At 44.2% G+C, this 56,553-nt stretch overlaps 1 protein-coding gene across 1 annotated transcript; it reads left to right on the top strand.

The window, feature by feature from the left end:
* Nucleotides 1-3,399: 3,399 nt before the first annotated feature.
* On the top strand, nt 3,400-31,046 carry LOC308526077 (semaphorin-4F). The gene is made up of 14 exons (XM_081101048.1): nt 3,400-3,688; nt 6,478-6,629; nt 7,221-7,280; nt 7,511-7,609; nt 12,271-12,364; nt 23,233-23,352; nt 23,454-23,605; nt 24,217-24,395; nt 24,607-24,754; nt 24,881-25,103; nt 25,240-25,349; nt 25,457-25,617; nt 28,342-28,400; nt 28,663-31,046. The coding sequence occupies exons 1-14, from the start codon at nt 3,544-3,546 to the stop codon at nt 29,271-29,273; spliced, it is 2,313 nt and encodes a 770-aa protein (XP_080957174.1). The 5' UTR covers nt 3,400-3,543; the 3' UTR covers nt 29,274-31,046.
* The last annotated feature ends 25,507 nt before the right edge of the window (nt 31,047-56,553 follow it).

Genomic DNA, 56,553 nt, shown 5'->3' with positions numbered 1-56,553 from the left:
TTCATATTAGAGGAACTCGTGGAAATATTTTACAAAATTTAAAGCATAAAGGATAAAATACTGTAAGCTGATTCAAACTTAGGAGTATAACAATTTGCTAAGGCATAGAAAAGATGCTTGCTCTATCCAAAGTTATGTCTTGAGTAGAAGAGGAGCACAAGCACTATTCAAACTACCATTGATAATTTAAAAAATATATATATTTTATTGATTTTTTTACAGAGAGGAAGGGAGAGGGATAGAGAGTTAGAAACATCGATGAGAGAGAAACATCGATCAGCTGCTTCCTGCACACTCCCTACTGGGGATGTGCCCGAAACCAAGGTACATGCCCTTGACCGGAATCGAACCTGGGACCCTTGATTCTGCAGACTGACGCTCTATCCACTGAGCCAAACTGGTTAGGGCCCATTGATAATTTTTACAAAGAAGTAAAACACTTTAATTCGCAATGTTTCTAATGTTTTAATTTATAGTGTGCTAAACAGATACTTATTTTATTATTTTTCATTTCCCTGTACACTTATAACTGACAATAAGAGAGCTTTTAACATTTGACAACAATTTTGAGAAGTCCTATTATAAATGTAATTTTTCCCATTGATTAAGATCACTTTGGCTGGCCAGTTTGGCCAAGTGATTGAGCATCGACCCATGTACCAAGAGGTCACCGGTTTGAGTCTTGGTCAGGGCACATACCTGTGTGGGCTTAGTCCCCAGTGGGTTCTTTCGGGAGGCAGCTGATCAATGTTTCTCTCTCATCGATGTTTCTCTCTCTCTATCCCTCTCCCTTCCTCACTAAACAAGCAAACAAACAAATAAAAAAAAATTTTTTTTTAAAGATCACTTTGACAATTGCAGCTTGCACAGTCATTTTTAGATCCCACACTGTGTGTAATTCCAAGACTGGACTTTAATGAGGTAAGAGGCCGTTCTCTTCCCTATATCCTCAAACATGATCAATTAATGTATTTGATGTGTTTGGGCACAGTACCAAGCACAATACTACGAGAATCATTAAGCATCTGACTACATCTGACCCTGTACTATATTCTCCACTTTTGCCAACAAAACCCACTTACTGGTGTCCCTGCAAACTGGTTAAACCTGGAACTGGGCCTCGAACCACCAGAAGCCATCAAGTTACTCCCTTACGAAAAACCTTTCAATGGTTTTCAATTATACTTGGGACAAAATCCAAAATCCTTACTCTGGCTCCGAAATTCTGTATGCATCTCTGTTTCATCTCTCCATCCTCTTGCCATGCCATCCCCTGACCAACCCTCTTCCAGCCTACCCCGCCACTGGGGCACCATTCACATGCACAAATTGTGGGCCTCTCACTGTGGTTCCTACTGTCTGAGCATTCCCCTCCTTAATCCCCTCATCCTTTAGATAACTGACTTTAGGTCTTACTAGGGTACGGCCCCTCATAAATGCTTTTATAGACTTTAGGACAATTTATTTGTGACTATTGATTCAATGGTTCTCCCTCCCTCAACGCTCAATTAAAAATTTCGTGGATCTTGAGCACTTTTAATTTATTTATTTAAAAAAATGTCCTTATTGATTTCAGAGAGGAAGAGAGAGAGGGAAACAGCAATGATAAGAGAGAATCATTAAACATTACCTCCTGCATGCCCACACTGGGGTGGAGTCTGCAACCACAACTGGTCATGTACCCTGACCAGGAATCCAACTGTGACCTCCTGGTTCATGGTTTGGCTCAGTGGATAGAGCACTGGCCTGTGGACTGAGGGTCCCAGGTTCGATTCCTGCCCGGGTTGTGGGCTTGATCCCCAGTAGGGGGGGGGGGTGCAGGAGGCAGCAGCTTATCAATGATTCTCTCTCATCATTGATGTTTCTCTCTCTCCCTCTCTGAAAAAAATAAAAATATATTTAAAAAAAGAAAAAAAAAAAAAAAGAAACTCAACCACTGAGCCATGCAGGAGGGGTGATCCTGAGCACTTTTGTCTCCCCGGACTCTCACCTCATAAAAAAAATAAAAATAAAAATTAATGAATAGATTTTTTTGCGGGCCCTAAAAATTTCACTTTGTTTTCTGACGTTAGAAAGAAAAACCAAAACATTTTCTTTGATTCTTTCATTTTTTTTCCTGACTTTACAAGAAGTCAGAACATTTCCGTGGGCCCCTCAAAGAGTCGTGGGTCACAGGTGCGGCTGCGCTCAGCGTGTCTGACACATGGGTGTCCCAGGGCCCAGGCTTGGGAGAGCCCTCGGGAGATAAGGCGTCTGCCGTCCTCTGGTCAGAACCCCCTGCCAGGGCTGAGCCTGCCAGGCTGAGCCTGCCAGGCTGAGCCTGCCAGGCTGAGCCTGCCAGGCTGAGCCGGACCCGCACCCGGTGGATTTAGGCCCCTGGGCGCCCTCTTGCCCCAGCCCGAGCTGCTAACACCACCTGGGGCGCGAGCCGGCCGAAGCCCAGGTGGCTTCTTGTTTCCCTCGTTTCCTCCCTCGGGTCTCCTTAGCCTTCTCCTGCTCTGAGGAGTGGAGAAGCGCTGGGGTCCCCACTTGCTGGGGGAGGGCCAAGACCCATCACCCCGCCCTTGTGCTCCCCGCACGCGCCTGCGCAGCGGAAGGCGCCCCCCTCAGGCCGGCGGCTGGAGGCGGGAGTCGCCTCTGGGTCCTGCTCAGGCTGCACCCCAGGAGCTCGGTCTCCAAGGCCGAGGGGTCGAGGGTGAGGTGTGTGGGTAGAGGTTTGGATCTCCGTGGAGAATAGTGTTACCCCTGACACTTCCTGTCAGCTACCCCCATGGAACATTCCAGTGGTACTTGCATTGTGCTCTTGGCTTTAACCTTTCTCTTCTCCATCATCCACTCACTCACTCACTCACTCACTCACTCACTCACTCACTCATCCATTCACTGAGTCAGTCACTCTTTTATTCAATAAGTATTTGCTGAGGGCGTACTCTGTGCCAGGCGCTGTGCTAGGACTGGGGTACAGTGGACACACACACAATGGCGCCTGCCCTCATGGAAGTCAGAGTTTAGTCTTCCCTTGGGAAGCGCTCGGAAGTCTTTTGAAACCTCCACCATTGCAGGCGGCTCTGCCCCGCGCTCCTCATTCCCATTTTCATTCACTTGCTGTAGATTCCGATAGTCCCCTTGACAAAACCCAGTTGGGACAGGAGTGCCCTGTCCTATCAGCCGGACACCTGGGTCTCCAACTCTACCTGGTTTGCAGGGAATTTTCCTCTGCTCAGCGCTGGCGCTCGCGCAGGAGAGGACGCCTCCAGCCCGAGGTGGGGAAAGAACGCCCGCCCACACCTGGGCCTGGCTCCGCCCCTACAGGGTGGGGCACCTCCGCTCTGCCCGCGCTGCGCTCAACCCCGATTGGCTGGCGGAGAAAACCAGCACCGCCATTGGTCTTCTCCTGAAGGGGCGGGGCCGGGTGTCGTGCGGTCAGCCCGCCGGAGGCCGAACCTGGCTGAGGAGAAACCAGTGGGACCCAGGCCCGCGGCGCCTCGGCCCTGAGCAGAAACGGTAGGGCGCGCCCCACCCGGCGGCCAGGCGGAGCCACAGATGCCGGCCTCGGCCCCGCCGCCCCGCCCGGGTCCCGGGCCGCCTCCGGGCTCGCATTTCCCGCTGCTGCTGTTGGCGGTGCTGAGCGGCCCGGTGTGCGGTCTGGTTCCCCGCTCGGTGCCCAGGACCTCGCTTCCCGTCTCCGGTAAGGCGCGGGCGCCCTCGCCCTCAGCCCTTTGCGCCGCACCCAGGCGCCGCCCGCGGGTGCCTACACCCTCCTGCTCCCCGGACCCAGGCAGCCGCATCCTGGGCCCCTCCGCGCCGGCCATCCCCGCCCGAGAGCAGGCGGGACTCTCACGCGGTGCTGCTCCATCGCATCCCGGGCCGGGCCTCGCGCCTCGGCCCCCGCGACACGCCCAGGCGGCTCCCGCGGCCCCTTATTCGCAGAACCGCGGGAGGGTTAAGTCCGTCGCGGTGCAGACATGGGCACTGAGGCCCAGGGCGGGTTTGGGGGTTGCAGGAGGCCATCTGTTCTCAGTTCTGTCTCCCTTATTATCCTCCTACCAGACATGCACCTGTGTCGGTCACGCCAGTTTGGTACCCATCCTGGCTTCCAAACCCGGAGATCTTCCATTCCATTCTGTTCCACCCACCATTCTTTTGGTGACCAGCTCAGCATTTCCAACTGCCCACTTCTCAAATTCATTCGCACATCATTCATTAGTTCTATCCCTACCCCCGTTTGTCCTGCCCACAGCCCTAATACTCCCCAACCCACTTCCCAGTTCCCTTCCATCTCTGACACCAGCTCCCATCCCCCCACAATCCGATCTATCACAACCCCAATTTCCTAACGTTGCCTGCTCTCCCTACCTGTTCCCTCCATTGAATGTTGGGAAACCCGCTCAGTGAGTTGACTTAAAATTCTGTTTAAATGATTTTTAAAGTCTCCAGAAAGAAAAAAGGAGGAGGGAGATGTGGTCCTTTCAAAAGCTGGGCAAGAAGCCAGGGGATGCCACAAGGTTAAAAGTGGTCATTAGAGTGATTCACACTTGCAGCGGTTCTCAACCTGTGGGTCGCGACCCCTTTGGACGTTGAACGACCCATTCTCAGGGGTCGCCTAAATACATCCTGCATATCAGATATTTACATTATGATTCATAACAGTAGCAAAATTACCATTATGAAGTAGCAACGAAAATAATTTTATGGTTGGGGGTCACCACAACATGAGGAACTGTATTAAAGGGTCGAGGCATTGGGAAGGTTGAGAACCACTGCTTTAGCGGCTTTCAGCTGAGGTGGGCATGAGTGTGGCTGTGGGTCTTGTTTTCTTCTCAGTGGGCATTGAGTGTTAGCACTTTGGGCAGACAGAACCAGTGAAGCTGAGAGTACAACCTGTTGGCAAAAACTCTGAACTAGTTGATATTAATTTAGTCTTAACTTCAGACCAGTGACATTTAGGATGTTTTGAGTTGAGAGGACAAATGATTGGAGTGTGGGCTTTCAGGTTGTGCTGGAGCAATAGCCACTACGTAGAGTTGTGATTACCAGGCTGGGTTGATGTCCAGGGACCCAGAGAGGTCCAGATGGCAAGGTGGAGCAGAGCTGTGGATACAAAAGGAGGTTGAGGGAACCAGGGCTTATTCTAAGCATGAGAGAGACAGCACAGTCATGAATATGATTGTAGGGAGATGGGTGGGGCTCCGTATATCAGCATATCTAGGAATGAATGGCTGCTGGCCATTCTATCAGTCTTGAGGGTAGCTGAGCAGATGAAACAGGTAGAATAGAGTTGTATTGGTGTGGGAATAGGATCCGCAGAGCCAGACATTGAGCTAAGAAGGTATGCTAATTTATTTATCTTTAAATAGATGAGAGGATATTTTTTTCCCATTGCTTTTTTTCTTTTTCAGAGAGAGTGGAAGGGAGGGTGGGAGTGAGCAACAGGGTTAATGAGGGAAACATCGACATGAGAGTGACATAAATAGATAAGAATTTTGAAAGGTGATGTGAGATTTAGATTTGGTCATAATAGAGCTCATACTTAAGGAAGGAAGGAACAATTTGTATAAACTATGTGTCAGATGCTTCCACATGTTATTTCATTTAATTCTCTCAATAACCCTGGATGGTGGTATTTACAGATGGGGAAAGTTATGCTCAGAGAGGGCAAGTAACTTACTCAAGATCATACAGCTGGTAAGTGAACGAGCCAGATTTAACCCTGGGCTGATCCATTTCTAAAGCATATAGTCTTGCCCACTACACTCTATACTTCTTTGCTTTTTGGGTAGAATGGAGGTGGGAGGAGATCAAGGGTTTTGGGAGAGAGGAGAGGTAGTCTCCTAATGTGTTAGTGAAAAGAGTGTAGCATTTCCCTTCTAAGTAAAAGGAAGTTATTATTAAGTAGTGTTTTTTTTAAAAAATATATTTTATTAATTTTTTACAGAGAAGAAGGGAGAGAGACAGAGAGTTAGAAACATTGATGAGAGAGAAACATCGATCAGCTGCCTCCTGCACATCTCCCACTGGGGATATGCCTGCAACCCAGGTACATGCCCTTGACCGGAATCGAACCTGGGACCCTTCAGTCCGCAGGCCGATGCTCTATCCACTGAGCCAAACCGGTTTCGGCAAGTAGTGTTTTTAAAGGGAAATTTAGAGAGGAGAGCACTTGAAGCTTTTATAGATATTTTCAAATTGTTTGTCATGTTGCTATGAATAGATTTTACAGACTTAATATTTATGTTGTTATTTTAATAAAGTGTTCTATTTTTATAGAAAAAGCATACTTGACTGCATTGTGTGCTAAATATTCTGGCTTCATCGGTTATCTATCTCTGGGAAAGTTACATGGCCTGTCAGGCTCTGTCTTTTCCCCCTGTTGGCTGATAAATAAATGGAAGAAAACAAAAATTGGCTCTTCTGGCCTTGTGGACCTATCCCTTCTGAAGCGATGGCTGATATCACTCTTCCCTCTCTTTCTGCCAGAGGCTGACACTTATCTTACCCGGTTCAGCGACCCTCAGACATACAATTACTCTGTTCTTCTTGTGGATCCTGATTCCCATACACTTTATGTCGGCGCCCGGGACACCATCTTCGCTTTATCTCTGCCCTTCTCAGGGGAGAGACCTCAAAGGGTGAGAGATGAGAGTGGGAAATACCCCAGAGCATGTGACTAGATCTATGGTTTTATGGGAGGTCAGGAAGGGGTGTTGTGGTAGGAGGTGAAATGAATAGGGCAGGCCATCAAGTACATTATCTCAGCTGAGAGTTTTGGGGGGTCATGGTGATGGGGGAGGGTGCGAGGGAGGTTCATGATGATGGGAGGAGGCCACAGTGACAAGTTTTAGGTGATAGTGGGCAGAGGAATCATTAGAATCACATTCATCTAGGACAATAGCTTTCAAACTTTTTTGATCAGCCCTTAATAAGAAATATATGGTATATTTTGACTCCGTACACAAAGTGTGTACTTGAACCAATATCTACTCTCCTATATGAGATACATTCAGATATATTTTGATAAAAGTAATGTTGGCTGTGATTTCACAATTGATTTTATTACTTATGAATAGCTGGGGACCTCCAGTTTTAAAAACAGTGCTCTGGGGGTGAGGGGTGTCTCTGCAATTCCCAAATTGATGGAGGTTGTGGAACTGTGTTATCTACCCTGACTCGGGAGGATTTCGGGGAGAATCAGGGGGAAATGTTCATTCCTCCTTTCTCAGATTGACTGGATGGTGCCTGAGGCCCACAGACAGAACTGTAAGAAGAAAGGCAAGAAGGAGGTAGGTGTAAATCTGGGTCCTGTCCTGAGTGTCAATTGAAACGTTGGCCCAACCCTGACTCTGTCAGTCCCCTGCAGTGCTGCCATCCCAATGGGCCTAGGCAGGAACTCTAACACCATACCATTACCCATCATTACTGACCCCAGATCTGCATCTAACTGGCCTGTGAATACCCTACCTTTCCTTGTACCTGCTGCTTCTGATTCTCTCTAACCATCTCTGACCCCCAGGACGAATGTCACAATTTTGTCCAGATTCTCGCCATTGCCAATGCCTCTCACCTCCTCACTTGTGGCACCTTCGCTTTTGATCCGAAGTGCGGGGTTATTGTGAGTGACAGGGGTGGGAGGAAGGGAAGGGTCATCTGTGAGTGACCATGATGGGGGGCATGCTTAAGGCAACCGATGTGCATGATAAGCATTGGGGGTGAGGGATGTCCTCACAGGGTGGAGCCTTTGCCACTGGAGAAGGTACGAAAAGGTGGGGAGGGGGGTTGTCTGTAGAAGGTAAGTTATATAAAGTCTAAAGGGAGATGTAGTGGGACAGTGAAGGAAGTTAGGGATGCTAGCTGAGCTGGGGAGAGGAGAAATCCAGGAGAAACTTCGGAGCTAGTAACTCACGTTCACGTTTCCCTTGTCCTATGTATGCTTTCTCCAGGCAGCCTGGATACATTTCTTTTTTCTTTTTTCTTTTTTTTCCCCCTGAGTCCATTTCTTAATCAGCACTGTCCATGCCTGTTTCTTCCTCCCATGGCATGTAACTCTCACCACCTTCTCCCATATCCACTGCCAACTTCACTGTATGTGGGCTGTGACCCTCTCCTCTCATGAGCTTCTGAGGTCACTGCCCACTAAGTAGCATCTGCTGGCACCATACTCTGGATCGATCTTGCCTTCAAGTGGCTGCTCTGTCAGCCATGTTTTCTTCCAGGTCCTGTTCATTGCTGCTGAAGCCCTGGCATTTCCACCCTCACACCCTGGCAGGTTTGGGACATATTTACCCTTAGTCACATCCAGGCTGGTCCTGGCAACAAAAGTCCTTGGGACTGTGATATCTCAGGAAGGGTCTTGATGTTTTTGAATCCTCATCTTTTCCCATCAGTTATCCAGTAGTCAGTCATTGATTCTCTGGTAGCTCACCTTTGTGACAAGGCCCGAGGATGAGTTGAAAGCCTCACACATCCTTTGCGTCCAATGACTTCCCTTCCTACTCCATGAAGCAATAGGAGTGAGTGCAATGACTCCTTTTCCTGACCCTGATCTTTAACTTCAATCTTGACTTCACCCTTGTGAAATCTTCAGTAATCCTTGCCACCTGGGTCTAGTCAGTGCTTATCTCCAAACCTCTCTCTGTTAAAGGCCATCCTCATATCTCTGGCTTAGAATGCTATAATTGTATATACTCAATATATAGCCAGTCCCTGTGGGCTGCCCTTGGGCTTATGCCAAGTCCTTTTCATAATGTAAATGATAGGCTCCCTGCTGGGTGTGGATAGCTCCCTCATCTTGTCATTCAGGGAGGGTTTCCTAGGGCAGGTGGTATTGAAAATCTTTATATTTTATCAGGTAATATTGAATCTCTAGTTTTCCTATAGTCCTCACAAAGCTCACAAAGTAGCAGTAGAATTGTCATTGCCATATTTGTCCTTTTTGAGTCTGTGCAGGCTTAGGGAGCCCATAGGTATGAATATCAACCATGGCTTACAGAAAATAGACTTACTCCCAGCTAATCTCCCAGCTATTCTTCCTTGGCTCTCTGAGGTTGGACCCTAATGGCTGTTAGGTATCCAGGCAGAAAATGCTCTGGACATACCTGTCAGGATTGGCATGACTTGGACCCCTGGCCAATCTCAAGGAACATCAGCACCCAGAGTAAAATCAGAGGTCTGTGATCTGCAGCCCCATGACTTTCAGCTCTTTTTCTGTACTTTCTATTTAGCAGGCTCATGAAATGAAGGACTGTCGTTTTGTCGAGGCTTGTTTTAGGAGAATATAGGGCACAGAAAGATCAGCTGTGTTAACCCTTCATGCCACATACCAAGATTGCCCTCTAGACTTTCTGGTTGCTCTCGTCTGCTTTTACCTGCCTGTCTTATCCTATCTGCCCATGCCCATCTGCTTGAACAAGTTCTTGCCTTATCCTTAATTCTGAAACTCCCATGTTCCAGACTGATGACTTTGAGACTATTCATATCTATTTTCTGAGAACTTTGACTAGCTAGCTGCTCCAGACACAACAGCTTGCTCAGAGAAATGAAGGTTCTTACACAAGGAAGTTCAAGCACTGGACCTATCATTTCTAGCAACGTGGAGTGCTGCCCTTCAGTGATAGCTCATTAGCTTTTGGAGGTCAATGTTTTAATTTGTTTTGTTTAGGGAAAAAAATGATAGACTTACATTACAACAAGACTTCACATTGAATTGAGTATCTGCTTTATCCCAGACATGGTACTGGGTATTTGACATTCATGATTGAGTTTAATTCTCATCACCCCCTTATAATATTTAGGTGTTATTTCCTTCCATTTTACAGGCAGTGAAACATAAGTTTAGAAAACTAGGTACCATGTCTAATATTATATATCTAGCAGAGGCAGAGCCAAGATTCAAACCCAGGTTTGTCTGGCTCTGCTCCACCACTCCCACCCTTTAGTCCAACCTGCAGTACAGAAGACCTTACCTGGCTTTAACTTCTTGTGACATTTGACCTGTTTCATGTAACAGGGACCATCTCTCCCCACCCCACTGCACCCCTCCGCCCCCCAACCACCTGGTAAGGTCCTTTGCTAAGACAAGAAGGATGGATTCCAGTCCCACAGCTCAGTGAGAGCCTTTCACCTAGCTCTGGCCTTCACCACAACTGATGTGCTCATTCGCACAATGATGATACAATGAAGAAGCTCAACATTCAGAGAAAGAATGTAATAGAGTAGTCTGGCCCCTTTCAGACCCTATTGAATTCAATTTTGACCATACAGTAATCATAATCTGTTTAGTTAATAGGAGGCTCACTTGCTCAAAAGCTATAAACCTAGATAACGTAATGATTTTATTTGAGGAAACTGGAAGAGGACTAGTTTTGACATGAAGACTTTGAAGGGCCTGATGAGCCATCTCTGTGAGGAAGTCCAGCAGTCAAGTGCAAATGTGGACTAGAGTTGGAAGACTCAGACTTGGAGAGTTTGGGGATTGATTTGCATAGACCTGGCTGACAACATAATTAAAGTATATGTGAAAAGGACTAAGATTTTGTTTTTTAGGATTCATAGTTAGGGGCTAGAAAGAAGAAGAGAAACAATCAGAGGAGATAGAGAAACAACAATTATATAGGAGGAGGGACTCTAGGAAGGTATAATTTGAAGAAAGTCAAGAAATAAAATATTTCAAGGAGGAGAGTGAGTCAATAGTAGCAAAAAGTAACTAAAGATTAAAGAGAATGAAAATTGAGAAAAGGCTCATCCTTTTTGTCCTTGGTGAAATGTAAGGGAGTAGTTTCAGGCATAGAGATGGGAAAACATAATTTGTTTTCTAGGAATAACAGGTGATCCAAGTTTGGTTAGAAGAAAGAGTTTCTTTTAAGAAGTATTAGAGAATAAGTAATTTGGGCTAAAGAGTTTCTACTCCAGGCAAAGGTGGGCCATTTTGTCATTCTCTTGCTCAAAAATTAGTCAAATCAGTGACTGATAGACTAGGAATATTATTCTGGGGTGGATATGTAGAGTTAATTGAGGATGATGGTAGGCAGTGTGGCAGAAAGGGGGTTACTGCCATATTTGGGGTTAGAGGGGACATAGCAGGTTTTAACCATGTCCCTAAAGTGCCCACACAACTTGGTAATCTCTTACTGAACTGTCATCTTTCTCCTCAGGCTAGGAACCTCCCACTGCCACACAGGTAAGGTGCTTAGTCCTCCATTCCAGAAAGCTCTTTGACCCAGTATTCACTTTTGGGAATCTCATATGACATCTGATTTTAACAGGCCTTGTCCAAGACTCTCTCCATAAAATAAAATATTGTTTGCCAATTACAGCAAATACACAAGCAGTCAGAATGGACCAGTAGTGTACTTATACTCAGGGGACATATATCTGCATTGCAGCTCCAAATACCATTCAGGTTATTAGGCTCCAGCAACATCATCCATCCACACTAGTTTGTGAGCCAGAGATATCCTGACACTTCCATGCCATAACTTTGATTCCCAACCAGCCACAGTTAACATTTCCTGTTAGTCCTAGGTTGAAATCATCCTTGATTTCTATTTTTAGTTATCTTGAAGCCTCTCTTAGTGTATGATGCCTAGCTAAGGTAACTTCTGGCTGGCTCTTATACCCTTTGCCCACACCCAGGTCATTCCTCTTGGAATTTCTGGATGAAGAAGGCATTAAATTAGCAAATCCTCAAATTCTGACCTGAGTGGAAGCAGATTTTCTTCCCCCTTCTCTGTATCCTTGGCTCTGGTGCTATCTTTTATCCTTGGGGTGGGTGTGGGCCAGTAGTGTACTTATACTCAGGGAACATATATACTTAGGGGAAAGGATGGCCCTTCTCTTTAGACCTCTGGGCTTCAGATGGTCCTGTTTCAGTCTCTACTTTTCTTATTCTTCCTAAGGGCTTCAGACTTCAGCAGGCCTGCTCTCATCCTCCTTGTCCTGTAGCACATTCTCCAGCCAGTTTCAAACCCTACAATTTCAGAGGAAAGATCTCCCGTTTAGCCTCTCCGTGTCATCTAGGGCCATCTTAGGTGCTCCTTCATTAGAGCATGTGGTGGTTGGGTATTAGGGGATTGAAGGAAGAAGAATAAACTAATGAAAAAGGGATGGCAGAGATGGGAAATGCAGGATTGGGCAGGGGAACAGGAGTAACAGACTGGGAATATGGGGATGGTAGCACAGGAATGGGAACTGGGCTTTTCCTTCATCTGAACATCTTTGTGATTTTCATCAGGAACCCTATGACCCCTAAACCAATTGCTCCCTTCTGGTCTGTAGGCCGTGTCCAGTTTCCAGCAGGTTGAAAGAATTGAGAGTGGCCGGGGGAAATGTCCTTTTGAGCCAGCTCAGCGGTCAGCAGCTGTAATGGCTGGTGAGTGGGAGAGATAAGAACCTGTGACTTCTTGCTATAATTGCTGCCTTCCCCACCCTGCTGTTGGAATTTCTGTGTCCTTTCTTTCGTTTCCTCGGAATGTCTATTATTCCCATGTCTCTTTCTAGCCTTTCCTATTCTCCCCAGTGTGCCTGTGTCCTGCTTTTCTCCAGAGTACTATTTCCCTGGGTTCTCCCTAAAGAATGTGTTCTCTGCTAACCTCATCCCCCCCCCCATTTTTATTTTCTTGTTTATATGAGGACTCTGCTACAATGCATATTGTAATACACTTGGAAAAAAGTATAAAGAACATACGAACAGAACTGTTCGAAAGAACTTTGTGTGATGATATGAATGCTCTGTGTCTTTGCTGTCCAAAGTAGCCACTAACTACATGTGGCTATTGAGCTTCTAGTGCGACTGAAGGAAAGGGTTTTGGGTTCTATTTAATTTTAGTTTAAATGTAAGTAGTCACATGTGTATAGTGGCTAATATATTAGCAAAGGTCTAGAGTATCTACTTAGAAAACCACTGTTAATATTTTAAGATATTTCCTTTTAGCCTGTTGTAATGTGTATGCAAGTGCATATTTTACTGGACAGTTCTTTGTAGCTCAGAGGAGTTAGTAATGACTATTCAGTAAGTTCCTGCTGTTACTTCTTTTCAATAAGCCATATAAGTTGCTCCAGTGTTGAGTGGTTCTTTCACAGTTTATGTGTAAATCTTTTCTGGAGAGTGACTGCTTAATTCTTCGGTAGCCACAAAGTGAATTGTTTGTGCCCCACACAGTGTGTATTTTAGATTAGAGGACTCCACATGCACCCTCCAAATTCAGTGAGGATCTAGCCATTTTCTCATGATAGTGTAAAACAAGCGGGTTAGTAGAAATTTTATGTTTTTGCATATTATAAAACTTTTAAATGTCATGCTACATGGGTATAATTTTGAATTTTGTTATGTAACTTTATATCATAGGCATTTCTGTATAATTTAAAAATCATGCTATCACTCATCCTGTAAGCATACAGTAATTTAATGAAGCAACTCCATATAATTTCTATAAATTAATTTTATTTGGTTTAAGTTTTTGCTATTATCCATTAATTACTGTAATGAACATTTTTGTGTACAAATATTTATCCTCATTTTAGATTGTCTCCTTAAGATTTCTGGAAAGAGATTACTATACCAAAGGGTGTGAGCATTTTATGGCTCATTATCTGTTGCTAATTGGGTTTTTAGAAAGAGTGTACCAATTTACACCCTAAGTCAGCATTAAATGAGAGTACTTTTTTTCTCACATAAATTTCACCAGAATATTTTTTTGTCACTTTAAAAGATCTTTGAGTCCTGACTGATGTGGCTCAGTTGGTTGGGTGTCATCCTGTGCACCAGGAGGTTATGGATTGGATTCCTGGGCAAGGGCACATGCCTCGGTTGCAAGCTCGATACCTGGTGGGGTTGTGCTGGAGGCAGTCAATCAACATACTCTTACATTGATGTTTCTCTCTCTCTCTCTCTCTCTCTCTCTCTCTCTCTCTCTCTGCCTCTCTCTCTCTCTCTCTCTCTCTCTCAAAACCAATAAACTAGTCTAAAAAAAGATTGGTGAGACTAAAAATAGTACCTTGTTTTAGTTTGTATTTCTTTGAATATTAGTGAAGTTGAACATTTTTCGTGTTTTAGTACTATTTTTATTTCTTCTTTCATAAGTCCTCTGCTTACTTTCTTGGGTCAATTACCGGTAGGATATTAAGGTTTCACTCTACATGTTTTCCTTTCTAATTACATTTTTAAAAATATATTTTATTGTTTTTTTACAGAGAGGAAGGGAGAGGGATAGAGAGTTAGAAACATCGATGAGAGAGAAACATCAATCAGCTGCCTCCTGCATACCCCCCCACTGGGGATGTGCCTACAGCCAAGGTACATGCCCTTGACTGGAATTGAACCCGGGACCCTTGAGTCCACAGGCTGACGCTCTATCCACTGATCCAAACCAGTCAGGGCTCTAATTAAATTTTTAAAGCAAAGTCCTTCTTCAGTTAGAGAGCTGATAAAAACTTTTTTCTTAATTTTTCCCCCAAACACAACATTTTGATTTTTTAAAAACTTATATTGATGAATGACATGAGATGGAGACCTAAATTAATGTTTCCCAACTAGCTAATCAGTTGACTCATTCATCATACTGTTTTTTCTTTCGTCACTGACTTTAGCTGTGAACTTTGTTATAAAATTAATTTTTATCTATACTTTTGCATAATGTTTTATGAAAAAAATTGGAATATAAGATCTAACAATAAAATTTTTCTTATATAGGACTTCATAGGAAAGGTCATAAAAGCTATACAAATTAAATAAATTTTAGTCAGATAATTAAGGAGTTTTTCTGAAAAGAAATAACATAAATGTTTTGAAAGTGAACATAAGTATATATATAATAAATACAATATTGGGTTGTCATTTTTATCATTCATCTATAGTTGATATTGATGAGACCTTGTTTATACTCAAGCATATTTGAATGAAATAGTTTAATCGATGGTTTATTTTTCTTGACTTTTTATCAAGCTTGTGTGGCAAAATTCTGAGCCAGTCATTGGGAACATTAAGAAAGATAGTGGTTGTGAATGTCTCTCTTTCTTAGAAAATTTTTTTTGTTGTTGAGAGTATTACAGATATTTCCCATTTGTGAATCTCTTTTTAAAAAATAAGATTTTAAATTGATTTTTAGAGAGAGAAAAACATCAATGTGAGAGCAAAACAATCAGCTGCTGGGGATTAAGCCTGCAACCCCAGGCATGTGCCCTGACCAGGAATGGAGCCAGAGACCATTTGGTACATGTGATGGTGCTCAATCAACTGAGCTACACCAGCCGGGGCTGTGAATATGTCTTGATTCTACATAATTGTTTATCAGCAACATGACGTCTCAATTGCAACAATTTAAGATAATCATTTAACATACTTTCTTTTTTTCAAGCAGTAAACTTTAAGTACATTCAACCTTCTGCTTGTAGTTTCTCAGTGTTCCAGTCAGCAAGTGGATTTGCATTAGCATGTGGTTCAAGGGCACAGATTTCTTAAAGGAGATCATTGCATGATAAAGGAAAATTTCAAAAAGGAGTAACATTTTCAGAAAGGTTTCAAGTTTTCTTTCCAAATAATGAAGTTGTCTTTTTTTCCAGATAATGATGTTGGCTTTCATCTGATAACTGATGGAAGTGATCAGAAATCTCTTTCTACCAGTTTAGAATGACTAGCTTTAGACAGTTAACATACAACCTCCATGTCTCTTTCTGTCTCATTTCCATGTCACAGTCAATACCAATATAAATTTTTCTCTCAAGTTCTAAACTTTATAGGGTTATAATTTAAATTTTTTCTTGACCTGAGTAGGTGCCAGTATTTAGTCGGAGCTTTCAATGTTGATCCATTTTGCCCTGCTACCCTCTGATTTGAAAACAGTGAAATAGAAATAGTGCCACATTAGGTAGGAGCTAGAACCAAAATTCCTAGTTATGAGATATAAAAATCTCCTTAAAGATAATAGAGATATTTTGAAATAAAAAGTTTTAGTAATGAAAATATTATTAGACTATAATATTTATTAATATGATATAATAAAATAACATTTTAAATTATAAAACTTACAATGTGCATTGTAGAAAGTTGAGAAAATGTAGGAATGTTAAAGAAGAAAGTGAAAGGTTTATTTGCAATTCAGTCATTACCAGGTAACTACTATTATTTTAGACTACTTTCTTCTGTGTCTGTCGGTGTGTATATTTGTAATAAATTGGGATTATTATGCATATTTCACTTAGTTATATACTAAACATTTTCTTGCCATAGAAAATAATTATTCAAAACATGATTTTTAGAGATTACAAAGCATTTATTCATATATATATATATATATATATATATATATATACACTGTATAGCACAATTTAATTATTCCTATAAAGTTATACATTCAGATTTAAAAACTATTGTTTTTATGAATAATACTGTAGAAGAAATCTTTTTACATAAATTCTTCACATAAATGTCAATAATTGCATATGAGTAAATCCAAAAAGTAGACTTGCACGGCCAAAGGGTGTAAAGATTTTTATGGTGCTCGATAGGTTTTTTTCTAAATTCCTTTCCATTTAGTCCAACAAACCATGATGAGAGGGCCTGTCTCACTGCATCCTTGTCAGTCCCAAGTGATATACGTAATAAAGCATATAAACAGTGACTACTTCCAAAGACTAATTTGATGTATTTTTTCCTTGCATCTCTATTAGTGAGATTGAACAACTTTTCACTTGTTTATTGGTACTTGTATCTCTTTTGGGAAAAGCCTGCAAAATTGTGTCTTCAAATATGACATTTATTTCTATTGCAGATAGATAAAATTAACAAAATTATCTCATTGTCTCTATTTGCACTGTTCAGATTTGGACATAGTGTAAAATATTTTGACAGTAACATTCACATTAGCCTAAAACACCAGCAGTTCCTTCCCAGTCTCCTTTGTAGGGTCTTTATCTTCTGCTCATCAATGTTGGGGCTCATTAGATTTCCATGCAGGATCCTCTTCTGTTCTCATTCTGTGTGGTTATGATCTCAACCAGCCCTGTGGATTCTGTTTTCACTGCCTTCTGATGCCTCCCAGACCTTATCTGGAGCTACAGACCACACATCCAACTGCCTTCCAGGCATCTCCATTTGAATGTCCCAAAGAAGTCTCAAAGTCAGCATGTCCCAAAGCTTATCATCTTCACTCACCTCCCCCAAACCTGCTCCTTCATCAGTTTCCCCTCTGCTGAGTGCTTACCCACCCAGGTCCCTAAGCTAGAGATAGCAGTCATCTCTGGTCTTCCTATCACATCCTATTAAAAAAACAAGAGGGGGTTTTATCAAGAAGAGCAGAGGGAGGGAGCTTTGTTCTTCCTCTTTAGAAACCTGTCCTGAGTTTATATCATTTCCTTTTGGTCTCATTGTGTCTTGTGTTCCTGCATCTGCCAAGGAATACTGCAAACGTTCCAGATGCACTGGGTGCTGCCAGCCCACCTCTTAAATCCAGGTGTATCTGCCCCAAGGCTAGCATTCACACACTGAAACAGGACAGCTATAGGGTCAGGTCAACAGAGGAAAAGGTAAATGCCACATCTCCAACTACCTAATTATGGCCTGATAATAGATTGTGTTTTTAAGGAAAATTATCTAGCTGCCCCAATCCTTAGATAAGGAAATGTAGGCTATTAGGGTAGCAGCTATTTAATCTGTAAAGCTCTGATCATGAGAAGAAAAGGAAGTGGAGGAAGGAAAGCCAGGGTATGTTTAAAATAGTTTTTTAAAAAAATATATTTTTATTGATTTCAGAGAGGAAGGGAGAGGGAGAGAGGGATAGAAACATCAATGATGAGAGAGAATCATTGACTGGCTGCTTCTGTCCCCCCCGTCCCCCGACCCCCACTGGGGATCGAGCCCACAACCAGGACATGTGCCCTTGACCAGAATCAAACCTGGGACTCTTCAGTCAGCAGGTTAATGTTCTATCCATTGAGCTAATCCAGCTAGGGCTGTTTAAAATCGTTTTAGAGCTAATGAATGATAATTCCTATTGTAAACCTTTAAAGGTGAACATTTTGATAAGAAAGTGAAAACTTGAAACCCCAGGGGAGTGAAATATTCATTGCCATGACACTTAACCCTAGTCTATCAGTGTTATATTCTTACACATCTGGGAAGCCTGTGCTCACAGGCTTATATCTGGGCAGGTAGAAATGTGGATTGACTTCCACAAATAATTGTGATTCTTCATCTTTTGCAACTTTCAATCTTTTTTTTTTTGTATTACCAAAATGAAAATATCTCCATTTTTTTCATTAGAAAATTAAATGATGCTAACTATAAAAACCATTCAGTGAACACAAGAAGTACACAGGAGAACGTGAAAATCACTTATAGTTTCATTAGTCAGAAACAAACTTCATTAACACTGTAGCGCTATATCTCCTTCAACAATCTTTTCTATATCTGCAGACATGTATACATATCTTTAAACATCAGGTTGAATTGTACCCAGTGTTTTGTTCTAACCAGTTTGTTTCCTAAACTCAACACTGTGGGCATCTTTCTCTTTTGCACATCTTCTTTTGCCAGTAGCAAATGTATATTTTAATGTCTACTGACTTAATCCATCCTATCCTATCTAATAATAGAGAAACATGGTAATTAACCATAACTTTGCTACCCTTCCCATCGGCTAATCAGCAAGATATGCAAATTAACTACCAACCAATATGGCGGCCGGCAGCCAGGCAGCTGAAGCGAACAGGAGGCTTGCTTGCTCCTGTGAAGGAGGAAGCCAAGGTTCCCCGCCTGTTGCTGCCAGCCTCTGAGCTGCAGTCTAAGAAACAATGTCACAATTATAGAAGGTAAATAAACCCCAGAAACCTGCTTTCAGCCGTCAGAGTTGGAGCGAGCAGGACCGCATGAGTGTTACAGTTATAGAACCCAAACAAACCCAGATACCTGCTTTCAGCAACTGAGGTCTCAGAGCTGGAGCCGAGCCTCAGAGCTAAAGCCGGCTCTCAGTTCCAGTGACAGCCATAGAAGGTAAATAAATCCCAGAATAAAAAAAAAGAAAAAAGAAAAAAAAGGAGAGGTTGGGAGCTTCAGTCACCCGCCAGCCTGAAAACGGCCCTCAGCCCCTCACCCAGACTGGCCAGGCACCCCAGTGGGGACCCCCACCCTGAAGGGGGTGTGACCAGCTGCAAACAGCCATCATCCCCTCATCCAGGCTGGCCAGGCACTCAAGCGGGACCCCCACCCTGATCCGGGACATCCTGCAGGGCAAACCAGCCGGCCCCCACCCATGCACCAGGCCTCTATCCTATATAGTAACAGGGTAATATGCAAACTGACCCTAACAGCAGAAGGACTGGGAATGACTGGTCACTATGACACACACTGACCACCAGGGGGCAGATGCTCAATGCAGGAGCTGCCCCCTGGTGGTCAGGGCGCTCTCACATGGGAGGAGCTCTTTTCAGCCACAAGCCAGGCTGATGGCTGCCAGTACAGCGGTGGTGGTGGGAGCCTCTCCTGCCTCCTCAGCAGTGCTAAGGATGTCCAACTGCAGCTTAGGTCTGCTCCCTGCTGGCAAGTGGGCATCCCCCGAGGGCTGCCGGGCTGCCAGAGGGATGTCTGATTGCCATCTTAGGCCCAATCCCCCGGGGAGCGGGCCTAAGCCAGCAGGTGGTCATCCCCTGAGGTGTCCCAGACTGTGAGAGGGCACAGGCTGGGCTGAGGGATCCCCCCTCCCACCCGAGTGCACAAATTTTTGTGCACCAGGCCTCTAGTTCAGTAATAATCCACCAAAAACTGAACATTCAGGAATATTTTATTATATGGACAGTACAACAAAATACTTGGAAGTGAGACTGTCCCGGAGAATCTAGGACATGGGGTGATCCTGTGTCCTCTAGATTCTTGCCCTCATTAACTGATGGCCGCTGTTGTTTCTCTGTGTTTTGTAAGATGGTTGCAAGCTCCTGGGTACACCTGAAACCCTGCTATTTCCTCCCAAAGTGTCTGATCCCTTTTGTAGTCCCTTAGTGTCAGTGATCCTCTGCTACTCCATCCTGAGTGTGCTCCTCAGCAATCTAGGCTCCAGAGTTGCTGAGTACCCTTGATGATCTCTTAGAAAGTTTGGGACCCGTTACCTCTATCTATCGTTGGGTCCTTGCATGGTTAACAGAGGTCCTTTACTATTTGCAGAATACTCATGATTGTCTACACACACACGTACCCCAAACCATGCTGCCAACATATTTATAACTGTCTCCACAACATCTCCCTCCATTCTCAGGTTATCCATGACACAACTTCTACCAGACTTTTGGTTTTAGAGTGTTTTATTTACAACACTTTTAAGGAAATTTTCATTCCAACTTTGGCTTTTTTATCAGCTTTTATTTCCCCTTGGAAATACAGAGGACTGGCTTATTTGCTGCTCCATTTTGTGCCAGGACTTGTGCCCCGAACCTGGTTTCTCCCTCCTGAAACCACTGCAAGGAAATAAATCCATTTTATAATCCCTCCACCTGAGGCAGCAATTGAAGCACATGGCCCCATGAGAGCTATCCCCAACTGTATTGAATGCCAGCCTTGGGCCAGGCCCTATCTGGGCAGGGTTCAAATCCCAAACTCCCTAGCTCCAACATGCTTGGATTCTTATCACAAACACAAATCACAAGAGAGAATACAGTGGGGTCTTGACTTATGAGTTTAATTCGTTTCGAGACCGAGCTCATTAAGGAGCTCGTTAAGGAGCTTGTTAACTCAAATTACTCTGTCAACTCAATGCAAAAAATAAGCCGAGAGACAGCTGGTATCTCAAAAAACTTGTTAGTCGGGACACTCGTAAGTCAAGGCCCCACTGTATAGTCTCCCCTCCACTCCCCTCCCCTCCACTGTTTCTAACCCTCCACTGTTGCCCTCTGAGGGCTCCTTACTCTTTTGCTCTGCATAACGTTTTTAAAATAGTTGTTATCTTTCTGGTGCCTGAGGAATGCAGCTTTGCTCCACCATGACTGTTTTCCCTGTAGTGGCTCTACTCTACAGCTACTCTAAGTGGGTGAGCCCCATGGTTCCTGCTGGAGTTTCTGTGCACCAGCTTCTGGCACACCAGCCTCTCTTGCTTCTCCATCCTCTCTGACTTGATCTTCTGAGTTGCCTTCAGTAACTTCTCCCCTAAGCAGTGGTCGGCAAACTGTGGCTTGCGAGCCACATGCGGCTCTTTGGCCCCTTGAGTGTGGCTCTTTCACAAAATACCGACTTCTGCACATTGGCCACGAAGTTTCAGTCGTGCTATACATGCACACCTGCACGTGGTATTTTGTGGAAGAGCCACACTCAAGGGGCCAAAGAGCCGCATGTGGCTCGTGAGCCTCAGTTTGCCGACCACTGCCTTAGAGGATGGTGTTCTAGGGCTCTCTTCTCTCTTTTCCTGTCTATGACGTTTACGTCATGACTTAAGCATGAGTCCCAATTAGCCTGACGTGGCGCTGCTGCCTGACTCCTGTTTAATTGCCATCCAATATCTCTGACCAGATGTCCTGAAGGTTCTTCAACATTAGCATGTCCAACAACTAAGCTCACTTCTTCTCCAGCCACCTCCTTTATGGGCCTTCTGTCATTTCCTGGTTCATAATATCACCATCTACTGTCATCCATCTTCTAAACAGGAAACCTTAGAGATACACTTTATTCCATTCTTTCACACCTCATATTCCATTGATTTTCAAACCTTGTTAATGGACTCTACCTCAGAAGTATCTCCCATGACCAGTCCCTTTATTCCCTCTGCCCCTGCCTTAATTCAGGCACTCCACTCTTGCCTGCACTGTGTGAATGGCCTCTTAAGTAGCATTATCTTCTTAAAAACCGAAACTGATTATGTCACCTGTCTTCAGGAAAATCTCTGCAGTTTTGCTGTTACCTGTAAGATCAAGTCCATGTTCCTGGTTTTGGCAGAGTCATCATGATTGGGTGCCCATCTCTGCACCTCCAACTGCACCTCTGCTCGCTTGCCTGTCAGCTCCTGTATCCCATCGGCACTTCAGCCTGGGGAGTAGCCCACATCCCTAAAAATGGCATCCTCCTTCCCACATGTTTGTGGTCCTCCCTGAAGCCCTTCTGCCTGGCAAATGCTCATTCTTCAGACCTGGCTCAATGTCACCTCTGAGATGCTGCTACCCAGTCAGAGGTGGCTGGGCTGTCCTCTGTGCTCCTGCACACGTCTGGGCATCCCCACCTCTTGGCATCCACCTGATTAAACACTCAGATGAGGGTTCCTGGGGGCAGTGATGTGCTTAACACCTGGCACAGTGCCTTGTATGTAGTAAGTGATAAAGTAATGGAACTCTGTTCTCTCCAGAACTGCTGTCCCCCGTGATACACAAAACTCTGAGGAGGAGGGGACTGTGACCATTTACTCCTCCAAATCATTTTCTCTGGCTCATGTCTGAGCCCTTGGCAGTGGTACTCCGAGTGGCTATAATGCTCTCACATTCAGCCCAGAGCTGTACCACTCCCTTCTCTCCCAGGAATCTGCATCTTGATCAACTCCCCAAATGATGTAGTATTCTCTAAAGTTGTGACTAGTTCCAGAGCAGTGTACACCCACTAACGTTCAGAAAGAATGCTAGTTCCTTCAGACATTTACCACAGGGGGAGAACCTAAGTAAGACTGGGACTTGCTGCAAAGCAAACCTCCTTCCTGGAGAGTAGCAGTATAATTAGTATATTACAGGGTAGAGAAATCCCTAAAACAAAGACAATACAAGCAAACCAACCAAAAGCCTGATTTCCACAAGAGTAGCTTTCTTCTTTATATATCGGTTTCAGAGAGAGGAAGGGAGAGAGGGAGAGAAAGCTAGAAGCATCAGTGATGAGAGAGAAACACTGATTGGCTGCCTCCTGCATGTGCCCTATTGGGGATCAGGCCCACAAGCCAGGCAAGTGCCCTCATCAGGAATTGAACTGTGACTTCCGGGTTCATGGGTCGATGCTCACCCATTGAGCCACACTGTTCAGGATACTAGGGCAGCTTTCATTCTCCCTTCATATACATTAACATTCTGGCACTTTCCTCTAAACACTGGTTCCCAACTCTGCCCTGGAGCACTTTATATCCAGGATGATTTTAAATGAGGGAATCCTCTCCTGTGCTTAGCAGTGCCCTGCACTTAATGGGCCCTCAGCCCCTGAGAGTTCCTACCCCTGCTTTATCCCTGCTCTGCCTGTGGCCCGTTTTGCATCCTTCAGCAGGTCTCACAGCTCATCTCCTCCCTGTCTCCCTGCAGGGGGGGCTCTCTATGCTGCCACTGTGAGAAACTTCCTGGGGACGGAGCCGATTATCTCCCGGGCTGAGGGCCGTGCTGAGGATTGGATTCGGACAGAGACCTTGCCATCCTGGCTTAACGGTGGGGAGAGGAAGAGGGGTACTGTGGGGACAGAGAGGGTGGGTGGAAGCTGGGTGGCCCCTCACTGACTCTGTGGGATCTGAGGCCACAGGTCTCTCCAGCTCCAGCCTTTGTCGCAGCCGTGGCCTTGAGGCCAGCTGAGTGGGGGGATGAAGACGGAGACAAGGAAATCTACTTCTTCTTTACGGAGACTTCTCGAGCCTTTGACTCATACGAGCGCCTTAAAGTTCCTCGGGTGGCCCGTGTGTGTGCGGTGAGACTCCGATCCCAGCTGTCTGTCTGTTGTCTCCTGCTCTGCCTGGCATCTGTCTTTTCTTCTCTGGGTCTCCGTCTTTACATTTCTCCTCTGTCTCCATTTTCCCTGTCTTGACTTAATTTCTGGGAGCTTAAAGAGTATGGGGAAAGGGCTCTAGCCTCTTTAACTCCATAACTACCCTTGTGACACAGTGTCCCTAGGAGCTGTAGAGGTTAAAGGTGGGAATTGTTGACAGACCTGGGCTCCAGACCCTGCTCCACTACTTCCTGCCTCTGTGACTTGGGGCAGGTTCTTTAGCATCCTTATAGATGAGGATATTGATGATGCCTAGCTATAAGGGTTGTTTTGAGGCCTAACTGAGATAAGGTATGTAAAGCACATAGTATAGTACTTCGTAAGTGCAACAATGAACTTAGACCCCGTCACTGTGGCCATGTCTACACCCGTATCATTCCCTACTGCTAACTCTGTCTGTATTTCTACATTGCATTTTTTTTTGCGTCTGACTCTCCATCTGTCTTTGTGTGGGGGAAACTTGTATTGGTCTCCACATTCTCACTACAATGTTGGTCTTCTAAAGAGAAATGCCCATGCTCTTGTCACCCCAGGGGGACCTTGGGGGCCGGAAGACCCTCCAGCAGAGGTGGACGACCTTTCTGAAGGCTGACCTGCTGTGTCCAGGGCCTGAAGATGGCCGGGCCTCTAGTGTCCTGCAGGACATGGCTATTCTTCGACCTGAGACTGGAGTGGGGGCCCCCATCTTTTATGGCATCTTTTCCTCCCAGTGGTGAGGGGGTCCTGGTATGGAGGGGAATTACAGAGTGGGAGATAATGTGGGGCTGGCACCTTTCAGTGCTGTTTCTTCCAGAGGGGGTGGCTTCTCCCAGGAGCCGGCTGCATGGCTCCTATGCATTTCTTATGGCTCATCTCATTTGACAGGGGCTGAGTTGTCACCTAGTGCTCTTCAGATATCTGGCTCCAACCTGTGTCTCTTCCAGGGAGGGGGCTGCCATCTCAGCTGTCTGTGCCTTCCGACCACAAGACATTCGGACAGTGCTGAATGGTCCCTTCAGAGAGCTGAAACATGACTGCAACAGGGGACTGCCTGTCATGGACAATGATGTACCCCAGCCCAGACCTGGAGAGGTAAGGGGTCTGGGGCAGCTCTTCACCCCATGCCAGAATCGCCTCATTAGAGCAAGAGCCCAAGTAAGCATCGCGGATACTTCAGGCCCCTAGTAAATGTTGTCACCTATCCTGTGTTTTTCGTAGTGCATCGCTAATAACATGAAACTCCAGCAGTTTGGCTCCTCACTCTCCCTGCCTGACCGTGTGCTCACCTTCATCCGGGATCACCCCCTCATGGACAGGCCAGTGCTTCCAGCTGATGGCCACTCCCTGCTGGTCACTACAGATACAGTCTATCTCAGAGTTGTGGCCCACAGGGTGGCCAGCCTGTCAGGGAAAGAGTATGATGTGCTCTACCTGGGGACAGGTATGTTTAGTAGCCAAGTACATTGCCCATCCCATGCACACATGTTCTTGTCAAGGAGAGGGTTGTATACTTACAGGTAGAGTCCCAGGCACAGGTACATTGTGTCATTATGTCGTGCCCTCTGCCTGCTTCCTAGAGGATGGACACCTCCACAGAGCTGTGCGGATTGGAGCCAAGCTCAGCGTCCTTGAGGATCTGGCCTTATTCCCAGAGCCACAGCCAGTTGAGAATATGAAATTGTATCAAGTGAGTCATAGATTTTGGGGAGTTTGGTGGGGAGACATCTGAGCTAGCTTGTGACTCTGAAGTCTGGGAGATGCAGCATAGTTCTCTTTTTTACTCACTTTCTCTAGAACTGGCTACTGGTTGGATCCCGTACTGAGGTAACACAAGTGAACACAACCAACTGTGGACGTCTCCAGAGCTGCTCAGAGTGCATCCTGGCCCAAGACCCTGTCTGTGCCTGGAGCTTCCGGCTATATGCGTGTGTGGCCCATGCTGGCGAGCATGGAGGGTGAGTGTGGCTGCCCTGGCCTCTTGCCTGCTGTCACAGCGCTCTGACCTCTCCATATATCTGCCTGTTTCTGATCTGTTCATGCTGCCATGTGTGTTTCTTTTACTGTCACTGTGTTTGTCAGTCCCTACTAAATCACCTGTTTGTCCATCATGCGGCCTTATCCATGTTCCTGCCACTTTGCTGGCCCTGCCCCAGACCATGTGACTGACTTTCATGCTGCCATACACTGCTCAGTGTCCATGTTATAAAAGCTCCTAGAATGGTTTCCACAGCTGCCCACTCCCTCTTTCCTGCCTTGAAATACTCTTTCCTGTTGCCTTCTAGAACTCTGCATTCTCCCAGTTTTCCTCCGTGTCTCACCAGCCGTCTCCCTTTACTCATTCCTTTCCATCCATTTTCTGAATTTTGATATTTCTCATGGTTCAGTCCTTTTTTTTACACGTCTACGCACTCTCTCGGTGATATTATTCCCATTATTTTCAACACCAACTGAGTGTTGTTGACAACTACAGGTGTATCTGTAATTGACCTACACAATTCCTTATCCAACTGCCTACTTGGATGCTTTATTAACTGCTCAAATTTAGCAGGTCTTAGCATGCACTGTTGTTTTCTCGTTCTTTCACATGGTTCTCTGAAGGGACCTCTGTGAATCCAGTTGCTCAAGCTGGAAATTGCCCACACTATATTGCAGTTGGTCCTGACTCTAGCTCCATCTGTTATATCCTCTGTCCACAGCAACTTCTCTTTTTCTCTACTGCTATCACCCTTGTCCTAGCCATCATCATTTCTTAATTGGATTACTCTAATAACCTCCAAATTGGTCTTGTTTTGTCCATTTGGGGATCCCATCATCCATTTTCCACTCAGCAGTTAACTTAAAATCATGTGCCACATTGAAACATATCCCTGACATTATATTCATCTACAATATTTAATTATATATGTGTATCAGATAAGAACTCTCTTAAATTTCAAACATTCAAAAACTATATAGTATAATCAATTTCTTTTTATCTATCACTCAGCATCAACATCCACCAACTGACCAGTCTTGCTTGATCACTATCTTCACTCACTCCCAATTGTTTAAAGAAAATCTTAGACATCATATCGCTTCATCCCTAAATCTTTCTATGTGTATCTCTAACACAGAAAGGCTTTTAAAAAATGTAACCATATTATCATTATCATACTGCAAACTCACTTTCTTAATGTCATCAACTATCTAATCAATGTCTGATTTTCCCAATAGCATATACTTAAAGATAGTTTGCTTAAGTCAGGATCAAAATAATGTCCATCAGTTGTAATTGATTGATATGTTTCTTAAATCTCTTAATCTTTAATTGAGATTTGTTTCAAATGAGTAATTTTTAATTGATTGCTTGGAAGGTATTTTTTGAGACTGACTTCATGAATTCCTATTTTGAAGCCCAGTTAATTTACTGTATATTTGTGCATATTACTAAATCCCAATCTTACAAATATTTTAGAAGTAAAAGTACTTGTTTTTTGGGAATTGATTTTGGTTAAGAACTTTGATCTGGTATTTTAGTTTCTCTTGGGAGAACTTTGACACATCTCACATGAAAACAAGTACTTTATTCTTTCCTTTATTGTTTTAGTATTCATTAAAATAAGAATTTAATTGGTGTTGGATATCCTGTGTACTGGAGCCTTGGGGTCTCCTCCACATATATATGTATGTGTGTGTAGGATGTGGGGTGTGCATACATGCCAGTATACTTCTTAGTAATGTGAGAAATGACCAAGCTGGTACTTCTGTGCACTCTACCCTTCATACCTCAATTCATATAAGGGAGAAAACATAGACCATGAAGTTCCTGTGGCTATAGCCACATCTATGGCCTTCCCATGTTCCCCACTGTCAGCTAGACTAAGCAAACTTGGTTTTACCCAGAGACTTTCACATATTCATACTAGTCTCAGAGCTTATTTCAGGGGCTCCAATTCATGTTGAAGGAATTCACACTCAAGCGGAATCTACTTTTGGTTGAAGCTTTGTGTGTTCCACCTGGTCTTCACTGACAGCCCACTAGAGGTCTCCCTGGCCTCCCTCCCTCCCTCTGGTAGTGGTGCCAGGAAGTTCAGAGTGAGCAGCAGTCTTGCTGTCCTTCTGTCAGACACAGCCCATTGAAATCCTGAAAATACCAAGATTATATGATTTGAAACAGATCTGTTAGCGGCCAGTACATACCAAGAGTTGTTGAAGAAAGAGTTCCTATATAGAGATGAGCAGCATTCTGAAACAAAGTCATCTCACTGACCCTCACAGAATTTTGATTAACTTTTATAGAGAAGTCCTCCCTTTCTTTTAAAAGAAAAAAAAAAAAAAAACAACCCAGACCACCGTGTAGTTTTAATACTTTTTTCAGAGAAATCTTATGGTGTGGACAGTCAGCTCTATTTCTTGGAAGTTTCCAATGTTTTTTTTAAAGCACACCACCAAACATCCTTCCAACAGACCTAGTGCAGATTTAATTTTCTATGGTCTGCTAGAACGTATGTAGAATTTGACATGTTAATCGTCATGAGTCGTATTGGGGGAAATTTTAATGATGAGAATGTTGACTGATAATTCCAGGAGTGATTAATGAGATGATGGGAGATATAATGAGTGAGTGAATATTCTGTGGTACTGAGGAATATAGAAGGGAATATTGACACTGGATTTATCAAATATTCTCTTCTTTGTAGGCTGGTCCAAGACATAGAGTCAGCGGATGTCTCTTCTTTGTGTCCTAAAGAGCCTGGAGGTCTGTCTGATTTAGGGAAATGTGGGTGGAATTGGGTGGAAAGAGGCTAGAAAGTTGTCCATTTTGGACCCACTTTGAAAGTTGGATCCTGGAAGCTATGGTAGCCAGTGACCTGGGCCTTACCCTTTTTGGGAATCTCCTTTTAGCTTTGCCCCCATGGTTCTTTCTCAAATGTGATCTCTCTCTTTGTTTCTCTTCATCAGCCCTCCACCCGCCGGCCTATAGCCTCACTATCTTTTATGCCTTTGCTGTTTCTCTGCAGAACACCCAGTAGTGTTTGAAGTTCCCGTGGCTACAGCTGCGCATGTGGTCTTGCCATGTTCCCCAAGCTCAGCCTGGGCATCCTGTGTGTGGCACCAGCCCAGTGGAGTGACTGCTTTTACCCCCCGGAGGGATGGGCTAGAGGTGGTGGTAACCCCAGGGGCCATGGGTGCTTATGCTTGTGAATGTCAGGAGGGTGGGGCAGCCCGCGTGGTAGCGGCTTATACCTTGGTATGGGGCAGCCATCAGGGCCCCTCAAGCCGGGCCCACACTGTGGGGGCTGGACTGGCTGGCTTCTTTCTGGGGGTTCTTGCAGCATCCCTGACTCTCCTTCTGATTGGTCGACGTCAGCAGCGAAGGCGACAGAGGGAACTTCTGGCTAGAGACAAGGTGGGCTTGGACCTGGGGGCGCCGCCATCTGGGACCACAAGCTACAGCCAGGATCCTCCCTCTCCCTCTCCTGAAGATGAGCGACTGCCCCTGGCTCTAGGCAAGAGAGGCAGTGGCTTTGGTGGCTTCCCTCCACCTTTTCTGCTTGATCCTTGCTCGAGCCCAGCCCATATTCGGTTAACTGGGGCTCCTCTGGCTACATGTGATGAAACATCCATCTAGGGCTGGGTGAGTGGCCACTAGTGCATGACTGGCCACTGGAGTGGTGTGACCATTGAGATGTTGGGGTCACTGGAATGGAGTGACCATTGAGATGTTGGGGTCACTGGGTCTGGAAAACCTTCATGGCTCTGAGTTCTCTTGTCCTTTGAGTGATCACTTGACTTCAGTGTCAGCCCTCTCTGGCCCTAGATGGGTTCCAGGCCAGGCCTTTGTCTGTGTCCTGATTCCTGATTCCCATGAGAGATCAGAACTTCTCTCTGCAGTGAATCAGGGCTTTTCCCACCCCTGCTCTCTGAACCCCAGTGACCCCTTCAGTCCTGGCCCATTATTTTGGGCCCATAAATTTGGGGAGGGGCATAGGACATAGCTATGACTTTGCCTTCTGGTTTGACCCTGGCCAGAAGGAGGAGCTATGGAGGTGGTTGGAAGCTAATGTGCACTGAGTCCTTGGAGTGGTTTTGCTGATTCTTCCAGTTAGTCTAATTCTCTGTGGAGAGTGCATGATCCCCCTCCACCTCACTTTTCCTTCTTCCATGAAAGAGCATGTGTGTATATATGAGTGTTCATAGGACACCTGCCAAATGTGCATGAATGATGGGGCCATTGCTCAGGTGTATTCTTCGGGTTAAGGAGGGGGAAGGTTGGGGTGGGGGGGTTGACTACAGAACTTTAGACCCTATAGCCAGTGAAGGAATGGCTTTCTAAAAGGAAACAAACAACTGCCCCCACTCCCCCAATCACTTCTCACAACCCTTCTCTTGAGTTGAGAAACACTCCCAAAGAGGCCTTCTGGGTGGGAAGTGTAGCAGGACAGGTGACCCCATATTTCAGTTTGTTTTTGCCTCCTGGCTGCCACCACTGCCATGCACAGCTGCTCTCTTTCTCTGGCTGGAGTGCAGGCTGGACCCCCTTTCTTTTTGGCTCTCATTAAAAATAAATTTCACAACATTCTAAATATTAGGGAACAACAAAAGTGGAACAGTCAGGAAATACAAGCAGTGTAAAGATAAGTTTGTATCAGTGACTTTACTCAGGTTGACACCCTTGCCCTAAAGCAGTTAGTTCTCCAGTGGGGGTCCATGGACTCCCTGAAATCATATGCAAAATGTTGTCTGTATATGTGTGTCTGTGTTTTTTTTTGGGGGGTGGGTGGATGCTTTATTGCTTTCATCAGATTCTCAAGGCCTTAACACAGTTAAAGGACCACTGCCCCCAAGTCATGACACTGTTGACTAAGCTGAGATGGTACCACTCAGCAGCAGCTCTCTGCCTCGGCCCACCTGCTCTGTGGCCGGCCCCTGGATTTGCAGCTCCTGGAGGCCGTCTCATTTCTCCAGACCCTGGAAGCTGAGCTCTGTGCATATTTGAAGACACTATCAACTCTCACTAAACTTAAAGACTTCTTCCTGCTTCACAGCTCACAGATGCTTTAGGCTTCTCCTGCTCGGTCTTGGCCTGTAAATGTGCCTCATTCATCCCTGATGAGGGAACCCTGCCCCAACCCCCCAGAGCTCCAGTGAATGATCCAGCCCTTCCCAGTTGAAGTTTTCAGCTCTACTTTCCTTGGCAGCAGCTGTGAATTACCCAAAAGAGTCCCCTTCGGTTTGGACTTGTCAGTGGCTATACCCTAATAAGTGTATGATCTTCAGCAAGTAATCTAACCTAGGAACATTGGTTTACTCATCTGTAAAGTGGGGATTATAATACCTACCTCAAGGTTGCTACAAGGATTAAATGAGAACATGTAAACAATAAAGCACTATCTATACCAGTAGAGGTGGTTGTGTAAAAATTGAACTGTTCCGCCATAATCATATAGCTTAACCAAATGGTAACCATGACACATGTATCACTTTAAGCCCCATTTGGTGCAAGGAGGGTCATTGCCTCACACAGATGTCATCTCTGGCCAGATCTTAGCAGTCAGTGTATAAGGCCCATGGGAGACAGAGCCTGAGGTTTATTGTAATCCTCAGATGTCTGACCCTAGTGACCTTATTAGTCCTTCTCTGTGGGAATGGAGGAAGCTGTGTGTTCTTGGGTTTGTCCTCATTTTACTCTCTCAAGGTTATGCATTAATTCCATTTGAGGGAGGAAAGAAGATGGGGAGATGTCAGAGGGGCCTGGAGTCTCTGAGGAGGGGAGGAGAAGAGTTTTCCAAGGTGGGGGGAGGGAGGAATTCAAGCATGTCAAATTCGTGGCTGGCGGGCAGCATGTGGCCTGTTGGCTGAGAGTTTGACATGCTTGGATTAGATCATGGTGGATTTGAATATTTGGTTCTTGAATAATGGCTCTGGTTTGAGGAAAAAGGGATTAGGAATGTAGGAAAAATGAGGAATGATGGGAATAGACATGAAGTGAGGAAAATCATCTCTTAGTTGGAAAGTTCAAGCCCCAAGAGTGAGTGAGAGCTCAGGAATGTGAAGCCAGCCCCTAGAGAAATAGTGTGAACAATAGCATTACCTTTAGGGTGTGGGAAGAGAAGAGAGCTGAAGGAGGATGCAGGATTCCTACAGGGACAATTGTGAGGATTCTGGCAGCCAGAGACCTGGCTGGCTTCACATGGTAAAGAAGGGTGAAGACGGGACTTGTGCCTCACTTCCTGGCCTTCACTATTAAATTCCCCTCTGTTTTTGGCTCTGGTCCCTGATCCCTAAACTGTTACCCTCAGCATGTCGCTCCTATCATTGTCTGCTGCTACCCACTGATAATAGAGTCAGAAAGAGATGCTTATTATTGGCTCATATGAGCCAAGGGAGCTCTAGCACAGCACTGGGCTAACCCAACAGGAGGCGAACTCACATCTTTTCCCTGGAGACCCCCAGTCCCTCCCTTTCCCAGCAGCCCAAACTTCACTGGTGGCCTCAGTGATGGCGGGAAACGTCCTTTTGGTATCTGCTGGGTCCTGACGGTCCTGGCTACTCAGCTTCTGTCAGAGGGGGGCAGTCAGGCTGCCACAAACCACACACAGGTCCTGCCTGTCTCACAGGTGTAGTGGTAAGACTTGCCTTTTTTGGTTGTAGCAGAGGCAAAGTTGGAATTTTAAAAGATTGTTTTTACCAACTAGAGGAAAAACTAGCAATAATAGTATAAGAAATCTTTCTGCAGTTTTTAAATTTTCCCTGGTAGTCCCCAGGACAGGCCTCTGTGTGACATGGCAACTTGTGTGACCAGTAGACAACAGGTGTGGTTCCAGACAGGTCTATCTCGACTGATGTGAAACACCAGGTCCTGGTTGAGGTGGGGAACGGCAAGCAATAGGGAAGGGTCTAGTTTCCTGAGGATGTTAGATGGGGCCAGGGGTCAGGTTAAGAGGGCTGCTTCAGGCCCTGTGGAGAAATAAGTGCAAGCCAAGAACTCTTCCTCTCTTTTCTTTCCCCTTGGTTCCCAGCCCATGGGACTAGTGTTTACGGCTACAGATGCATCTTGGCCCTGCCCACTGGAGGGTGTGGCACTCCTCATTTATGACAGAGTTGGCACTCCGAGACTTGGCAGTGCTGGACCACAAGCTAAAGGTTTTCACCACCTGCAGCTGGAACCATGATTGGGGCAGGAAGAGTCAGCAACTGATGCTGGATCCAAAGACCAACATCTCACCCTCAGGTTCAAGCAAGTCCTTTGAGTTGAAACTGACAATAAAGTTCTTCCAGGACTGAGGTTCACACTAGGCACTCTCTGAGGGGTAAGTGTTGAGGAAGCTGGTTAGATCTCTCTGGTGAGAGGCTGAGGCAGAGAGCTTCCTGGGGAAAGCTCAGGCCTGCATAGGCATACGTTGTATCTGTCAAGTGAGGAGCTCCAATTAGCCTCAGATGGAGTTCCTAGAATTCTCGCCTGCAAGCCCAGGAATGCAAACAGTCAACACACATTTTTGGTATTCTCCTTTCAAGACATGCTTACTCACGTATGATAGGTAAGCTCCTATTCCTTCCTCTATAAGAAGCGAGGAGGCAGAAGTGGCCCTTGCCTGAGGTGAGAGTGGGGATGGCTGTTTTAGTCTTTGAGTGACGTAGACCTGTGCTCTGTTTTCACGTAGTTTCTCCAGAAGTGGCACAAGCTCTGTGGAATGGAGGGGTGGATGCTGGAGACAGTCAGGGCCTTGAGGATGAGGGGGAAGAGTCCCAGACTTTGGTGTGAAAGGATGGAGCTGCCTGCCCATTGGCTGAGTGGGTTCGGAGAATGAGCTTCTCAGCAGCAGCAGTTGGGGGAACCAGACTCTTCTGTCCTTTGCTGGGAGCCACACGAGTCCCATGAATTCATATTCAATTTTAAGGAGAAAGATGGCCACCCTCAAGATGCCTGAGATAAAATATTTTCCTTCTGAAGTGACTGGGAGTTCAGGTTAAATTGATCAACAGAAATAAAGTAATGTTTTTTTGGCCTCTGTGAGTTTGTAGAGAAACATTCATGTCTACTCTAACATCAGCATTTCTAAAATTAGCTGAGTCTGGATGTCTCATTATGAACTGGCCTATAGACTGAGGGAACAGAACTAGCTGTAAAAGCGTAGAGTTGAATGGCTTCTTCTAAAGTGAAGAAGCCATTTCTCCTAAGGTAGCTTCTCCAAACACATAGCCACGAAATTAATCTTTTATCACACTTAAAACCTACAGCCTCTCAGATTTACTGGATTTAGGCAATTTGTCTGTAATTTCATCATCCTATATAATAAAAGCCTAATATGCTAAGTGTCCAGTCATCCATTGGCCATTCAACCAATCAAATCATAATATGCTAATGATATGCTAAGGCCACTCAACCACTCGCTATGACGTGCACTGACCACCAGGGGGAAGATTCTCTGACGGGTAGGTGAGCTTGCTGCTGGGGTCCAGCTGGTCAGGATTGAACGAGATGGCCTGGACATACCCTGGAGCACTCCCGTTGTCCCTCCCTCGCTGGCCAACCTCCCGCTTCCCTGATTGTGCGCTGGTGGGGTCCCTCGGCCTGGCCTTCACCCTCTCCCAACCCAGGATCCCTTGGGGGATGTCAGAGAGCCGGTTTGGCCCGATCCTGCAGGCCAGACTGAGGGACCCCACCGGTGCATGAATTTGTGCACTGGGCCTCTACTAATACTATAACTCATCATAGATTGTGATCACCTTGCAATTCCCAGGTGTCCTAGTTGAAAAACCAAAGTGTCTGCAGCCCTGGCATTCTCCCACCTCATAGGACACCAACATCTGCTAAGGCCACGGTGGGATGTGACGGACTGAGAAAAAACTAGATCACTCCATAATCATGTCTGCACACAGCCAAAAACGGGATCATTGTCCAAACCATGACAATGACCAGGCATCCACCTGTTCCGGTTGGAGGAGTGGCTGCTGCTGCTTTACCAATCCTTCACCTGCTCCAGCATCATGTTAGTCGTCTCTCTGTCTGGATGAGACTTAGTAAGACACCCAGTCATAGAATTACCCCACTTCCTGGCAAAACCCCACCCAGAGCAAAGCCCTGCTTCCTTAAAGCCTTCTGCAAACACCTAGTGCAAGCCCTAAGTTCCTTCTAATAGCCTCTTCCTGAAACGTCCCACAGTTTCCCACGAGTCTGTAATATATATTTCCATAGTCATAAAATGTATGGAATAATAAACACAGAATGTTAGCAATGGTTATCCCTGATGAATAATTTTTAACTTTTAAAAAATATATATTTTTTCATTTCAGAGAGGAAGGGGGGAGAGAGAAAAACAGAAACAATGATTATAAGAGAGAATCATTGATTGGCTACCTCTTGCAGACCCCACACTGGGGTCAAGCCTGCAACCTGGGCATGTGCCCTGACCGGGAATTGAACTGGGAACCTCCTGGTTCATAGGTAGATGCTCAACCACTGAGCTGCATCAGCCGGGCAATTTTTACCATTTTTTTAAAAAAACAATATGCATGGAAAGAGAGAGGAGAAGAAAGGAAAAGAAAGGAGAAGAATGAACTGACAGTGATGATGACACTGTCTGGGGTAGTGGCTCTAAACTAAATGTTGATAGTGATTTTATTGGATGATCTTTATTTTCTACAATTAATTTGCATTACATTTGAACATGAAAAAGTTATTTTTAAATGAGTGAAAATCATGATTTTTCCAAGGAAAATACTCTGTTTTTAATTTTTATTTTTGCTATAGCATCTTGTGCCTGACTAAAATTGTATATAAGTCATGGCTGGTTTGAAGACTTCTGATTTTCCAGGTCAGTTCCAGTACAGTGCAATAGGTGTCACTCGTTCCCTGAGAATGGCATATTGCTACTGCTGGCTGGAAGCCCTCTCTGAGCTGTGCCCAATTCTAGATCAATTACCTGTCTGCAAGATATACCTAATGTCTAATCTTTGAGTTATGCACTTGTACTTGTAATTTTACATAGTACTTGTAATTATAAGTACTATGTACTTGTAACTTTCCTTCCTCTTGTAATTTTAACCCAGTTTAGATAAGAGGAATTATCACTACAGTAAAACACACATTCCTTTTATAGGCAGAACTTTCACATAGCCACCCTATCTTCAAAGTAGTCTTTTGAAGTACTTCAGGCAGGTATATGCACTTCATTTTACAGAGGAGGAAAATGAAGTTAAATAGAAAACTGAAGTTATTAATAGTTTGTTGGTCCAGTTTTCTTTTCCCTTCATTGGTTCTATGCAGCAAAACAATACTATTTGTGCTTTAAATATATCTACACTAATAAAAGACAAACATGCAAATTGACTGTACCTTCACTATGCCTTAAGCCATGCCCACCAGCCAATCAGAGCGACTATATGCAAATTAACCCAACCATGATGGTGGCCAGTAGCCACAGAGCTGGAGCAAGCAGGAGGCTTGGTGGCTCCAGTGATGCAGGAAGCCAAGCCTCCCACCTGCTGCGGTTGGCTCTGAGCTCCACTCAAGGCAACAAAGTTTCAATTATAGAAGATAAATAAACCCCAGATACCTGTTTTCAGCCGGCCATGGCCATGAGCTACAGCGAGCAGGAGGCTTGGGTTGCCCTTGGCGATGGAGGAAGCCAAGCTTCCTGCCTGCCCTGGTTGCTCTGAGCTCCACTCAAGGCTACAAAGTTTCAGTTATAGAAGGTAAATAAATCACAGAATTTAAAAAAAAGAGGGAAACCATAAAATTCTAGAAGAATCCAAAGGCAACAAAATCTCAGACATATGCCGAAGCAATTTCTTCACTGATACAGCTCCTAGGGCACTTGAAACTAAAGAGAAAATGAACAAATGGGACTACATCAAATTAAAAAGCTTCTGCACAGCAAAAGAAACCATCAACAAAACAACAAGAAAACCCACTGTGTGGGAAAACATATTTGCCAATGTCATATCTGATAAGGGCCTAATCTCCAAAATTTATAGGGAACTCATACAACTTAACAAAAGGAAGATAAACAATCCAATAAAAAAATGGGCAAAGGACCTAAATAGACACCTTTCAAAGGAGGACATTCAGAAAGCCAAGAGACATATGAAAACATGCTCAAAGTCACTAATCATCCGAGAGATGCAAATCAAAACAACAACAAGGTACCATCTCACACCTGTCAGACTGGCTATCATCAAAAAATCAACAAACGACAAGTGCTGGAGAGGATGTGGAGAAAAAGGAACACTCATGCACTGCTGGTGGGAATGCAGACTGGTGCAGCCCCTATGGAAGACAGTATGGAGTTTCCTCAAAAAACTAAAAATGGAACTCCCATTTGACCCTGCGATCCCACTTCTAGGAATATATCCCAAGAAACCAGAAACACCAATCAGAAAGGATATATGCACCCATATGTTCATAGCAGCACAATTCACCATAGCTAGGATCTGGAAACAGCCTAAGTGCCCATCAGTAGATGAATGGATTAGAAAACTGTGGTACATCTACACGATGGAATACTATGCTGCTGTAAAAAAGAGGGAACTCTTACCATTTGCGATGGCATGGATGGAAATGGAGAGCATTATGCTAAGTGAAATAAGCCAGTCAATGAAGGAAAAATACATGATCTCACTCATTCATGGGTAATAGAGACCATTATAAACTTTTGAATAATAATAGATACAGAGGCAGAGCTGCCTCAAACAGATTGTCAAACTGCAGTGGGAAGGCCAGGGAGGGTTGGGGTGCAGGAGGGAGGGGGGTAAGAGATCAACTGAAGGACTTGTATGCATGCATATAAGCATAACCAATGGACATAAGACACTGGGGGGTAGGGGAGGCCAGGGGATTGTCAAGGACAGGGGGGAAAAAAAAGGACACATATGTAATACCCTTTGTAATACTTAAAGCAATAAAAAACAAAGAAAAAAAAAGGAGGGGCTGGGAGCTTCTGACACCAGAGGGTTGGCCAGCCTGAAAATGGTCCTCAGCCCCACACCCAGACTGGCCAGGTACCCCAGTGGGGGCCCCCCACCCTAAAGGGGGTGTGGCCAGCCTGCGAATACCCATCAGCCCCTCACCCAGGCAGGCCAAAACGCCAAGGGCAACCCAAGCCTCCTGCTCGCTGCAGCTCCGTGGCCATGGCCGGCTGAAAACAGGTATCTGGGGTTTATTTATCTTCTATAAAAGATCTTTTAAAAGTCTCAAGATAATCAAGGCCAGCCTTGATCTCAGTCTACTGAGTCACCCTGAGACTTGGTTGCTCACTTGAATGCTGCAGCAATTTGGAGAGAATGTTCCAGGCTGGAACGAGGGAGTCCGGCCTTATGGAGCTGACCTGACCATCCTCTCACAGAGTGGTGGTCTCTGGCCCAGGAGAGATTAGAAGAAGAGGCTCCAGGGAGCGGCTGCTAGATTATGACTCAAGTTGAAAGAGGGAGATGGCAAATCCAGTCCTCTTTCCAGCAGACATTGAGACCAAATAAGGACCTTCTTACAACCTCTGGGGTGCAGAATGGACAATCATTAAGAGGACTGAATGCACCACATATAGCCAGGCAATGTTTCTACAATGAGATGGGCAATGAAAGATGTAGGTTCAGACACAAAATTGTGGCCAACAGGAATGAGGTAGCAGAATGAGCTCAACCAGCCATTTGAGGTACAGTGTGAGACACTCAGGCACAGATGAGGGATATTTAAGACCCCCAAGAGACCTGGGATCAGGTTACTGGACCTGGCATGCTGTGCTCATGACCTTCAGCCCAGTAGTGGGGCAGAGCAGCCTGGCATATGGAGGCTTGAGGCTGGCAGAGTGATTTCCAAATCCACCCACTGGGGAGGCAAAAGCTTCTTCTGTGTGACCACAAGGAAGAGCCCCGTTAACTTTGGAGAAGGGGGGCAGCCTTAGAGGATGAAGTTAGGACTAGGTGTGGGTGCTGATGCCAGGGCCCATGGTCACCTGGGGAATCAGGCCCAGACTAGGCCTTTCTGGAATCCACAGATCTAGGGCTCCCCTTTCTCAGGGAAGGAACTAGGTGGTGAAGACCAATCTGGTTTTTCAGGGAGGTGGGGATGAGTTGGGAAGTGGCCTTAGGTCACAAACACTAACCACTTTGTGAGAAACACAGCTCCTAATGAACTTGAAATGAGTTTTGCATGCACATAATGTGCGTGTGTTTGTGAGTAAAAGAGCTGTACAGAATCCTATTGCTTGATATTTCTTATTTTAATGAATCCTCTATTGCTTAACATCACATCATCTGGAAATAATGATAAATCTGTTTTCCCCTCCAGTATTGCCATTCTGCAGCGAACAATGACTTGAGAAAAGCTGACCCGTGGGGATATGTCCTGATGGTTAAAGACAGTACCCTCAGTTTCTGGACTATTCTTTTAAATAACAGCTCTGTGCTGTTAGTTTCATTTTAACAAATGCTTCTGGAACATCTGCCATGTGGAAGGCATGAGGCTAGTTGCTTGCTAGCCTCATGTAGGAAATATAGAAGTGTAAAGCAAGGCTCATACCTGGGCAAATTGAAGTCTCTGCTTGCAAAACAATGCGTTAGTTGACTGGTAAACCTTAAAAATAAGTACTGCAACCTGATAATTTTGCCAAACGTCCCAAGAGTGGGACTAAATACCTTACAACATCAATACAATCAATCAAGTCTGGTTTCTATTCCTTCCTGCCACTCCTACACCACACACTAAAGTAAATGTCAAGTCTATAGCTCATTAAACATCTAAATCAAGTCATGGGAAGACTAGCAACATGAGAGTATTTGTTTCTATTGTGGAGAAATAACTTTATAAGAATTGAAGCTATAGTAAAAAAGATAAAGGAAAAGATTGATAGGTAATATTGGAAAACTTCAAAAAAGAATTAACATCAAAAAGAATACATTAAGATTATATGTGTAGATGTAATCAAACATATAAAACAGTATAAAAACATTCAAAGTTTTACAATGAGCAAGCATTACTTTTATGATAAAAAATAATGGTTACAGTAATATAAACTCAAGTTAAAAAAAATCTTATTTAAATAGTAAGAAAACAATACCTTGAGTCTAAATACTGGTCACCAATATAAACCGATAATCTGCCTGACGGTGCAGTAAACTCCATGTCTGGAGATAGGAGAAGGTGAAGAAAGGAAAAAAAGTAAGAAAGTAATGAAAATGTCTATCATGTTCATATCCTTCAGCCTAGTTATCTCCCACCTAAGAATTTATTTGAAAGAAAATCTTCTTAAGGCTAGAGAAGCTAAGTGTCTGAGGAGCTCCAACATAATAGGGAAATGGTCAACTAACCCATAGGGGATACATGCAATGAAATAGTATTCAGTCATCAAAATAATCATTAAAAGACTTTAAGGCCACAGGCTTAGAAAGTCATGTTACATAACAATAGCAGAAATTGACCCACAATGCATTCCACTTCTGGAAAAGTAAGTTCTTATCATCAGGGCTTGGAAGTAAACACGATAAATGAAATTAGTTGTGTTTAGAGGAGAGTAAGTAGAATTTTTTTTAATTTAAAAATGTGAAGTTTTGGGACAAAAATCATTTTTAAAGAAAATTGCGTTCTTGGGATATCTGGGTGTCTCAGTGGGTTATGCCAAGACTGTCCACACTAGCATCAGGCACTGGCCAGATGGGACAGCAGAGCCATCTCCTCTTATAGCTGGGCCCAGACCCAATCTTGGAGCTGGTGTCTTACATTCATAAAACTCCTCCCTCTTCCTTTAGCCTTTAGCCTAGCCTTCTCTCCACTCTCTCCTACAATGTGAACCCTTTAGGGGACAGCAGCACCAAAAAGCCACAGGCACAGTGCACTGCCCTCTTGGCTCCTCTTCAATCCCAGACTTGCCCATGTCTCCCATGACACAGCAGGGCAACCCAGCTCATGCAGTTTCCATATGCCATACTCACGGGTTTTTATTGCATTCCTGGTTGCCCTTAACAGAAGTACTGCCAAATGAATCAATCGAGCAGTACCGGACTTTGTCGTATAGAAAGTGATTACCCAAGAAACAGGATGCTGCATTTACTCTTTATATGACCAAATTGCTTTCTAAAATGAGTAATCCAAGTTAAAGTACAAATTTAAAAGCTTCTGAACAAAGCCTAAGAGAGAAGCACAGGGTCATGGACAATTGCCAAATGTAATCCAAGAATGAGAAGTAACCAAATATGGGTTGTAAGATTCTGGGAATTCTCTGGACAATGGTGCTCAATCAACTTGAAATCATTTGTATAAGCAAAAGGGCACAGAAGGTAGCGATGATATAAAACACGGAGTGATCCAGGAAAGAATCTTATTTATAGAAGAGTGGGGCTGGAAGGAACTGAGAGCTGACAGGGCTGTCTCCTGACCCAAACTCAACTCTTCCCTCTGCCTGAAATGTGCGTTATTTACAATCATCTCCATCACAGTTAATGTTTATGCTGTACCTTAAATTGCTCTTCAGCATTTAATGAATATAATTCAGGTATCAGGAACTTTTTATTTTATTTATTTCAGTTGCTTCCTCTTCCATAAATTTACTCTACTTTAGTTCTTTCGGTGGTAGCAGGCTTTCAGTCCTTCCTGGGCATTCCCAGAATCCAGTCCCTCATCCTGGGGAAGGCTGACCTGGGCTGGCCAGGACCTGAAGATCTTAGGGAAGGAAGCTCAAGGATCATCCTGGAAGCCTGGATTCAGTTAAGGTAGGAAAAATGGATTCAGCAGAGTGGTGACCAATCACAATAGCCTAGGTTTAAGTCCAAGCTTCACCATTTACTCACTGTGAGACCAGGCAAGTTTTTACCTTCTAAAAGATTCGGATCGCCGAAACCGGTTTGGCTCAGTGGATAGAGCGTCGGCCTGCGGACTGAAGGGTCCCAGGTTTGATTCCGGTCAAGGGCATGTACCTGGGTTGCGGGCATATCCCCAGTAGGAGATGTGCAGGAGGCAGCTGATCGATGTTTCTCTCTCATCGATGTTTCTAACTCTCTATCTCTCTCCCTTCCTCTCTGTAAAAAATCAATAAAATATATATATATAAAAAAAAAGATTCGGATCCTCACCAATAAAATTATTATTTTAACAGTATCAACCTGTGGAAAGAAGTGTTCATAAAATGAGCATATATATACATTTTACTTGTACATAGTGAAAGCTCAATTAATTACTGGTGGTTACACTTTCTTGAGCCAGAATTTAAAAAATGAAATTGATTTGAGAGCTTAAAGAAATCTGGAGTCTGGCCAGGTGGTTCAGTTGGTTGGAGCATTGAACCATACACTAAAAAGGTTGTGGGTTCAATACCTGGTCAGGGCACATACCTAGGTTGCAGGTTCAATGCCCGTTTGGGAGGAAACTGATTGATGTTTCTTCTCTCTCTTTCTCTCTCTCTCTCTCCCCCTTCCTCTCTTTCTAAAGATCAATAAAAACATATCTTTGGGTGAGGATTAAAAAATTATAAGAAAAAGAAACCCTCCTGAAATTCATGAATAACCATACATAAAATACTCATTGAAGAGTTGAAAAAAAAATCTTCCACAAATATTGTTGCTTCACTTCAAAGTTTTTTTTTGCATTATTCATCCCTTAATTCCAGACTCATTTATTGAACACACACAGTATGCCAGACACTGTTTTAAATGCTGCGAAACAATCAGTGAAAAAACGGACAAAAATCCCTGTCTTTCTGGGGCTCACCTGCTAACAGGAGCCAGATATGAAACAAAACAAATAAGTTACATTTCAGATCAGAGGGGAGAACGTTATTCATTTGGAATTTTAAATAGGGTGATAAGGGAAGGCACATAATTCTGTATTCTGAGTTGAGGAAGATACAAAAATATCTTAAAAATATAGTCCCAGTTCTCCAGAAATGCAGTCCGGTTAAGGAGACAAGTGGCATTCACTTGTCAGCGAGTGACGAAACACACAATGCGTGATTTGAATGGCTTATTGAGACACGAAATGCTCTAGAACAGTGGTTCTCAACTTGTGGGTCGCGACCCCTTTGGCAGTCAAATGACTCTTTCACAGGGGTCGCCTAAGACCATCCTGCATATCAGATATTTACATTACGATTCATAACAGTAGCAACATTACAGTTATGAAGTAGCAACGAAAATAATTTTATGGAGAGAAACCAAGATGATGGCATAGGTAAACACCGGAAATTGCTGCCTCCCACAACAAATTAAAAAATACAACTAAAAGACAAAACAGTATCATCCAGAACTACAGGAAGGCTGGCTGAGTGGAAATTCTACAACTAGAAGGAAAGAGAAAAGCACACCGAGTCTCAGAGGAGCTACGGAGGTGGAGTGCAGAGGTATGGAGGCGCATGCAGCAAGGGCTGGTGACTGAGGATGTGGCTGTATTTTTGAATTGGGAGGGAGTCACAAGCCCCCGACTGCTCTGAACTCTGGTTCCGGTTCCGGGTGAGTCTCTGGGGACCTGGACTCGTGCGGGGAGACACTGGACGGTCTGGCAGCAGGCAGAACTCGGAACTTGAGGGCGGCTTTCTCTCGGAGGTACTTGCAGTGATTACCGGGACACTGAGATGCCGGGCCCCTTAGGACAGGGCTGAGGATCAGCCATAGCTGCTTGCTCCACCCTGTTGATCCCCTGAGACCCCGCCCCACCCAAGCTGCGGCAGAGGCTTTTGAATATGAATGCCCTGGCCCTTTGCAATCTGAAAATTACCTAACAAACTGCAGCTGGGCCAGACAGACCCAGAACTTCCAAGAGAAGGCCCAAGACCCCACAGCAGCTTGCATTGCTTCACAGCTGGGCCTCATTTGGGCACCTCCAAACCCCCAAAAAGGAAGGGGAATCTGCAGATCTCTTCGTAGCTCCTGCTGGGTAGCCTCAGGAAGAGGCTAAATTAGCACCTCCTTAGATCCAAGAGCCAGTGTACCCAGTGGTCAGAGTGGGACCATCCGGATTACAACTCCTCAGATCCATAAGGGACACACTCAGGGGGCAGACTCAGTGAGCACCAAAGCCCCACTGAAGCAAGACTTGCCCCATAAGGGTGTCTTCAGCACAGAAGTTCTCCCACCGTAGACACAGCTGATTCTCACAGCCAATTGGCCTGTAGGTCAATTCCTCCCAGTGATACCTACAACAATCAAGGCTTAACTACAACAAGACTGTGCACAAAGCTCACAAAGGGGTGCACCAAGAGTGTCCACCTCAGGTAATTGGGGAGGCTGAGCCACTGGGACCTATAGGACACCTAGGACACAAAGCCACTCTACCAACACAGGGAAGCATAAAAAATGCCGAGACAAAGAAACAGGACACAAATGACAGAAATGGAGGAAAGCAAATGATTGGATATAGAGTTCAAAACCCCGGTTATAAGGTTTTTCAAGAACTTTCTAGAAACCGCCGATAAATTTAGTAACACCCTCAAAAAGTCTGGTGAGACCGCTGATAAATGTAGTGAGACCCTCAAGAAATCTAGTGAGACCCTCGAAGTTATGAAAAAGGACCAACTAGAAATTAAGCATATACTGACTGAAATAAAGGATATTATGCAGAGTTCCAACAACAGACTAGATGATCGCAAGAATCAAGTCAATGATTTGAAATACGAAGAAGCAAAATACACCCAACCAGAAAAGCAAAATGAAAAAAGAATCCAAAAATACAAAGTTAGCGTAAGGAGCCTCTGGGACAGCTTCAGGCGTACCAACATCCGAATTATAGGGGTGCCAGAAGATGAGAGAGAGCAAGATATTGAAAACCTATTTGAAGAAATAATGACAGAAAACTTTCCCTACCTGGTGAAAGAAATAGACTTACAAGTCCAGGAAGCGCAGAGAACCCCAAACAAAAGGAATCCAAAGAGGACCACACCAAGACACATCATAATTAAAATGCCAAGAGGAACCAAGATGGTGATGTAAGGTACAGACCTGTGCATGCTGTGTCCCACAACAACATCGAGACTACCAACTATTAAAGAAACTGTTGTTTCAGAACCATGGGAAAGCTGGCCCAGTGGAAGCTCTACAACTGGAAGGAAAGAAAGAAGAGCATTGAGAATGATTAGGTTGTGCAGAGGCTCTAAGAACGGAGGTACGGAATCACGCACCAGGCTGGCTGCAACTGGATGCGCAGTTTTTTTTCAACCAGAAGGGAATGCGGACTATCAAATCCACTGAGAGTGTTTGGGGCAGGAAACTAAGGTCCCAGACCCCTACAGGGAGATGCGGGATGGCCTTGCAATGACCCGGAGAGCGAGAGTGGCTGTCTCAAGGAACTGCTCGCCGGCACTCGGGACGCAAGTCGCTGAGTCGCGGAGAGGCAAATAGACATGGAAATGCCATTGCCCTTGGCCCCGCCCTGGTGATTCCCAGGAACCCCACCCTTCTCAAATTACATCCCCAACCAAGTTGTGCTGGTGACACAAAGAGCACCACCAGCGCTTTTGCAGCCCAGCCCAGCAGAATGCAGATTTCAACTCCTCGCATACATAAAGGACACAATAAAGAAGCAGAATCAGGTCCGGAGGAAGCTGGAGCCGGACACGGCTGGGCCAGCGACGTGGAACCGCTGTTCCAGCAAACACACAGGCAGGCCCACAAGATCCAGTCTCACATGGGACACTGGGAGACGGCAGACAGGCAGTCTGTGCACTTGGTAGAAAACGAAATCCAAGCAAGAATACCAGATATTCAGCCACCAGGAATGCCTGGAGATTTTGTCCAGCAAGGAGCCGCCCAACAAAGGACAGAATGCCAAACTTTGTGTTGCTGAGAACAGCCCCCGTGAGGCCAAGGCAGCTCCCGTAGGGCCAAGGCAGCCTCCGAGAGGCTGGGACGGCCCTGGTAAGGCTGAGGCGGCTCCAGCTAGGTTGGGATGGACCCAGTGAGGTGGGAAGGCCCCGGTGGGGATAAGACGTGCCGGTGAAGTTGAAACAGCCCCAGTGAGGCTGAAATGGTCCTGGTGAGGTTGAAACAGCCCATGTGAGGTTGAGACGGCCCATGTGAGGCTGAGTCGGCCCCAGTGAGGCTGGGACAGCCCCGGTAAGGCTGAGACAGCCCTGGTGAGATTGAATTGGCACTGGTGAGGTAGAGACAGCCCCAGTGAGGTCAAGACGGCCCCGGTGGGCTTGAAACGGCCCCAGTGAGGTTGAATCGGCCCTGGTGAGGCTGAAACAGCTGCGGTGAGGCTGACACAACCCCGGTGGGGTTGCAACGGCCCCGGTAGGGTTGCAATGGCCCCAATGAGGTTGAAACGGCCCGGTGAGGCTGAGACGGCCCCAGTGGGGTTGGATGGCCCCAGTGAGGTTGAAACGGCCCCAGTGAGGCTGAATCGGCCCCAGTGAGGTTGGGACAGCCCCGGTGAGGTGGAGATGGCCCCGGGGAGCCTGCAACGGCCCCGGTGGGCCTGCAACGGCCCCGGTGGGGTTGAAACGGCCCCTGTGAGGTTGAGGCGGCCCCTGTAAGGCTGAAACAGCCCCAATGAGGCTGAGACGGCCCCTGTGAGGCAGGGACAGCCCCTGTGAGGCTGAGAAAAATACCACATGAACTCACTCATTTATGGATAATAAGAAACATTATAGATTGATGAACAAAAATGGATACAGAGGCAGAGCAGCATTGAGCAGTATGTCAAACTACAGTGGAAACCCTGGGGGGGTTGGGGGGAGTAGGAGATCAACTGAAGGACTTATATGCATGGATATGAGAATAACTAATGGACACAAGACACTGGAAGGTGGGAGAAGCTGGGGAAATGTAAAGGGGGAGAAAAAAGGAGACATGTGTAATACTCTTTGTAATATTTTAAGAAATAAAAATAAAATAATTAAAATGCCAAGAGCAAAAGACAAAGAGAGAATCTTAAAAGCAGCAAGAGAAAGAAACTCAGTTACCTACAAGGGAATACCCATACGACTGTCAGCTGATTTCTCAACAGAAACTTTGCAGGCCAGAAGGGAGTGGCAAGAAATATTCAAAGTGATGAAAACCAAGAACCTACAACCAAGATTACTTTATCCAGCAAAGCTATCATTCAGAATTGAAGGTCAGATAAAGAGTTTCACAGATAAGGAAAATCTAAAGGAGTTCATCACCACCAAACCAGTATTATATGAAATGTTGAAAGGTATCCTTTAAGAAGAGGAAGAAAAAGAAAAAGGTAAAGATACAAATTATGAACAACAAATACACATGTATCAACAAGTGAATCTAAAAATCAAGTGAATAAATAATCTGATGAACAGAATAAACTGGTGATTATAATAGAATCAGGGGGATAGAAAGGGAGTGGACTGACTATTCTTGGGGGGGAAGGGGTGTGTGGGATGAGGGAAGAGACTGGACAATAATCGTGCACCTATGGATGAGGACAGTGGGGGGGGGGGTGAGGGCAGAGGGTGGGGTGGGAACCAGGTGGAGGGGAGCTATGGGGGGAAAAAAGAGGAACAACTGTAATAATCTGAACAATAAAGACTTAATTTAAAAAAAGAAAAGAAAATAATTTTATGGTTGGGGGTCACCACAACATGAGGAACTGTATTAAAGGGTCACGGCATTAGGAAGGTTGAGAACCACTGCTCTAGAAGGTCAGAGAAGTCGGAGAGCAGGGGAGGGCTGTGGCCCAAGGATTCATTGGCAGAAGCGATTTGGAAAATTCTCACAAAGGAAGTGGCATTTAGCTGGAAATAGTGAAGCAGGATTCCCCGCTGCTCTCCCTCCCTCCCATTAGCTGCCAGGAAGCAGCTTGTGTTGCAATGGGCTGAAATGAAACATTAATCACGGCCTTTTCCAGGAAGATGCTGTGATGAGAAGACACTGTAACAGGAACAGAAAACCATCACAGTGGCTTTAGAGGGCCCTGACACGGCCAGTCAGACGGGGCTGGAGGGAGAACACAGCTTTCACAAGGCCAGGCTTCGAGTTCAGTACAAACCAAACCGCTGGAGACTCAGTAACCTCTGTATCCAGACTTCTGTAGCATGAAAGTGTGAGTGGGCCACAGGGGGCCCTGTTAACCAGCAGGAGGTCCTCCTGTGTCTCTTTCCTAGGTCTTTGAGTTTGCATCTTTTCTCTATAGATGTGGCCAGATCCCACGATGGGTCTGTGTTAGAGGAGCCCCAAATGAACACACACAAGATGGTAGCCAGGTACAAATGGGGCCTGAAAAGTGTGAGTTCCTGGTACCCCTCTGAGGTTGGATTGCAAGGAGAGAAAGAGGTCAGGATGTGTGAATTGGTAAACTGATTGGTTCTTTGGGCCTAAATGAGTGTGAAATCCCTGAGGAGTCAAGCACATTAAATTCACTCCTGCTAAAAGAGGCAGGCATGGAATTGCTCTAATAAACTAGATGGGAGCAAAAACAAGTGACATGTTTAGATAACTGGGGCCTAAGGTGAGCCGCCAGAGTGGACTGAGGATGGAGAAAGAATTCTTGATTTTTCTCTCCATTCTCCATAGGGAATTGCTATTGGAGTCTTACCTTTCTTTTCTCATGTGCTGGGTAAAGACGGTGGCTCTTGTAAATGGTTGTGGTTAAAACCTTAGGTGTGAAGAAAGATGGGCCTGGGTTCTCATCCTGGCTCCCTTGATTAGCAGCTCTGTGGCCTTGAGCCAGTTGCTTCGCCTCTCTGAGCCTGTATCTTCCTCTAAAAAATGGACATAATAATGTGATAGGGGCATGATGTCTGCAACCTAGTCTTAAATGATCCAGCAAAAACTATAATGACCTATGCATCACGTATATCTGTATCTACCTATCTACAGAGAAATAAAACAAATTAGGCAAAACATTAGCCGTTGCTGAATCTAGGTAAAAGAGTATACAAGCAAGCATTCATTGTGCTATTCTCACAATTTCTATGGAAGTACTAAAGCAGTACCTAACTACTTTTGACACTATTTTTGATGTCTTTTACTATCTCTTATTTTCTCAGCATTTTGAAAACCTCCAAGACACTTTTAAAATAATAATACTTCTGTGTTATTTTTCACCTGCCAGAGGATTTGATGTTTGAAACCTTCCTGTGTGCTACACCTTATTACCTGGCCTATTCAGGCTTTTATCAAAAGGAAGATCATCATATTCATTAAAAAGTGCCTTCCCTGTAAGACCTTTTTGCCGGCAATCTGTCCATACCTTAATGCCACCAGATTGTCATTTAGATGTGCCCATGCTCAAAGGTAATGAGCTCAGGCAGAAATCCTACTGAGTTCTCATGTCAATCCACTAATCTAGGACTTAATACAAACCATTTTTATGATGCTGAAGTCAACTTTTAGCAGGTACATGTCTTAATCATCATGAATGCTATTTCTGTTGCTATATTTGGTAAACAGGATGAATATTTTTACATGATATGAAAATACTAGATTGTCAATAGCTTCTCAGAGGCTTTATGGCCTGCTTATGACCTCTTTGATGATTTCATCATTGTCTAACCATATTAAAGTATTACAATTTAGCTAAATGCAATTTTCAGCCAGTTTTTACTGCTTTCTGATGTTTAAGATAGAAAAGCTATTTTATAAGCAACCTGAATACAAAATAATGGAGATGCTAGTTTGTAAACCCAGCAAATTTTATATGCATATACTGCACACTTTAAAGCATTTCATTGCAACAGTTAATTGCACTGTGTAATCCATAGTTTTTGAATTGTTGGTTCAGTATTTGGCTCTTGAGAAAGCTGGCTTTTTTGTGTTTTTGTTAATCCTCACCCAAGGATATTTTTCCATTGATTTTTAGAGTGTGGAAGGGAGAGGGAGACACAGAAAGAGAAAGAAACATCGATGTGAGAGTGACAACATCAGTTGGTTGCCTCTAAACATGTTCCCTGACCAGGGCCAGGGATCAAGCCTGCAACTGAGGTATGTACCCTTGAACAGAATCAGACCTGTCCACAGACTGACATTGTACCCACCGAGCCAAATCGGCTAGTGTGAGAACATTGGCTTGTGTGTGTGTGTGTGTGTGTGTGTGTGTGTGTGTGTGTGTGTGTTTTCCATCTAGAATCCTTTTCAAGAGCTTGCTTTATTTTATAAATTTGAAGCTTTGAACTTACTCCTTCTTTTCCTATATTTAATTTCTTTTTAGGTTACAAAGCTTTTAGAAGCAGACCCAGGTAATTCTTGGAGCTAGATAAGCATTTAATTTTACCTTTGAGCTGTTTAATGATTTTATAAACATTATACGCTACTCTATAGGGAACACTTAGTTTTTCATTTGCTCATATTTTTTTTTAAATCAATTTGTACCTTTGAGTAAACAAAGGACATAACATATGGAATGTCTTCACAATACAACGAAGTAAACACTCTTGATTTAACCATGATTAAAAAGTCCATAAATAAAAAAATAACATCCTTCACCAAATGGGCCAAATTTTGAAAAGCCATTTTATCAAAGAAGATATATAGGTGGCAAATAAGTGCAAGCAAAGGTGCTCAACATCATTGGTCATTGAAGAACTTCAAATTAAACCACAATGAGAGAGTGCCTCTGACCTATTGGAAAGGCTAAAATTAAAAACACTGACCATACCAAGTGCTGACAAGGAGTGCTTGAAACTTTTGTACACACTGGAAGGAATGTAAAGTGGTATAGCTATTTGGAAAGCAGTTTCACAATATCTTAAAAACTTAAAATAGCCGAGACTGGTTTGGCTCAGTGGATAGAGCGTCGGCCTGCGGACTGAAAGGTCCCAGGTTCGATTCTGGTCAAGGGCATGCACCTGGGTTGCGGGCAGATGTGCAGGAGGCAGCTGATCGATGTTTCTCTCTCATCGATGTTTCTAACTCTCTATCTCTCTCCCCTCCTCTCTGTAAAAAATCAATAAAATATATTTAAAAAAAAAAGAAAGAAAAAGAATTTCTGCCGAAACTGGTTTGGCTCAGTGGATAGAGCGTCGGCCTGCGGACTGAGAGGTCCCGGGTTTGATTCCAGTCAAGGGCATGTACCTGGGTTGCGGGCATATCCCCAGTAGGAGATGTGCAGGAGGCAGCTGATCGATGATTCTCTCTCATCGATGTTTCTGACTCTCTATCTCTCTCCCTTCCTCTCTATAAAAAAATCAATAAAATATATTTAAAAAAATAAAAAAAATAAAACTATGATACTATGTATCAATATATAATTTAAAAAAAAAGAATTTCTAAGATTGACATTTAAAAAACAAACTTAAAATATACCTACCATGTGATTTAATCATTCTATTCTAGATATTTACCCAAGAGGAATGAAAACATATGTCCATAAAGAGTTTAGATGAATGTTTATAGAAGCCTTATTTGTAATAATAAAAAACTTGAAACAACCCAAATGTCCATTAATAGGTGAATGGATAAATAAATCGTGGCATATTTACACATTGGAACACTACTCAGCCATGCAAAGGAATGTAGTATTGATACATGCAGCAACACGGATGAATCTCAAAACACTAAGAAGTTGGACAAAAAAAGAGTATATATTATAAGTTAGCACACACACATATATATTTGTATAAAATTCAAAGTTATCTATTTTGACAAAGATAAGATCAGTGGTTGCCTAGGCATGGGAATAGGGAGGTAGAGAGAGGGATTACAAAAGGACACAAGAAAACTTGGAAGTGATGGATATGTTCATTATCTTGACCGTGGGAAGGATGTCACAGGTGTATTGATATGTGAAGACTTATCAAATTGAACACTTTTAAGTTATATATAAATTATATCTCAGTAAAGTTGTTTAAAAAACTTAAAGACCATCTCTAGGAAGATTATGGGATATAAGACAGGTACGGCTGAATTAGTTTTCTAAGCTTTCTTTTTCTGTGAGGATCTGATAGAAAAACAAAGGGAGAAATCTGTTAGGATGAACTACCCTTTGTCTCTCCTGCTTGCACATGTTTTCAGAAATAAATGTTGTTATGAGTCTTTCCCCATAGTTTGGGGCAGATGGCCGGCACCTGCAGAAACAAGAACTCCTCTCCGCCGAACTGACCTGTGCACTCTCCTCCCTTGACTGACTGGTGCACCCACCTGACGCTACATGGCATACTTTTACCCTACATAAGAGAACCTAACCACCCTCTCAGGGCTGACACTTGATATCTGGTATTGAGATCCCTCCCACTTTGTTCTTCTTTCTCAGGATCGCAGCAGCTATTTGTTTTCTTTTTGTTTGTTTTTTATTCCAGATGAATTTTTGGAGAGTTTTTTCTAGATCTGTGAAATATGCTGTTGGTATTTTAATGGGGAGTGCATTGAATCTATAGATTTCTTGGGGTAGTATAGACATTTTGATGATGTTGATTCTACCAATTCATGAACACGGTATGTTCTTCCATCTGTTTATGTCTTCCTCTATCTCTTTATTCAATGCCCTGTAGTTTTCTGAGTTGAGGTCTTTCACCTCCTTAGTTAAGTTTATTCCTAGGTATCTTAATTTTTTTGGTGCAATGGTAAATGGGATTGTTTTTTAAATTTCTCTTTCTGTAAGTTCACTATTGGCGTATAAAAATGCCATAGATTTCTTGGCGTTAATTTTGTATCCTGCTACATTGCCAAATTTATTTATTAGGTCTAATAATTTTTTGATGGAGTCTTTAGGGTTTTCTAAGTACAGTATCATGTCATCTGCGAATAATGACAATTTTACTTCTTCTTTTCCAATTTAAATGCCTTTTATTTCTTTTTCTTGTCTGATCGCTTTGGCTAGCACTTCCAGTACTATGTTGAACAGGAGGTGGTGAAAGTGGGCATCCCTGTCTTTTTCCTGTTCTTAAGGGAAATGGTTTTAGTTTTTGCCCATTGAGTATGATGTTGTCATATAAGGCTTTTATTATGTTGAGGTATGATCCCTCTATTCCCACTTTGCTGAGCATTTTTATCAGAAAAGGGTGTTGGACTTTGTCAAATGCCTTTTCTGCATCAATTGATATGATTCTGTGATTTTTGTCTCTCAATTTGTTTATGTGATGTATCACGTTTATTGATTTGCAGATATTGTACCAGCCTTGCATTCTTGGAATAAATCCCACTTGGTCATGGTATATGATGTTTCTAATGTAATGCTGAATCTCATTTGCTAGAATTTTGTTGAGGATTTTAGCATCTATGTTCATAAGGGATATTGGCCTGTAATTCTTTTTGTGGTGTCTTTATCTGGTTTTGGGATTAGTGTAATGCTCGCTTCATAGAAGGAGCTTGGAAGTGTGCCTTCCTCTTGAATTTTTTGGAATAGTCTGAGAAGGATTGGCTTTAGTTCTTCTTTGAATGTCCGGTAAAACTCCCCTGTGAAGCCATCTGGTCCTGGGCTTTTGTTTGCTGGAAGCTTTTTGATTACTGTTTCAATTTCATCAGTAGTTATTGGCCTATTCAGGTTTTTTGATTCTTCCTGATTGAGTTTTGGAAGCTTGTATTTTTCTAGGGATGTGTCCATTTCATCGAGGTTGTCCAGTTTGTTGGAGTAGAGTTGCTCGTAGTATTTTTTGACAAACCTTTGTATATCAGTAGGGTCAGTTGTTACTTCACCTCTTTCATTTCTGATTTTGTTTACTTGGGTCCCCTCTCTTTGTTTCTTGGTGAGCCTGGCTAGAGGTTCATCAATCTTGTTAATTCTTTCAAAGAACCAGCTCTTGGTTTCATTGATCTTTTGTATTATTTGGTATCTATGTTGTTTACTTCTGCTCTGATCTTTATTATTTCCTTCCTTCTGAATACTGTGGGCTTTTCTTGTTGCTCTCTTTCTAACTCTTTGAGTTGTAGAGTTAGATCATTTAATGCCAGTTTTTCTTGTTTTTTGAGGTAGGCCTGTAGAGCTATGAACTTCCCTCTCAGGACTGCTTTCATTGTGTCCCATAGGTTTTGTATTGTTGTGTTTTCATTGTCACTTGTTTCCAGGATGCTTTTTATTTCTTCTTTGATCTCTCTGGTAACCCAGTCATTGCTTAATAGCATGCTATTTAGCCTCCAAGTGTTTGATTTTTTTTCAATGTTTTTATTGTAGTTGATTTCTAATTTTATGCCTTTGTGATCTGAGAAGATGTTTGTTATGATTTATATTCTCTTGAATTTGAAGAGACTTTGCCTGTGTCCTAATATATGGTCTATCTTTGAAAATGTCCCATGTGCGGAGAAACTAAGATGGCGGCATAGATAAACACCGGGAAATTGCTGCCTCCCACAACAATTGAAAAATACATCAAAAACATAAAATGGACATCATCCAGAACTACAGGAAGGCTGGCTGAGTGTAAATTCTACAACTAGAAGGAAAGAAAAGCACACTGAGAGCCAGAGGAGCTGCGGAAGTAAAATGCAGAGGTAGGGGGCTCGCGTGTGCACGGAAAGGGGCTGGCACCTGAGGACGCGGCTGTCTTTTTGAATCCGGAGGGAGTCACAAGATCCCGACGGCTCTGAACTCCGGTTCCGGGAAGTCTCTGGGGACCCAGGACTCATACGGGGAGAAACTGGACTGTCTGGCAGCGGGCGAACTTGAGGGCGGCTTTCCCTCAGAGGTGCTTGCAGCCGTTACCGGGACACTGAGACTCGCGACTCCTTAGGGCAGGGCTGAGGATCCGCCATAGCTGCTTGCTCCGCCCTTTGAATCCTTGAGACCCCGCCCCACCCAGGCTGCAGCAGAGGCTTTTGCATATGAATGCCCTGGCCCTTTGCAACCTGTAATTACCTAACTGCAGCCGGGCCAGACAGACCAAGAACTTCCAAGAGAAGGCCAAAGGCCCCACAGCAGCTTGCATTGCTTCACAGCTGAGCCTCATCAGGGCACTTCCAAACTCCAAAAAAGGAAGGGGAATCTGCAGTTCTTTACGTAGTTCCTGCTGTGTAACCTCAGGCAGAGGCTAAATTAGCACCTCCTTAGATTCAAGAGCCACTGTACCCAGTGGTCAGAGGGGGACCATCCAGATCACAACTCCTCAGATCCATAAGGGACACACTCAGGAGGCAGACTCAGTGAGCACCAAAGCCCCACTGAAGCAAGTCTTGCCCCAGAAGGGTGTCTCCAGCACAGAAGTTCTCCCACCGCAGACACAGCTGATTCTCACTGCCAATTGGCCTGGAAGTCAATTCCTCCCAGTGATCCTACAACAACCAAGGCATAGCTACAAGAAGACTGTGCACAAAGCCCACAAGGTGGTGCACCAAGAGTGTCCACGTCAGGTAACTGGGGAGGCTGAGCCACTGGGCCATACAGGACACCTAGTACACAAAGCCACTCTATCAACACAGGGAAGCATAAAAAATGCCGAGACAAAGAAACAGGTCACAAATGGCAGAAATGGAGGAAAGCAAACGTGTGGATATAGAGTTCAAGGCCACGTTTATAAGGTTTTTCAAGAATTTTATGGAAACCGCCGATAAATTTAATGAGTCCCTCAATAAGTATAGTGAGACCCTGGAGGACATGAAAAAGGACCAACTAGAAATTAAGCATACACTGACTGAAATAAAGAATAATTTATAGAGATCCAACAGCAGACAAGAGGATCCCAAGAATCAAGTCAAAGATTTGAAATACAAAGAAACAAAAAATACCCAACCGAAAAAGAAAAAAGAAAAGAGATTCCAAAAATATGAAGATAGTGTAAGGAGCCTCTGGGACAACTTCAAGCATACCAACATCAGAATTACAGGGGTGCCAGAAGAAGAGAGAGGGCAAGATATTGAAAACCTATTTGAAGAAAGAATGACAGAAAACTTCCCCTACCTGGTGAAAGAAATAGACTTACAACTCCAGGAAGTGCAGAGAACCCCAAACAAAAGGAATCCAAAGAGGACCACACCAAGACACATCATAATTAAAATGCCAAGAGCAAAAGACAAAGAGAGAATCTTAAAAGCAGCAAGAGAAAGACAGTCAGTTACCTACATGGGAGTACCCATCCGACTGTCAGCTGATTTCTCAACAGAAACCATGCAGGCCAGAAGAGAGTGGCAAGAAATATTCAAAGTGATGAATAGCAAGAACCTACAACCAAGATTACTTTATCCAGCAAAGCTATCATTCAGAATGGAAGGTCAGATAAAGAGCTTCACAGATAAGAAAAAGCTAAAGGAGTTCATCAACACCAAACCAGCATTATATGAAATGCTGAAAGGTATTCTTTAAGAAGAGGAAGAAGAAAAAGGAACTCTTACCATTTGCCACAGCATGGATGGAACTGGAGAGCGGATAAATACCACATGATCTCACTCATTTGTGGAATATAATGAACAACATAACCTGATGAACAAGGACTGATCCAGAGACGGAGAGGCATTGATTGGACTGTCGGGCTTTGGAGGGAGGGGAGGGGAGGGTGGGGCTAAGGGGGAAAGATCAACCAAAGGACTTACATGCAGGCATATAGGCCTAACCAATGGACACGGACAAGTGGGGGGGGTGAGGGCATGAGCGGGGGGGGGGGGTAGAGGGCAACGTGGGGACAAGGACACATATGTAATATCTTAATCAATAAAAAATATATTAAAAAAAAGAAAATGTCCCATGTTCACTGGAGAAGAATGTATATTCTGTAGCTTTGGGGTGAAATATTCTGAAGATGTCAAGTCCATCTGATCTAGTAAGTCATTTAGGATTGCTGTTTCTTTGGTGATATTTTGTTTAGAGGATTTATCTAGTGGTGTCAGTGGGGTATTAAAATCCCTACTATGACTGTATTGCTATTGATCTCTCCCTTGATATCTTCCAGAAGTTGTTTTATGTATTTGGGTGCTCCTGTATTGGGTGCATATATGTTTACCAGAGTTATATCTTCTTGTTGAATTGCTCCCTTTCGTATTATGTATTGGCCTTCCTTATCTCTTGTTATGGCCTTTACTTTGAGGTCTATTTTGTCAGATATAAGTATCTCAACCCCAGCTTTTTTCTCATTTCCATTTGCCTGAAAAATTTTTTTCCATCCCTTCACTCTCAA

Source organism: Myotis nattereri, assembly GCF_964212035.1.
Source record: "Myotis nattereri genome assembly, chromosome: 10".
Classification (NCBI taxonomy): domain Eukaryota; kingdom Metazoa; phylum Chordata; class Mammalia; order Chiroptera; family Vespertilionidae; genus Myotis; species Myotis nattereri.
Note: the sequence above shows the minus strand (reverse complement) of the source record. Positions and strands in the feature narration are given on the sequence as shown.

Coding starts and splice junctions, on each gene's coding strand:
- LOC308526077 (XM_081101048.1), top strand. CDS start 3,544: ATGCCGGCCTCGGCCCCGCCGCCCCGCCCGGGTCCCGGGCCGCCTCCG. Junction 24,755..24,880: donor CCCAGCCCAGACCTGGAGAG/GTAAGGGGTCTG, acceptor TGTTTTTCGTAG/TGCATCGCTAATAACATGAA. Junction 25,618..28,341: donor CATGCTGGCGAGCATGGAGG/GTGAGTGTGGCT, acceptor TCTTCTTTGTAG/GCTGGTCCAAGACATAGAGT.